The sequence below is a fragment of the Mytilus trossulus genome, chromosome 5 (assembly GCF_036588685.1).
Source record: "Mytilus trossulus isolate FHL-02 chromosome 5, PNRI_Mtr1.1.1.hap1, whole genome shotgun sequence".
In the NCBI taxonomy this organism is placed as follows: Eukaryota; Metazoa; Mollusca; class Bivalvia; order Mytilida; family Mytilidae; genus Mytilus; species Mytilus trossulus.
In genome coordinates, this window is record NC_086377.1 from 62,930,493 (window position 1) to 63,002,581 (window position 72,089).

At 32.2% G+C, this 72,089-nt stretch overlaps 3 protein-coding genes across 3 annotated transcripts in view; 1 reads left to right on the top strand and 2 right to left on the bottom strand.

Annotated features, from left to right (window-relative positions):
• The first annotated feature begins 3,164 nt into the window (after positions 1–3,164).
• Positions 3,165–58,798, top strand: LOC134718171 (uncharacterized). The gene is made up of 22 exons (XM_063580661.1): positions 3,165–3,317; positions 5,598–5,641; positions 14,241–14,405; positions 18,463–18,513; positions 19,060–19,134; positions 20,042–20,155; positions 22,384–22,465; positions 24,088–24,226; positions 25,107–25,182; positions 33,262–33,453; positions 36,313–36,451; positions 38,668–38,790; positions 40,006–40,112; positions 41,250–41,517; positions 43,197–43,624; positions 44,211–44,352; positions 44,860–45,035; positions 48,515–48,596; positions 49,795–49,877; positions 51,898–52,024; positions 53,266–53,426; positions 58,715–58,798. Exons 1-22 carry the CDS (start codon positions 3,236–3,238, stop codon positions 58,796–58,798), a joined length of 2,940 nt encoding a protein of 979 aa, XP_063436731.1. The 5' UTR covers positions 3,165–3,235.
• A 3,239-nt stretch (positions 58,799–62,037) lies between these two features.
• LOC134719789 (uncharacterized) lies at positions 62,038–68,107 on the bottom strand. The gene is made up of 5 exons (XM_063582750.1): positions 68,046–68,107; positions 67,046–67,370; positions 65,727–65,909; positions 64,534–64,811; positions 62,038–62,645 (listed from the first exon to the last, which is right to left on the bottom strand). Exons 1-5 carry the CDS (start codon positions 68,084–68,086, stop codon positions 62,060–62,062), a joined length of 1,413 nt encoding a protein of 470 aa, XP_063438820.1. The 5' UTR covers positions 68,087–68,107; the 3' UTR covers positions 62,038–62,059.
• A 356-nt stretch (positions 68,108–68,463) lies between these two features.
• LOC134718172 (uncharacterized) overlaps positions 68,464–72,089 on the bottom strand; it is an 8,859-nt gene continuing 5,233 nt past the window's right edge. Inside the window, exons 2-5 of the mRNA XM_063580662.1 lie at positions 71,511–71,612; positions 71,050–71,151; positions 69,893–69,985; positions 68,464–68,605 (exon numbers count right to left, since the gene is read on the bottom strand). Coding sequence (XP_063436732.1) covers positions 68,464–68,605; positions 69,893–69,985; positions 71,050–71,151; positions 71,511–71,612 — 439 coding nt within the window. The remainder of the gene's footprint in view (positions 68,606–69,892; positions 69,986–71,049; positions 71,152–71,510; positions 71,613–72,089) is intronic.

A 72,089-nucleotide genomic window follows, 5' to 3' on the forward strand; every position in this document is an offset into this window, starting at 1 on the left:
AGTGCAGGCAGAATAAATGGCCAATCAAACGAAATAGAAAAATAGGCAAACAATAACCTATGCACTAATGGGTCTTCAAAGATTGAGAAAAACCCGTACATAGAAGCGCCGGGGCTCTAGATTGACCCCGCTAAACAATAGTGTACATACACTACACGGAGTTCTTCGTAATGGACGCCACACTCAAATGATTGAAAATAAAATTTTAAAAAAGCAAGATTAACAGAGGCTTGAGCTTTCGATGTAACGATGTGGTCGGTTTTTTTTATATCTTACCTCTCTCATATACCTCTGGTCAATTTAGAGTAAACAAACACCCATAAAATCGCATAGTAAAATGAAGTAGAAAAGAACCCCGAGTCCTTACATTTGTGGGTATAGGTAAAAAGTACAATAACAAAAATACTCCATGGATTCAAACGGAAAGACCCTTATTCAATGACAAAATCAAAAGCTCAGAAAAATGAATTGAAAACATATTTAATATTTCTGACGTATTACAGTCATTTCTTTTATGTAGAAAATGGTGTATTAAACTAGGTTTTAGCTAGATAAACCTATGAGTCTCACTTGTATGACAGTTTCATAGAATTTCAATCAATGTGGAAGTAAAACAAACGGAAAGTCTGGGTTTCAACATCAAACAATGGGTTAAAGCAATCAATACAGTGTTAAGTGGCTACCATTTGATTTTTATGGGGCGGGGTAGGGCAGAATGAAATTTGAAGAAAAAAAGGCAAGATGAGACACTGTGCTTAATAAAAAAAAGGCAGGAAGACAATTTATTTAATAAAAGGCAGGTTAAAGTAATAAAATAAGATAATCCAGGACAGAAACTTCTCCCTTCCCCACATCCCCCATCAAAAATGGTAGCTCCATTGTAATATATTTGAGGGAAAAAAAACTTACCAACAGCGAAATGTTTATTTTCTGTTTAATCACAATTTATTATAAGGTTATCAGAATGTAATGCAGATTAGATAAAAACTAGTGACGGTTATACATTTGTAGTACAGATAAACATATTTTATTTTTTGGGTAACTTTAGTTTACTTTATTTTGAAACGGAAATATTTGAATAAACAGACATGGTCATATTATTGTTAGTTGCTGTGGTTCATAAGTGTTTCTCGTTTCTCGTTTTTTTTCTCCATATATTATACCGTTGGTTATCCCGTTTGAAAGGTTTTACACGTTCAGTAATATTTTGCGACCCTTTATAGCATGCTGTTCGGAGTGAGTCAAGGCTCCGTGTTGAAGATCGTTCCTTGACCTATAATGGTTTGCTTCTATAAATTGTAACTTGAATGTAAGTAGTTTTCTCATTGGCACTCACACCACATCTTCGTATTTCTATTATAGAAATAACAATCGAGGAACTCGTAAGCGCATTCGTGAACACAGAAATAAGATTTGTGAGAAAATGGGCCCAATTTATCTTAATTCAATAATTTCGAGATCAAGATCGAAATGTTGTAAGGGGCAGGTCCCCCCCCCCCCCCCAAAAAAAAAAAAATAATTTAATTTTCCAATTCATGTAAAATAGTCATTTTTTCCTTGTACTGCAGAAGGTAAAAGTAAAATCACAAAAATACTGAACTTAGAGGAAAATCAATTCGGAAAGTCCATAATAACATGGCAAAATCAAATAATAAAACGCATCAAAAACGAATGGACAAGAACTGTCATATTCCTGACTTGGTACAGGCATTTTCAAATGTAGAAAATGGTGGATCAAACCTGGTTCTATAGCGGTCACCCTCTCACTTTAATGACAGTCTCAAGTCTCATTTAGTTTCAAGGGAAGGGGTATATTTTTTTTTTCTTAAAAAAAAATATTCTGTTTCCCAATTTGATATATATAAAAAAATACTCTGTTTAAGTAAAGAATATATTAACTGTTCTAAATTCCTCCACCAAAACAAAAAAGGAAAAATTGATATACAACACACTGTATCCACTAGCTTTAGATTAATGTCTCTTTAGTAGGATATAATTATTTACACTTTAACTTTAAGCAGGGCTAGAACATATGAAATTAGTATGTATATAATAAAGTCTAAAAGTATAACTCGAAATATGCCTAGATATTTAAATCCATCTAAGATCAACTTCGCTTGATGAAGTTGAACGTATGTTTTAAAATTTGACATTAGAGATTTGCAGACAAATTAAAAAAACAACATAAAAAACAACTAAAATCATTTTTCAGTAACAAAATTATGTTGTCCATTCCCATCTGTCTAAGATATGTTATCATTAAAAAACAATATCTAATTAAAATTTCGGGTATTTAATTTTCGCCTCTCCCTTGATACCATTTGCGAGTACAGTCTTGTGAAACGATGATAGTCCAACGGAAGTGGACGATAAAATGGCAGGCCCGTGTTTAATTTCGATAAAGAACAGGTTAGTGCCGCTACAAGGCAGCATTCGCACCAGTAAAGTGGAAAGGGATTAATATATAAGTGGTAAAATGTGTTTCCGAATCCACTATAAAAAATATGTTTAAACTAATAAAATATGATTGATTGTTAGTTTCTTAACGTCCAATACAGCAAATATCTCATGCAGCTTCAGGACTATAAAAAATAATTCAAGATTAGATTTACGATATTTGTAAAATAATTTAATAAACATAGCTGCCTTTCTTACTGATCAATTGACTTTGGCTGGCTTGATGACCAGTGGCAAATAGTTCGTACACATACTTGACTGACGGATGGATATAAATACCGAAATCAAGTCGAGTAGACCATTGTCAACATTCCTCTGTCTGTGTAACTTTACTTTAACAACGCAATCTGTTATATTCTTGAAACATGTATTAGAAAGAAAAGAAACAGGATATATATATCCTAGTTTTCAATTTTTACTTCCTTACATGTACATGTTTGGAAAACAAACTGACAGAAGATATTTATTAAAGGGCGTTGTATGATTTATGCCCCATACGCACCTCATGAGCATGTTAAGTATTGTATACATAAATCTATGACTTGAAATCAAACAAGACTAAAATAGTTATTCTTTTTGTTGATTTTTGTTTTTAATTTGCATGGTGCCATTAATAAATTTATCCTGCAATATTGTTGCATGAAATAATACAAAAATAGCTGGGGAAAATACCTTGTTACATTGTAGTGCCCCACTTTACTATTTAATTGTTTGAGATGTTAGTCAGAACGTTGTGACAGTGGACAGTGGTCAAAATTCCCCACGGACAGCAGTGAATATGGTTCCCGTCAAATTTCTGGTGGTTTTAGTTCTGACACTTGAAATATCTGATGCAGTTTATTTGAAGAAATCATTTAAAGGTAATAACCCGCCACATTATTTATGTATGTGCCTGTCCCAAGTCAGGAGCCTTATCGTTTGTTTATGTGTTACATATTTGTTTTTGTTCATTTTTTACATAAATAAGGCCGTTAGTTGTTTTCTCGTTTGAATTGTTTTACATTGTCTAATCGGGGAATAATATAGCTGACTATGCGGTATGGGCTTTGCTCATTGTTGAAGGCCGTACGGTGACCTTTAGTTGTTTTAAATAGGTTGGGAACAAACCCTCTCTATGGTGATTATACCTGTATAGAGGGATAAACCTTCTATAGAGGGATAAAATTATCCCTCTATAGAGGGGTATTTTTGTTTAGACTGGATTTAAATCAAAGCAGGACAGAATGGCATTCTCTACTTATTATGGCAGTAACCTGCAACAGTTGATGCACCAATTCATGTACTTATTTTAATATGCACATGCCGAGTTTGCTGCTTATCTGACTAAATATAAAATCTATTGTTCACCATGATTGAAAGCTGTGATGATCAGGTAAATTCTACTCACTTATGCCTCACTGAACAGAATTTATATCATTTTTGTCTATTGTTAGATTTAACATGAAATTTAAAGGTCAACTATTGCTTTTGATGTTGATCAGGTGTTCAGATAGGTATACAATAGATTTCAAGTTTTGTCACTTTAGCAGAAAACGGGTTATCCCAATTTTTAGTGAAGTGCATATGTTGATGCACTTACTGCTAGAGATTATAGCCAATATAATTAGAAAATGCCATTCTGCCCTTATTTGCTTTAAATCCAGTGCAAACACAAATACCCCTCTATAGAGGGATAATTTTATCCCTCTAAAGAAGGTTTATCCCTCTATACAGGTATAATCACCATCCAGGGGGTTTGTTCCCAACCTGTTAAAAGTGTCTGTGTCATTTTGGTTTTTTGTGGATAGTTGTCTCTTCATATAGTGTTATTGTTTTCCTTGGTCAACCAAATAAATTCACTGAACGATAAGTATAAACACATACTTACGTAAAAAACATACTTATTTTTTTTTAAATTTTTACTTTCAACAAAGGCCAATGTTAATTTTATTTGTAAACAAAAGGTAGCTACAAAGGTAATTTGAAACGTAGCAGATTTTATAAAAAAACTTTGTTGGGTTGTATACATGATGACACATACTTCCGTCAAAAGAGGGGCGAACTGTGATACCAGATGGACAATAAAGCACATAAATAGAAAATAAACTGACAACGCCATGGCTATAAATAAAAAATTCAAATAGACAAATAATATAAACACAAGACACAACGTACAAAACTAAAGACTAAGCAACACGAACCCCATCAAAAACTGGGGGTTATATCAGGTACTCCGGAAGGGTAAACAGATCAGGCTCCACATGTGGCACTCGTCGTGTTGCTCATTTTATTACAAATCCGGTAAATTGCCTAATTCGGTAGGTCACATTCGTGTCAACCAATGAGTATTGATTTCCTGATTGTTAAAAAGTGGGTTAGGCGAAAGACGTCTTAAAAGACGTTCATTTTTTTACATAAATAAGGCCGTTTGTTTTCTCGTTTGAATTGATTTTCATTGTCTAATCGGGGCCTTTTATAGCTGACTATGCGGTATGGACTTTGCTCATTGTTAAAGGCCGTACGGTGACCTATAGTTGTTAATGTCTGTGTCATTTTGGTCTTTTGTGGATAGTTGTCTCATTGACAATCATACCACATCTTCTTTTTTTTTTTTTTACATTACAGCAACTTAAACCTTTAACATGAGAAAAGATTATTTTAAAATTCAGCAAATTTAAGTTTCTGCACTTTGAAAGAAAATTAAAAAACATTTTTTTTTTGTAAAACTCAAATATCGCATTTCAACAAACTCTATTATACTTTTAAGTGGTGTGCTAATTATTATTGCAAGTATCTTATCCGGGGTACGAGTACTTAAGAACTCAATCTGTATTGAATTAGAATATTTTCGAACGAATTTTGCGAGATGTGTCGATTAATGCTGAGCTACGTATAAGAACATTTTAAAAACACTGTGAAATGAAACTGTTGGTTGTGGTATGAAAAAAAGTTAAGTTAAGTATGTTATACGCATGTAAAAGTCAAAAATTAAATATATAGTTAAAGCAATTAAAAAATTCAAAATCCTATACACAAGAGCTTATATATGGTCCAGCTAAATAGCCACTGCCTTGAAAATATATTGATTTTACTAGTTATGAACTGTTTTAATAATGCAAGGATATTCGAAAGATTATCTAATAGATAAACTTAATTTTTAGATTTGTCAAATGATGAAGCAGAAGATTTTCAAAATGCAATAAAGGTAAGTTTCTTTTTTGTTTCTATACAAATAAAAAATATGACAAAACATGAAAATTGACGCAAAAACAAACAACCATATAAAAAAAAACAAACAAAGAAAACCAAAGACTAAGCAACACGGAGCATTTTATATGCAGTTATACAGAGATAAAATCATTTCTTTCGTTGAAACAAAATATGGTGTTATATTGACGCGAGCAAATTGAACAAGTCGAGATATATGGAAACCATACTGATGTCCCGGCTGTCCCGTGATTATTAATATATGTTTTCCAAATTTTCGGCAAGGATATTAAATTCATTTAGTTTAAACAATATTTTATTCAAATACATTGAATTGGATTGGGCAACAGGCATAGCCCTCTCCACAAAACAAGGTACGATATATTACATTCAAACAAAGAAACATATATACACAAACATAATGACAAAACAGAATTATTTTTAAAAAAAATACCTCTTAGCTGACTGGAATGATGCTTCAACTGAATAATTAACTCAGATCAAAAGTATAACTATTTTACAAATGCTACCAATGTTAACTCAGAAAAATAAAATAATAAAATATTCTAGGTAATAAACTCCAAAATTCATTTAAATCATGCAAGTAAAAAACTTTGACTTATATTCCTTCATTTCTCTATCTCGTGATGTCTCTGTGAAAGTCTTTTATTGCCCAACTTTTTCTTGATGGCCTTTTTTTCTGATCCTAAATATTTGGCACTGGATTTTAATTAAAAGTCATGAAACTATGTACACTCACTATTTACAGTTAGTAAAGTCTAAAACAATTTTGATTTATTTTGTTTGCTTATAACGTCCAGTGGCAAATAGTTCGTCCTTGTTCAGGCCGACGACAACTTTAAACATATCAATAGTAGAGTGATGAGTATCAGTAGCCATCTCGCTTTGATCTAATCTAGTCTGTTTTTTTTGCATTTTGTAACACATGTTCAATGTTAAAGTTTCGTAGTCCCATATTTCGATCTTACTTTTGATGAACACATTTTTGAAATCAGTGATACATTCATCGAAGATGAATTTCATTTTTATTCTCAATTGTCTGAAGGGAAACGAATATGAAGATAACATTTATTTAAGAATTAAATGCGTCTTTTTGTAAATTTATTGGGGTGTAAAAGTGTTGGCCAAGGTACATTCAATAACTTTGAAAGTATTAATGTTTTGTTCATGGCGGCAAAGACCACAATCTTTTATCCAGTTGGGGACCATTGGAGCATTTTTTCCGAGTGCTATTGTCACGGATGATGACAAAATAAAAAATAACCGATCGAAAGTAATAATGATGAAGCGAAGTCCGTACTTAGTACATCATGTATAATTATACATGTACTCACTATTCAGGCGAACCTTCGAAAATTCGGATATATTTTTTTTTGTAAATACGTATTTTATTACTGATTTATGCTTTGTAAGAGTGTTTGAAAAAAAAATTATACTTTTTAGTGACTTCTTTTAATATTAACGTTAACTGGAAATTTTAATTTAGACCGGCAAAATATACCCTTAGAATAGCCACTGATGCACTGCTATAAATAATATATGGCGGCAAATATTAAAGGAGGGTGGTAAAGGGTTATTTTCGTGCAACGTGCCGGATCGCCGTTTTTTATTTCACGTTCAACGTGTTTTTACTTTTTTATTTGACGTTCAGTCGTACAAGACGGATGCCTCGTTCAACGTCATCTGCCGTTATTTAATTTTACGTGCATCGTTATTTTCAAAGTCTTATTTTGCGTGCTCGTTTTTTTCAAATAAAAAAATTCAAACCCTTGGGAGGGGTTGTCAAGCATACCTTTTTAAAGCCGTATCATAAATTTGTATACTAAATCGGGAAAATCGAGTAAATGAAAGAGTTAATATATTCAAGAAGACATGCAGTGACTCAGTCACAAAAGGTTCGAATAAAAGTATTTATTTTTCGTGCAATGTTCATTGCAGAAATTATTTCATGTCCAACGTGAAATTATGTCTTATACCACTTTTTTTTCGTGCAAGCACCCCCACCCCCCTTTACTACCCTCTTATAAAAGGGATGTTTTTTTTTATTTATCTGCATCACATATTGGAGGGCGCTATTCCATTACATTGACAATACACCATTCCGGCATAGTCTATCAATATTAGATATCAACGATGTCTATAAGTTCGTGAATTTCAGTTCCCCCCTTTTTGTAACGGTCGACTGCGGACATTTTACGCCTTTCCGTCATTGACTTGTATTTAACAACAGCTTAGCCGTTTCCGTCAAGTTTTCAGACACCAAAATACAAGTTTCTTATGTTACTTTTGACGTTGTCGTTTAAATAAGAGGTTTGTTGGTTTATAAAAACACACTGGCTTCAAATATAAGTTTTTTTTTACATGATGAATTCACATACAGTAGAGAGTCACTGCAGGCGCTTGTTATATCCATGGGAAGACCCACTATCAACGTATATAGGCCTTTACCGGTGTCAGACCACCAATTATAAATCCCTATCTGTTCAACCAAATTTTGCAATTTTCACAGCTTTCTAAAATTTTTACCTTAAGTTTAACTTCATAGAAACCAGGTATATCCTGAATTGTACATGTTTCAGCTTTCTACATGCCAATTTTCAGCATACCTTTAAAGCCTTCTAACAAAATAACTGACCTTTAAATAGAAGTACTCCAAAACAAAAACCTGGTTTTCTGGAAATCTAAAATTAGCATACTATGGAGCGCATTAATCCTCAATTTTTAATGCAAACTCATAGACAAGTAAATTTTGGCTTAAAATGATCTAGATATATTTATCTTTCACCAAAAGTTTCATTTCTGCAAATTTTTTTGTTAGTTTAAGTAAACAAGGACATCAAAAGCACTATTTTGTGTCAGAGTAGGTCTACTTTTACATACGTTCTAAATTGGAGGGAGTAATTGGTGGTCTGACACCTAAAGAGCAAAAAAAGTTGATCAGAAATCTCTTGTTTTGTTTATTCTTAATCCTTAGTCAATTTGTAGTAAAAAAAAATCCTTTCTGAGCATAATGCGACTCATATTACAAATTTCACAGCTCAATTTAAACTGACTGTAATGTAAGCCTTTGATAGAAAATACTTTAAAATCTCATTTTGGACTAGAGGAACATAAACTTTCAATGTCAAGATCAGTTTTTGTTGATTGTTCCTTGTTTGTTCTACTGCTTTAAAGACTTTCCACAATTTTTACAATGAGTTTAGTAAAAAATCAAAGGTATTGAAGAATCAAGGAATATTGACCCCCCTTTTTTACACCTGGTGTCAGTAATGTGACTATAAACTGATCAAAAGTGCAGTTTTGGCCATCTAACTGTTTTATTTACTATCAGTCAATAAAATTTAAGGTATAAAACTTTCATTTGAGATAATAAATGAGATTTTTGTTAGTTTATGCAGTGTTTATATCAGGCTATGTTATCTGCCATATACATGGTATGCCGCAATGATATAAGGGGTAAAAATCAAATAATTTCATTAAATCTTCATGACAACAATTTTTTTTGGGGTAGTAATCAACCTATGTTTTAATGTTTAACACCAAAGAAACAACTTACTGTGCATTTATAACAATTTATAACATTTTTTATATGAAAGCATATTGTCAGGGTGGGAAAAGCTAAAAATAGCACAAATTCAGGTTTAATGCTCCAAATTTGCAATATGTGACTTTTTACCCCCAAAAAGATTAAAATGTGGCTACTACTATTTCAAATAATCAGTTAAGACCAAAAAATCAATTGTTTTCTGAATTTTGGGTTTCACCGCATTTCTCTTAAAGGTGTCAGACCACCAATTATAAATCCCTATCTGTTCAACCAAATTTTGCAATTTTCACAGCTTTCTAAAATTTTTACCTTAAGTTTAACTTCATAGAAACCAGGTATATCCTGAATTGTACATGTTTCAGCTTTCTACATGCCAATTTTCAGCATACCTTTAAAGCCTTCTAACAAAATAACTGACCTTTAAATAGAAGTACTCCAAAACAAAAACCTGGTTTTCTGGAAATCTAAAATTAGCATACTATGGAGCGCATTAATCCTCAATTTTTAATGCAAACTCATAGACAAGTAAATTTTGGCTCAAAATGATCTAGATATATTTATCTTTCACCAAAAGTTTCATTTCTGCAAATTTGTTAGTTAGTTTAAGTAAACAAGGACATCAAAAGCACTATTTTGTGTCAGAGTAGGTCTACTTTTACATACGTTCTAAATTGGAGGGAGTAATTGGTGGTCTGACACCTATATATATTTACCATGTTTACAGTTACTTATAATAATGATACTTAATGATGTTTTCCGGTAGAGGATCCTCAGAGTTCCTCTTCACCAGACTCGTATGTTTGATTGTTAATATATTTCCTCGTATTCCCAGTACTTATCTAATTTATTTTTGAATGCGTTTATAGACGAGGGGGATAGGAGTGTTCCTGATCCCGAAATCCCTGGCTTAAAAACACTCGACCCGGAGTCCCGATAAAGGTCCTACCCCCCTCCATAGATGGCACTTTTGTTACTTTATCCGGTAAATTGTTCAATAATTTTGCAATTCTTACTGAAAAGCTGTTTTTCCTCCGACATGTTTTTGAATCGTTGGTGATTGATTTTATTACTATTTACTCTTGTGCTACATGTGCTATAGATATAGGAAGATGTGGTGTGAGTGTCAATGAGACAACTCTCCACCCAAATGACAATTTAAAAAGTAAACCATTATAGGTTAAGGTTAGGCTTTTTTCTGTATTTGAAATTAATTTGAGAAATGAACTCATTTCTGGATCATATTTACCGTTAAGTATCTTGTACAATAATTACTGTATGTCTCAATCATGTCCCCTCGGACCCTTCTATATGTCAATGTTGGCAGCTTAAGTTTTTTCAATCTTTCAACAGCACTACAACTATTAGAGGTAATAGATAAATGGACAGAAGCTAAAGACATGTACAATGGCCATGAGATTGACTGCATACATGTATATATACAGACTTCATGAAAGCCTTAGACAAAGTACAAATATGTACCCCACAGGCGACTCGTTAAGAAAATCATGAAATTTGGGATAACAAATCCTATCCTAGATTGGATTACAGATTTTCTGTCTTATAGAAAACAACAAGTATCATTAAATGGGGAAACATCAGAGTGGAAAGATTTAACATCAGGAATTCCACATGGCTCAGTATTAGGCCCCCTGTCATGTCTGTTATTTGTTCTATACATAAACAACTTGCCTGATTGCGTGACATACATAATGTAAGATGCCTACTTATTCACGGTCGGACAACACAAAAATCTTCAGAATTATTGAAAGCGAATCAGATCAAACTATACTACAAAATGACCTAAAAAGTCTCAATGTATCTGGCGTGTTGCCCTTTTTTGTTCATTTTCGATTTTGTCAATGGATTTCTTTTTTAAAGGTGCCCATACTAAAGTAGCATAGTCTAAGTGTGTTCTCACTAATGTTTTGTATAGTGGTATGAAGATTTTTTCATTTAAGTTTTTAAATGTACAGGTCCTTCTGTATGCTGCAAAAATTGAGTTAGCTTTGTTCACTTTTTTCGCATATATGTGTCTTTCAAAGGTTAAATCTTCATCAATTACTACTCCAATATCCTTCTCTTATTTACATTTGCTAATATCATGACCTAATAGCTTATAACTTGTCTTGTCATCTCTAAGTTACCCCTCTACTTATATTTATGGGTTTGCATATTTCTGGATGGAACTTCAACAGCCATGTGTCACTCCATTTCTCGAGATTTTTTAGGTCATTTTGTAATTTTTTTCTTGTGATTTATTCCTTTTTTTGAATGTTGCACTCACTAGGGCTCTTTTCCAATCCTTTGGAACTACTTTTTGTGTTAAAGATTGGCTAAAAATGGTGCCTAGTGGTTCAGCTATACCTTCCTTGACTTCAAACAGCAGTCTGGAGTGTAGATTATCAGGGCTAGGTGATTTGACCATTTTTATTTTCTGGAGGCGTTTAATTCAAAACCAAATCAGTGTCAATCTTTAATTCCTCTATTTTCTTATCTAATGAAATATTTGCTAAGTTCTGGAATATTGCCTTGTGGTTCATTAGTGAATACGCTTGTAAAATACTCTGATAATATTTTTGTTATCATCTGTTTTTTTTCCAGATTTTACATCTTCTGTGTATACATGTAGGTCTCCTATACATTGTACCCTCCCTGATCTTGGGTTTGGATTTTATGGATTTCTTTACAAATTAATGTTGAAAAGATGACACTGTCTACAAATTGATTTAGGGCATGCCTGTGAGTGAAAAGTTAGCATTTTCATATAATCCTTTTTCCAAGAATTTCTATTGTTTGTTGACTGATGTTTTGTTTCTGACTTAATTGTATTCAGCTCTTGTTTCTGGATCTTGTTTAGTTATTATTTTTTGGGATAGAATATTTTCTGTGTAATTAACTCTCTTGTTTTTTGTCTATTGGGAATACACTTTTCTTTTTTTCTATTTGAACGATTTGTCTCATAGTTTTTGTTGGTACAAATCTGTTTTCTTGTTCTTTTAAAATTATTTATCCCATGGATAGAAATATGTGCCTGTGCAGTGATATTGTTTGCCTTAAATTAGTGGAGAATAATGGCTTTTTCCCGCTGGAGAAGAATCCCAATTTGAGAAAAATTGGCTTAAAATTATTCCCAAAATGACAACTTTTTTCCCAAACAGTGCAGTCTAAGCAGTAATTGTGCATGAATACAAACTGAAAAACAGTCATTTTAACATTTTTCATGCCTAAAATGACTATATGTGCACATTTGAGGATCTATTCATATATCATCCAGGGCCGTAACTAGCCTCTCTTAATAAGAGAGAAAATATATTTGCCGAGCGTAGCGAGGTGAAAAATATTTGGCGAGGGGTCTGGGGGCCGCTGAAGGCCCCCAGAAGCTCTGAGAAAAATAACACAAAATCCTGCATTCTGAGCGTTTCCGGGACTCTTTCTTACATAGAAACGCAAATAATTTTTAGCAATTTTTTCGACAATATTCTGGCATAAAAAAAATAGCCTCATGTTATTTAAGACTTTAAGGTTTTAGGGAAAACATTAAAAGACCGATATGTAGGATAAATAAAGCAAAAATCGTAATTCTCAATCATTAATACCGGATCTGTCTATCTGTTCTTGTCTTGTATTGTGCTGACTTGTGATTTTTTTATGACTAGATTTATATATACATGTAGTGACAGTGTGCAGTCTGAGTAATATACTGGAAGTACTAGTACTGTTTCAGTCTACACTATAGGGACCATAATGACTAGAAAATGTTTTACGGTATTTATGATTCTTTCATTATCGAAGACCCTCCATCAACTATCAAGATGAAGAACAGGAATAAAAACTTTGACCATTGATCATTTTTTTTTACTCTCAATACATTGACATTGTGTACTGCATATATTCCTTTATTTCTGTTAAAGGGTCTGAACACGACTTAATGCAAATTAACCCTTGATGTAAAAGGTTATATGGTAATACATTGATGTTTTGTTCCAAAAATAATTTGATACCGGGAAATTGGTGGACTTACTTTAATTTAAACCATGCCACATATCTAGTTTTATCCACAGGCGCTTGGGTATATGAGTGATTTAAACGACTCAGAGAAAATACCCAATTTTACAATATATACCAAGAAAAATTGGGTATTTTCTCTGAGTCGTTTAAATCACTCGGAACTAGGTGAGACATGCACAGAAGTGATAGATATGTATTATAAATATAGAAAATTGAATATTTAAATCAACAACAAGAAATAAAAAAAATATCTGCATCATATACCCAAGAGTCTGTGGTTTCATATACAAAAAAGGCAGTTTTGTATTCTTTGATATCAAGTTCAATTAATTCTCCATGTAGGAACGATCATTTTTTTCTGTGTCCAGCAGCATCGTATACTCTGAAAACATTTTCTCGCATAATGCCTGGACATCGGTGATCATGCAACATTACACAGTGTGACACGTTTACAAATGAAAATCAACACTCAGACTAGTCATTCAGTAGGACAATAAATGAACAAAAGACAAATCCAGGACACAGAAGTAAAAACAATAGACTATCAACTCTCAAAACCAAAATTAAAATAGAAACATGGATTATGTAAAACATGCAGGGGCGACACCAGATAGTGAAGAGAACTTGCTTCTTGCAAGACACTTTCCGTGGAAACAATTTGATATGAAGACAATTTTTTTTTTTTTTTTTGAAATTTAAAACATGCTGCATTTGCCTCATTTGCCTCAATTTAGTTAGGGCCCTGTCATCACTGACAAAATAGGGTCTTATTTTAAAGCAGGGTTTAACTCTTGAAAATGGGTCTGTAAATTGAAGATTCAGTCCAATTCATGGATTATTTTAAATTTCCCAATTTGATGAAAATTCTGCATATTTTCCCAATAAAAAAGGGTAGAGGTAGTTTTGAAAAAAACCAACTGCTGTGGTGAGAGTGCAGTCTGACCAATGACAATGTTAAGATTAATTATCATGAAATAAATCAACTAAACTTTGGTGAATAATTATATTTTGACTATTACAGACCTATTTGAACTCTCTTGATATAGAAGTAAGACTCCAAGATTCAGACAGATACCCTGTTGATGACATCACAGGCAGTGAGGATACCTTATGGAATGTGGAGGATGAAACACAAAGAGATGTGGATGGAACCTCAGAGGATGTGGATGACCCGGCTAAAGAAGAGGTACACAAGGCCCCTCATGGTCCAAGCAATCACATAATCATCCTTTTTTTGGCCAATATAATCACATAATCATTAATTATTGTTTTAAACAAGATAAATTTTAAACATTGCTAATCAAATAGTCAAACAGTCCAAAATGTCAAATAATGAAATATTGTCTTGGTGGTAATTAAATACATTTAAGGTGGTATGGGAGTCTAAAATAAAAATGATAGAATTTGTTCATACTTTGTCAAAATGTAGTATCTATTGATACATGTTCAAAAATATTATGAAAATGATAGGTCACCGCGCATTTTTTCAAGCTACAGGTTGTGACAAAATGACAAATTTTGTATGGATTATACAGGAAAAAACAACATTTTGTGAATAAAAACTAAACAAAATGATAGAATTGTAAAATAAATTAGGAAAAGATTGCTTTCAGACAATGCTTTGTGAAAATCAAAAGAAAAGATAGGGTCACCGTACGTTTTTTCTGGCTAAAAGACAAAATAGGAAAATGTCATGTAGAGTCCTTCAGAAAATGCACTGTTATAGAGTTACCTCCCCTTAAATTGCCAATTTGCAAATATTCAAAAACAACCAAAATTAATCTACACTTGTAAAAATATTAATATTTCTAAGTTATATTCTTATAAATTGGTTCTTTTAAATGAAAATTCACATTAAATATCTGCATTCCTGCATCAAATTTTGCTAACTTGATAGAATTTATGGACCTTAGATTCACTGTTATTTACAATCCAAGATGGCGAAAGACACCCATACCACCTTAATCACTATAAAAAGGCCAAGTAATCACATTATCAAAAAACCGACCGTGCTAGTCAAGGTCGTTAAAAACTTCCATTTGTTTGTTATCAAAAAACCTTGAGCATGTTGTTCGAGGAGGCTAGCTCTTCCATATAGTTTGCATGTCTTATAAACTTAGCAGAAATATTTGTTGTTTTTATTGGCCTGAATTATATATAAAACAGACATTTCTTTAGAGCAATAAGAATTAAACCAATTTTCTGATAACAGACACACATGAACAGCAGGATTTTCTACGACGACAATCATCAATTTAAAAACTTGAATTAGTACAAATATACATGTGTAACCAAATCAACCATGTCAATTTCAGTATGCATGTTTAATGTTGAGTGAATGTCAAGTTCAGTTCAAAATTCTGAAGCCTAGGACAACTCATACACTTCTGTTTCAAACATGTCAAATTGGACAATCATGACAATGTTTTGTTATTTGTTATACGACCGCAAATTTTGAAAAAAATTTCGTCGTATATTGCTATCACGTTGGCGTCGTCGTCGTCGTCGTCGTCCGAATACTTTTAGTTTTCGCACTCTAACTTTAGTAAAAGTGAATATAAATCTATAAAATTTTATCACAAGGTTTATGACCACAAAAGGAAGGTTGGTATTGATTTTGGGAGTTTTGGTCCCAACATTTTAGGAATTAGGGGCCAAAAAGGGCCCAAATAAGCATTTTCTTGGTTTTCGCACTATAACTTTAGTTTAAGTTAATAGAAATCTATGAAATTTTGACACAAGGTTTATGACCACAAAAGAAAGGTTGGGATTGATTTTGGGAGTTTTGGTTTTAACAGTGTAGGAATTAGGGGCCAAAAAAGGGCCCAAATAAGCATTATTCTTGGTTTTCGCACAATAACTTTAGTTTAAGTAAATAGAAAATAATGAAATTTAAACACAATGTTTATGACCACAAAAGGAAGGTTGGTATTGATTTTGGGAGTTGAGGTCCCAACAGTTTAGGAATTAGGGGCCAAAAAGGGACCCAAATAAGCATTTTCTTGGTTTTCGCACCATAACTTTAGTATAAGTAAATAGAAATCTATGAAATTTAAACACAAGGTTTATGACCATAAAAGGAAGGTTGGTAATGATTTTGGGAGTTTTGGTCCCAACAGTTTAGGAATAAGGGGCCCAAAGGGTCCAAAATTAAACTTTGTTTGATTTCATCAAAATTGAATAATTGGGGTTCTTTGATATGCCGAATCTAACTGTGTATGTAGATTTTTAACTTTTGGTCCCGTTTTCAAATTGGTCTACATTAAGGTCCAAAGGGTCCAAAATTAAACTTCGTTTGATTTTGACAAAAAATTAATCGGTTGGGTTCTTTGATATGCTGAATCTAAAAATGTACTTAGATTCTTGATTATCGGCCCAGTTTTCAAGTTGGTCCAAATCGGGGTCCAAAATTAAACTTTGTTTGATTTCATCAAAAATTGAATAAATGGGGTTCTTTGATATGCCAAATCTAACTGTGCATATAGATTCCTCATTTTTGGTCTTATTTTCAAATTGGTCTACATTAAAGTCCAAAGGGTCCAAAATTAAACTTAGTTTGATTTTAACAAAAATTGAAATCTTGGGGTTCTTTGATATGCTGAATCCAAACATGTACTTGGATTTTTGATTATGGCCCAGTTTTCAAGTTGGTCCAAATCAGGATCTAAAATTATATTAAGTTTTGTGCAATAGCAAGTCTTTTCAATTGCACAGTATTGCGCAATGGAAAGAAATATCGTATTGCAAAATATTGTGAAATAGCAATTTTGTTTTTAATTAGAGTTATCTTTCTTTGTCCAGAATAGTAAGCAAGAAATATCTAATTGTAAGAATTTTTTTATTTGGAGTTATCTTTCTTTGTCCAGAATCAACTTAAATCTTTGTTATATATACATTCACTTTTTACTACCAACTGATAAATTAAAATAATCTTTATTGGGTTCAATTTTCTCATTTGAAATTTCATAAATAAAAAGAAAATTTCTTCAAACATTTTTTTGAGAGGAATAATATTCAACAGCATAGTGAATTGCTCTAAGAGAAAACACAACAAAAATTTTAATTTCATTAGAACACATTCATTCTGTGTCAGAAACCTATGCTGTGTCAACTATTTAATCACAATCCAAATTTAGAGCTGAATCCAGCTTGAATGTTGTGTCCATACTTGCCCCAACCGTTCAGGGTTCAACCTCTGCGGTCGTATAAAGCTACGCCCTGCGGAGCATCTAGTTTTTACTGTTGAAATTACTTGTTATGTTGATTCTATTTTTGCAAACCCGCCTTCAGCTGAATGTGTGATTTTAATATTACTACGTGGGCCTCAAGGGAATTCAAATTAAAAATAAAAGCAAGAATGTGAGTTTTTGTGTCTTTCAAAGCTCAATCAGTACACAGAATTAATTGCAAGGATAATGACAATAACTGTTTAGTGTCTTTAAATATCAGCTGTATTTGTACTGACTGACAGCTCGAAACAGGAAAATTATTTTTGACATTTTTACTCTTTGAGTATGTTTGTTTTGTTCACGCATCGTTGACAATGTAATGGAATTTGATGCAACTGTCATATAAGTGAGAGGTTTAGCTAGCTATAAAACCAGGTTCAATCCACCATTTTCTACATTAGAAAATACTGTACCAAGTCAGGAATATGACAGTTGTTATTCATTCGTTTGATGTGTTTGGACTTTTGATTTTGGACTTTCCTTTTATAATTTTCCTTGGAGTTCAGTATTTTGGTGTTTTTACTTTTACACCTGTTTCTTAGCCTCGTACAAATACAGCTGATATTTATAGACACTACACTGTTATTGTCTATGTTTATGTTCTTGGGAAGTATTTACTGGTTTGGAGGTCAATCCTATTGGTCAGAAGTTAATTGGTTCATGTGAATTACCATGGTTACTTTTAATTTGTAAACATTTTCAGCTTTAGTTATTGCCAAAATATATAAACCTTTTAAAATCAATTATGTATTAGGGTAAATGCTTAATTTTGACTCTTCATTGAGGGTTTTGCCTAAAAGCAATTCTATTTCACTACAATGTGTTTAAAAAAACTTCTTCAAATTGAATTTAGAGAAAAAATTAATGATACCAGAATTAAGTTCAAGTTCTGGATGCATGTAAGTCATGGAGAAATGGAAAACATATTAGCTAAAAAGGAAATTCCTATTGCCCTTGAACAATACAATTTCTTTGATGGGTGATATTATTCAGTTTTATTTTTTACAATTGCAGGAAAAGTTAGAAGAAATAACTGCTTATGGTGGTGACTTACTAGATCAGGGGGTAAATTTATATAGATTTATATACATGTACCAGGTTTAAATATACCATTGAGATTTGTTCGACATTAAAATAATATAAAATTGGCTGTAGTACTGTCTGTTCTACATTTTCTCAGAAGGAAACACCAAGTAGTAACAAACAAAAATGTACATGTATCAAGAACTTAGTTTAAGGAAATTGTGGCTCAGTAAAGATTCTGGATTTCATTTTATTTCATATTTTTAATTAAGAGAATTAAAAAGCATGCTGACCAAATCCCTTAAATGGCTTTGTAAAAAACAAATTTGTTCAGATAAAAAACCAGCCTAGCATAAATTTGAGAATAGGAATGGGGAATGTCAATGAGACAACAATCCGACTAAAGAGCAGAAAACAGTCGAAGTCCACCAACAGGTCTTCAACACAGGGAGAATATCCCACAAACGGAGATGGGCATCAGCTAAATTCTAAACAAAAATGAGTATTAGTTCATATCACACTTAACTCTGAAATGGCATGTTATTTTGAGAATTTCTTTTTCATTTAACTGTTTATTTGAATTTGTAGAATGTTAACCAAGATTCGACACTAGCCAAGATGATAGAATCTATGATCATAGAAGTCAATGGACAGGATAAAAAGGTTTGCAAATTGTAAAAAAAAAAAATGAACTTTGTTAGTTTTATCGTTTGAATTGTTTTAAATTGTCATTTTGGGGCATTTGATAGCTGACTATATGCAGTATGGGCTAAGTTAATTTTGAAGGCCATACAGTGACCTATAGTTATTAATTTCTGTGTCATTTTGTCTCTTGTGGAGAGTTGTCTCATTGGCATCATACCAGATCTTCTTTTTTATATAAACTATATTAAACTTCTTTGAATTTTGATTTTGTGTCCTGAAATTTCTTTAATCTGGTTCAGAATAATAACTGTTTCAAATGTGCATAAAAAGTCTATTTTAAGACTAGTAGATGTGTTTAGTTATAGTGTATATATGCTTTTCAGTTAGAAAGTGTAATAATGCAACATCTTGTGGACATCCTAGCTCTCTTCATTAATTGTCAAAATGTACATCTGGTGCAATAAAATTGTTATTACTAGATCGATACCAGATCAATAGACAGTACTAACTAGGTGCATGCTGGTATGATAATACAGATATTCGTTATATTTGATGTTCATGATGTTATAGAATTTAAAAATCATAAAATTGAGAATGGAAATGTGGAATGTGTCAAAGAGACAACAACCCGACCATAGAACAGACAACAGCAGAAGGTCACCAATCAGTCTTCAATGCAGTGAGAAACTCCCGCACCTGGAGGAGTCCTTCAGCTGGCCCCTAAACAAATATATATACCAGTACAGTGAGAATGAACGCCATACTAAACTCCGAATTATAATGAATGTAATATGTATCTCCATCATTCATAGTTATGATTCCTTGTTTGGATTTGACCTTAAAATTTTGGTCCTTTGTCAATGCTTGTAGTTTTATCATCCCCAATATTTGTATTGATATATACTTTTATCTTGTTTATTTTTAGCCAAAGGGATTACATCCTGAATCTGACAGAAAAGTGAAACAAGAAGCCATGGAAACGATTAAATATACTCATCAACAGTTGGTGGACATGGGCATTGAGCAGGGCAATGAAAATGTAAGTTATCTGGTCACAGGTGGCATTTTTCAACACTTTTAAACTAGATATGAGCAGGGCTACACAAATATATTTGAGCCAGCTGGACATTTTTTTTGTATTATATAGATGTAATAGGAAGATTTGGTATGAGCACAATGAGACAACTCTCCATCCAAACAACAATTTATAAATTTTTAAAGTAAACTATTATAGGTCAAAGTACAGTCATCACTACTGAGCCTTGGCTCACACAGAACAACAAGCTATAAAGGGCTCCCAAATTACCAGTGTAAAACCATTCAAACAGGAAAACCAAGTCTAATCTATATAAAAAAAAAAAAGATAAAAAAAATCCCTGTTTCCATCCATTAATACTTAGTAACAAAAGTTAAGCATTTCAATAAGCTCGGCTTTGAGCAAGAATTTTTTTTAAGTTTAATTTAATCTGGTCACGTCACGGCTGGCATTTTTCAACACAAACTAGAGGGCGATAAAATTGTAGGGATCTACTTTCCTCTAAGTCTTGTGTGTTTTGATGAATGATATAGCTTCTAATTGCTCCCTGAACAAAGAAATCCCTTTTAAAATCTTTTGCCATATTTAATCACCCTTTTACTTCACATTTTTTTTTAATGTTGTCAATATAGCAAACTAGGTTACTTTCCATGTGATGAAAAGCAATGTGTTTTTAGATGTTTGAAATAGAGAATGCCATTTAAATGCATGGTTGCCTTTTACTGCATACTGTCACTTCATTTTGAACATTGAATATAATTGTCTCATTGGCAATCATACCATATCTCCTTTTTTTATACAAATTTTGCGTGGATAATGCTATTATGTCGTTGTCTGCATCGTCTGCATTGTTGTCTGAAGACAAATTTAGTGTCTAGACAATTACTTAAGTTTATAAGCAAATGTGTGACTGTCTCTATAATTTTTTACAAGAAGGTTCAATACTACTAAAGGAAGGTTTGGATTGCTTTTGGGGGTTATGGTCCCAATAGTATAGGAATTAGGGGCAAAAAAGGGGCCCAAATAAGAATTTTTGTAGTTTCTAGACAATGTCTTGTGTTTAAGTGTATGAATCTCTCAACAAGTTTTCATACAACAAAGGGTTTGTTAGGATCAACTTTTGGAGGTTTATGGCTCAAACCATTCAGAAATTAGGTGCAAAAAAGGGGCAAAAAATTGTTTTTTTTCTGGTTAATGGACAATTAAGACAATTTAAAAACAGTGTAAGGGAGGTAAACAGTGAAAGGGAGGTAAACTGTGTAAGGGAGGTAATTCAAATTGAAATACATTTAAAAACAATGTTGTGTATGTTTCAATTTACCTCCCTTACACTACTTGTGAATTATGTATACAGAAATGTCAGGTTTTTGCCTTTTTGTAAAAACAAAGGGGGGAGGTGTGGTCAATAGGCAACAGCATAGTGTATTGCGCTTAAGCAAAAAAGGGGGTAAACATTTTTTTTTAGAACTGGGTTTTGGGGGAACAATTTGCAACAGCATAGTGTATTGCACAAAAGAAATAAAGGGATTTTAAATCTTTTTAATTTTGTTTTGGGGGGGAGGGTTCAATTCACAACAGCATAATGAATTGCACAAAAGCAAAACATATAAATTCAGATTATATAACCAACTCTAAGTTCTTTGTTATTCAGTTATTCTATGTCAGAAACCTATTACATGTCAAATATTTAATTACAATTAATAAATAAATCCTTCATGTCATCCTCTATGCTCATTTTAACATGGGTAGGCATGATATTTGTCGATATTTTACACTGAGCATTAGCGAGTTTTTTTCCTGAGGAGTCAGTGCATTACATTTCATATTTGATAAGTTCAAAAACTACAAGCAGTGTAAAAATATGTTGTTTTATAAAAAAAAAATAATAAAAGTTTATTCCTGCTGCTTAAATGTAAACATTTTAAAGGATAACGATAGAAATTACGTTTATATACACAGTAAGTTCGTGCGCATGTGTCAAACATATTTTTTATGCTCATTAGAACACGGCTTTGTTTACAAAGCGTAATAAGGACGTCATATTAGAATCCATTTTCAGAGCTGTATCAAGCTATATATTGTGTCCATTTTTGTCTTAACTATTCAGGGTTGGACCTCTGCGGTCGTATCCAGCTGTGCTTGGCGAAGCAATTTATTTTATACATGTATTGAATTTAATCTAAATCATTGAATCCAATAATCATATATAAATTAAAAAAAATCTGTTTTAGGAATTACAGAGAAATTTTTATGTTGGCGAAAATACATATTGGGAAAAGGGCATAGTGCCATATACAATTAAAGGCAGTTTGTGTAAGTATATCATAGTTGTTAAAAGTATTAAGATTAAGACCAATATGGTGGAGGACACTTGATACGGGTCACATTTGAAGCAGGGTCATCATACCAAGTCCCAGTGCACCCGATTACTCCTGTTCTCCAAGAACAGTTATATAGCTATCAAAGGTACCAGGATTATAATTTAGTACGCCAGATGCACGTTTCGTCTACATAAGACTCATCAATGACGCTCATAACAAATATTTATAAAGCCAAACAAGTACAAAGTTAGCATCGAGGATCCAAAATTCCAAAAAGTTGTGCCAAATACGGCTAAGGTATTATCTATATGCCTGGGATAAGAAAATCCTGATTTTAATTTTCGAAAAATGCAAAGTTTTGTAAACAGGAAATTGATAAAAATGACCACATTATTGATATTCATGCCAACACCAAAGTGTTGGACTACTGGGCTGGTGATACCTTTGGGAACAAAACGTCAACCAGCAGTGGCATCGACCCAGTGATGTAAATAGCTATCAAAGGTACCAGATTATATGATTTTATTTTATATCTGATAATTCATACCTTATACCTGAGACATCTTTGGTTTTCTAAGTCTAGGGTACACTAAAATTTATTGTTTTGCTTCTAACACAAAGTTATCAAACTTTTCCTTTGTTAAGAATCACTTATCAAATAGTTATACTCTTCAGTGCCATTTGCAGCATAAATGTGCAGTCAAGGGCCTTACTGACATGCCATCTATTTAGTTTTATTTACTATGATCTCTCTTCATTTTCTTAATTGTTCATCTCTTTATCTCTGTTCGAAAAATTGCCAAAAAAGTTTTTTTCGTTTAGATTATACATAAAGAGGGATATGTCAACTGTATCAGTGGGTCTGTTTTAAGGGAGTTCGCTTCTCAGTTTTAGAATAATTAACTTTTCAAAACACTAGATTATATAGATAAGGGATTATTAAAGGTATCAAAAGAGAAAAAAAAATATATAGGTCAATGTGCTTGTTTTCGAGATATTAGCCATTGAAAATTTGCCTTAATTTGGCGGTAAAATATTCATTATAGACTTTTCATAGCTTTATCATTGAGAAGTTTCAGTTCTCAAAAACTACCGGTATTGCTAAATAATTAAAATTTTATAAGACTTTCAGATGCCCGTCTAATCATTATTACGTGTAAAAAATTTATGAAAAGAAAAATGAGGGTCACTGGGCAAATTTTTGAGTCATTCAAATGAATAAAACTAGAGGATTCCGAAAATCTGACAACAATCCAAAAACATGACAAGTGAACTTCCTTAAGGTCATCAATTTCTGTAGCAGAGAATCTAAGTGGATAGATGCATACATGGAAATGCAAGAAACAATTGTGAAAAAAAAAGGATTTTTTTTTAGAAAAAATGCATCAAGCAACTGGCAAATATGATCATTTAATCCAGAAACCATTCTCCAAACAAAATAAATTACTTAACTAATCAATTTTGTTTATTTTAGCCATACTTAAGAGAGAAACAGAAGTACAAAACACATTTCATGCTGCAATTAAACATAAGCATTCATAGCAACATTAAAATTTTAACCTAAAGAAATTTTCCTAGATAAGTTATTTATTAAACAATTTTTGTTGATTTTAGCCAACCCCAAAGAGAGAGAGATAATTGAAACAGCTATAGAGGAATTGGCGAGGAAGACCTGTATACAACTGGTTCCCAAAGGCAGTAAAGAAGCGCAGGGTCTCAGTCATACCACCTATATAGAATTTGTTGATTTTCCGTATGTAATACTAGAAGCATAGTTCTACTATAATTTGAGAATTTACTGTGTGCATTTATTTAATATAATTGCCATTTTTGAAGACACTTCTCCATAAGGTTTATTATTGTCAGAATATACATATTAGTTTAAATATATTTATTTAGAGTGGATTGTTTTCAACTTATATTAATCCCTTTCCACTTTGCAGGTGCGAGTGCTGCCTTGTAGCAGCATTAGCCTGCTCTTTTTCGAAATCTATATACATATTACATGTATTTGTGTGAATTCATTAGTGATAGAGGCAGTATCTACATGTATACATGTTTTCATCAAAAAATTAGTTGACCATTTGTGTTTCTCTCATAAATTATTTGATACATCTACATAAATATGGTCATGTCCCGAATTTCCGAAAATAACAGCAAAAACAACTAAAGACATGGCAACAAGAAATTCAGCAAAACATCCAAGCTTTTGAAAAAAGGAATAGACAGAAACATCAGGGCAAGGTTAGGAGTTGAACATGTATAAATTCTATGTGTTAAAAATATATATATGATAGACTAAGATTGATATCTTCACTCTATTTGATGTCCATCCATCAAATCAGCAGGCAATCTTCTGCCCATCTGGACCCAGAGTTGTGATGGAAACAATTACCTTCAAGCAAGAAGGAAGATTATCTAGCTTTTAAACCAGGTTTAACTCACCATTATCTTTAGAAAAAACATGTATCAAGCCTGGAATATGACATTGTTTTGCATCTACTCCATTGGTTGAAAAAGTCTTGTTTGATTTTATCATCTTTATACGACCCTTTTTTGAATTTACTTGTAGATTGTATATTTGTTATACTTTTTTTTTATCATTTTTGAAAATAGCTCTTTTTATCTTTTAGGGGATGCTGGTCCTATGTCGGAAGAAATCCATCAGGTGTACAACATATCAGTTTACAGAATCCAGGTTGTGTGGATGTAAGTTCTTGTATTCAAGGATGTTTATTATGCTACTTTGTTTCAAAATTAAAAGTTTTTTAAAAGACTGTTTCAAATTGATAGTATATCAAAAATAACAAGGATTATTAAATAATTAGGAAAAGAAAAGCAGGATTAATAGGAAAAGAAAAGCAGGGTTTATGGACAAATTTTTTAAATGGCAATACATGAACAAAACCTCTGAGCATTCTGAAAATTTGGCAAAAATTCAAAATCAAGAGAAGCGAACCTCCTTAAGTATTATTCTTGCTTAGGGTAAATATAAAAACAATGACTTATAGAAAAGAATTATCGTCAATGTCCTATAGTGCGTTGGTATTTTTTTTTTTTTAGCTCTGGTACATATTAATAGTCCCTTTGTCAATTACTGATTTGATTCTATTATTACACACGTTTTAAACAAATTACTTCCCTTTGTCAATTGTAGACTGGTTCCATACCAGACGTTATGAATTGAAAGTGTTGTATCAGCGGTATAACTTATTTTTCATGAAAAATAATTTTGTATGTCATAAGTAATAATTTAGCTTAACAACAAATTAAGGAATTGAAGTTAAACGAAATACAAACCTTAAAGATTACTCACATAAGCCACTGGTAAATTTGCTCTTTCTGCTACAGGTAGCTCTCCATCGTAAATAAGATTAATGTCCTTCATAAGAAAGACAACTTAAAAAGGAATCTCTAATTACAGGGTCAACTACGGGAATTGGCAAATAGCCTATTAACACTAAATATATAAGAAAAATCAGTAAATAACTTACAATGAGTTGGTGTATTTTTTCAGCTCCTGTATTATTTAGCACAAAATGTAAGAAAAGCATTTTCATCAAAAGTTTATGAGTTCAATTGTTGTATATTTTTCTTAGCTCCTGTATTAACTCATGCTAGAAGAAAACAATTTATTGTCAATATCTTTTAATGAGTTGGTGTATATTTATCTTAGCTACTGTATTAATTAACAAATGGTATTAGAAAACAATTTTTCATCAATATCTAACAACAAGTTGCCATGACAAGTCGTCAAGTGTACATGTGGATTAATTCTTTTTTGTGGGTACACTTTTAATTGGATTGAATATCCAACACATTTTTTGCACTACTTTTTTATACAAATCTTTAAATAAATTGTACTGTGTTGAAACATTTGAATTTGTATTTTACATTTTGTACCTGTACCCAAATAACTATACAAATTGGTATCCCCCCAATAAAAATGAATTTAAAATAATTGTATAATCATGAATTGGCTAATTCTATTTCAAGTTCTAATAAAATGCATCCCTATCTTTTGTTTTCTACAGCACTCCACGGTCCAACATGAGATCTGGCATGCTATATATAGAATCTCTATTGTTTTATACAGCACTCTACAGTCCAACATGAGATCTTGCATGCTTTATATAGAATCTCTATTGTTTTCTACAGCACTCCACGGTCCAACATGAGATCTTGCATGCTATATATAGAATCTCTATTGTTTTATACAGCACTCTACAGTCCAACATGAGATCTTACATGCTATATATAGAATCTCTATTGTTTTATACAGCACTCCACGGTCCAACATGAGATCTTACATGCTATATATAGAATCTCTATTGTTTTATACAGCACTCTACAGTCCAACATGAGATCTTACATGCTATATATAGAATCTCTATTGTTTTCTACAGCACTCTACAGTCCAACATGAGATCTTACATGCTATATATAGAATCTCTATTGTTTTCTACAGCACTCTACAGTCCAACATGAGATCTTACATGCTATATATAGAATCTCTATTGTTTTATACAGCACTCTACAGTCCAACATGAGATCTTACATGCTATATATAGAATCTCTATTGTTTTATACAGCACTCTACAGTCCAACATGAGATCTTACATGCTATATATAGAATCTCTATTGTTTTATACAGCACTCCACGGTCCAACATAAGATCTTACATGCTATATATAGAATCTCTATTGTTTTATACAGCACTCTACAGTCCAACATGAGATCGTACATGCTATATATAGAATCTCTATTGTTTTATACCGCACTCCATGGTACAACATGAGATCTTGCATGCTATATATAGAATCTCTATTGTTTTATACAGCACTCTACAGTCCAACATGAGATCTTACATGCTATATATAGAATCTCTATTGTTTTATACAGCACTCTACAGTCCAACATGAGATCTTGCATGCTATATATAGAATCTCTATTGTTTTCTACAGCACTCTACAGTCCAACATGAGATCTTACATGCTATATATAGAATCTCTATTGTTTTCTACAGCACTCTACAGTCCAACATGAGATCTTACATGCTATATATAGAATCTCTATTGTTTTCTACAGCACTCTACAGTCCAACATGAGATCTTACATGCTATATATAGAATCTCTATTGTTTTCTACAGCACTCCACGGTCCAACATGAGATCTTACATGCTCTATATAGAATCTCTATTGTTTTCTACAGCACTCTACAGTCCAACATGAGATCTTACATGCTATATATAGAATCTCTATTGTTTTATACAGCACTCTACAGTCCAACATGAGATCTTACATGCTATATATAGAATCTCTATTGTTTTCTACAGCACTCTACAGTCCAACATGAGATCTTACATGCTATATATAGAATCTCTATTGTTTTCTACAGCACTCTACAGTCCAACATGAGATCTTACATGCTATATATAGAATCTCTATTGTTTTATACAGCACTCTACAGTCCAACATGAGATCTTACATGCTATATATAGAATCTCTATTGTTTTATACAGCACTCTACTGTCCAACATGAGATCTTACATGCTATATATAGAATCTCTATTGTTTTATACAGCACTCTACAGTCCAACATGAGATCTTACATGCTATATATAGAATCTCTATTGTTTTCTCCAGCACTCTACAGTCCAACATGAGATCTTACATGCTTTATATAGAATCTCTATTGTTTTATACAGCACTCTACAGTCCAACATGAGATCTTACATGCTTTATATAGAATCTCTATTGTTTTCTACAGCACTCTACAGTCCAACATGAGATCTTACATGCTATATATAGAATCTCTATTGTTTTATACAGCACTCTACAGTCCAACATGAGATCTTACATGCTTTATATAGAATCTCTATTGTTTTCTCCAGCACTCTACAGTCCAACATGAGATCTTACATGCTATATATAGAATCTCTATTGTTTTCTACAGCACTCTACAGTCCAACATGAGATCTTACATGCTATATATAGAATCTCTATTGTTTTCTACAGCACTCTACAGTCCAACATGATATCTTACATGCTATATATAGAATCTCTATTGTTTTATACAGCACTCTACAGTCCAACATGAGATCTTACATGCTATATATAGAATCTCTATTGTTTTATACAGCACTCTACAGTCCAACATGAGATCTTACATGCTTTATATAGAATCTCTATTGTTTTCTACAGCACTCTACAGTCCAACATGAGATCTTACATGCTATATATAGAATCTCTATTGTTTTCTACAGCACTCTACAGTCCAACATGAGATCTTGCATGCTATATATAGAATCTCTATTGTTTTATACAGCATTCTACAGTCCAACATGAGATCTTACATGCTATATATAGAATCTCTATTGTTTTATACAGCACTCCACGGTCCAACATGAGATCTTACATGCTATATATAGAATCTCTATTGTTTTATACAGCACTCCACAGTCCAACATGAGATCTTGCATGCTTTATATAGAATCTCTATTGTTTTATACAGCACTCTACAGTCCAACATGAGATCTTACATGCTATATATAGAATCTCTATTGTTTTATACAGCACTCTACAGTCCAACATGAGATCTTACATGCTATATATAGAATCTCTTTTGTTTTATACAGCACTCTACAGTCCAACATGATATCTTACATGCTATATATAGAATCTCTATTGTTTTATACAGCATTCTACAGTCCAACATCAGATCTTACATGCTTTATATAGAATCTCTATTGTTTTATACAGCACTCCACAGTCCAACATGAGATCTTACATGCTATATATAGAATCTCTATTGTTTTATACAGCACTCCACAGTCCAACATGAGATCTTGCATGCTATATATATAGAATCTCTATTGTTTTATACAGCACTCTACAGTCCAACATGAGATCTTGCATGCTTTATATAGAATCTATATTGTTTTATACAGCACTCTACAGTCCAACATGAGATCTTACATGCTATATATAGAATCTCTATTGTTTTATACAGCAATCCACGGTCTAACATGAGATCTTACATGCTATATATAGAATCTCTTTTGTTTTATACAGCACTCTACAGTCCAACATCTTACATGCTATATATAGAATCTCTATTGTTTTATACAGCACTCTACGGTCCAACATGAGATCTTACATGCTATATATAGAATCTCTATTGTTTTATACAGCACTCTACAGTCCAACATGAGATCTTACATGCTATATATAGAATTTCTATTGTTTTATACAGCACTCCATGGTCCAACATGAGATCTTACATGCTATATATAGAATCTCTATTGTTTTATACAGCACTCTACAGTCCAACATGAGATCTTACATGCTATATATAGAATCTCTATTGTTTTATACAGCACTCTACTGTCCAACATGAGATCTTACATGCTATATATAGAATCTCTATTGTTTTATACAGCACTCTACAGTCCAACATGAGATCTTACATGCTATATATAGAATCTCTATTGTTTTATACAGCACTCCAAAGTCCAACATGAGATCTTACATGCTATATATAGAATCTCTATTGTTTTATACAGCATTCCACAGTCCAACCTGAGATCTTACATGCTATATATAGAATCTCTTTTGTTTTATACAGCACTCTACAGTCCAACATGAGATCTTACATGCTATATATAGAATCTCTATTGTTTTATACAGCACTCCACAGTCCAACATGAGATCTTACATGCTTTATATAGAATCTCTATTGTTTTATACAGCATTCTACAGTCCAACATCAGATCTTACATGCTATATATAGAATCTCTATTGTTTTATACAGCACTCTACAGTCCAACATGAGATCTTACATGCTATATATAGAATCTCTTTTGTTTTATACAGCACTCCACAGTCCAACATGAGATCTTACATGCTATATATAGAATCTCTTTTGTTTTCTACAGCACTCTACAGTCCAACATGAGATCTTACATGCTATATATAGAATCTCTATTGTTTTATACAGCACTCCACAGTCCAACATGAGATCTTACATGCTATATATAGAATATCTTTTGTTTTATACAGCACTCTACAGTCCAACATGAGATCTTACATGCTATATATAGAATCTATATTGTTTTCTACAGCACTCCACGGTCCAACATGAGATCTTACATGCTATATATAGAATCTCTTTTGTTTTATACAGCACTCCACAGTCCAACATGAGATCTTACATGCTATATATAGAATCTCTATTGTTTTATACAGCACTCTACGGTCCAACATGAGATCTTACATGCTATATATAGAATCTCTATTGTTTTATACAGCACTCTACAGTCCAACATGAGATCTTACATGCTATATATAGAATCTCTTTTGTTTTATACAGCATTCTACAGTCCAACATGAGATCTTACATGCTATATATAGAATCTCTATTGTTTTATACAGCACTCTACTGTCCAACATGAGATCTTACATGCTATATATAGAATCTCTATTGTTTTATACAGCACTCTACAGTCCAACATGAGATCTTACATGCTATATATAGAATCTCTTTTGTTTTATACAGCATTCCACGGTCCAACATGAGATCTTACATGCTATATATAGAATCTCTATTGTTTTATACAGCATTCCACGGTCCAACATGAGATCTTGCATGCTATATATAGAATCTCTATTGTTTTATACAGCATTCCACAGTCCAACCTGAGATCTTACATGCTATATATAGAATCTCTATTGTTTTATACAGCATTCCACGGTCCAACATGAGATATTGCATGCTATATATAGAATCTCTATTGTTTTCTACAGCACTCTACAGTCCAACATGAGATCTTGCATGCTATATATAGAATCTCTATTGTTTTATACAGCACTCTACAGTCCAACATGAGATCTTGCATGCTATATTTAGAATCTCTATTGTTTTATAAAGCATTCCACGGTCCAACATGAGATCTTGCATGCTATATATAGAATCTCTATTGTTTTTTACAGCACTCCACGGTCCAACATGAGATCTTACATGCTATATATAGAATCTCTATTGTTTTATACAGCACTCTACAGTCCAACATGAGATCTTACATGCTATATATAGAATCTCTATTGTTTAATACAGCACTCTACAGTCCAACATGAGATCTTACATGCTATATATAGAATCTCTATTGTTTTATACAGCACTCTACAGTCCAACATGAGATCTTACATGCTATATATAGAATCTCTATTGTTTTATACAGCACTCTACAGTCCAACATGAGATCTTACATGCTATATATAGAATCTCTATTGTTTAATACAGCACTCTACAGTCCAACATGAGATCTTACATGCTATATATAGAATCTCTATTGTTTTATACAGCACTCTACAGTCCAACATGAGATCTTACATGCTATATATAGAATCTCTATTGTTTAATACAGCACTCTACAGTCCAACATGAGATCTTACATGCTATATATAGAATCTCTATTGTTTTATACAGCACTCTACAGTCCAACATGAGATCTTACATGCTATATATAGAATCTCTATTGTTTTATACAGCACTCCAGTCCAACATGAGATCTTGCATGCTATATATAGAATCTCTATTGTTTTATACAGCATTCCACGGTCCAACATGAGATCTTACATGCTTTGTATAAAATCTCTTTTGTTTTATACAGCACTCCACGGTCCAACATGAGATCCTACATGCTATGTATAAAATCTCTTTTGTTTTATACAGCACTCTACAGTCCAACATGAGATCTTACATGCTATATATAGAATCTCTATTGTTTAATACAGCACTCTACAGTCCAACATGAGATCTTACATGCTATATATAGAATCTCTATTGTTTTATACAGCACTCCACAGTCCAACATGAGATCTTGCATGCTATATATAGAATCTCTATTGTTTTATACAGCATTCCACAGTCCAACCTGAGATCTTACATGCAATATATAGAATCTCTATTGTTTTATACAGCACTCTACAGTCCAACATGAGATCTTACATGCTATATATAGAATCTCTATTGTTTAATACAGCACTCTACTGTCCAACATGAGATCTTACATGCTATATATAGAATCTCTATTGTTTTATACAGCACTCCACGGTCCAACATGAGATCGTACATGCTATATATAGAATCTCTATTGTTTTATACCGCACTCCATGGTACAACATGAGATCTTGCATGCTATATATAGAATCTCTATTGTTTTATACAGCACTCTACAGTCCAACATGAGATCTTACATGCTATATATAGAATCTCTATTGTTTTATACAGCACTCTACAGTCCAACATGAGATCTTACATGCTATATATAGAATCTCTATTGTTTAATACAGCACTCTACTGTCCAACATGAGATCTTACATGCTATATATAGAATCTCTATTGTTTTATACAGCACTCCACGGTCCAACATGAGATCTTACATGCTATATATAGAATCTCTATTGTTTTATACAGCACTCTACAGTCCAACATGAGATCTTACATGCTATATATAGAATCTCTATTGTTTTATACAGCACTCCACGGTCCAACATGAGATCTTACATGCTATATATAGAATCTCTATTGTTTTCTACAGCACTCTACTGTCCAACATGAGATCTTACATGCTATATATAGAATCTCTATTGTTTTCTACAGCACTCTACTGTCCAACATGAGATCTTACATGCTATATATAGAATCTCTATTGTTTTTATACAGCACTCCACGGTCCAACATGAGATCTTACATGCTTTATATAGAATCTCTGTTGTTTTATACAGCACTCCACGGTCCAACATGAGATCTTGCATGCTTTAGGAATGTGGCATGAACAGAATCGCTTAGACAGAGATGAATACATCAGAATTTTAAAGGAAAATGTAACATCAGGAAATGAATTTAATTTTGACAAAAAAAAGACCTCAGATACTCGACCATATGACGCAGAATCTGTTATGCAGTATAGCCTGTATGTAAGTACTTCAATAAACCGTAGAATTTTTAAATATTGGTTGATATGTAGATTATATCATGCTTTTTGATTTTTAGCTCACCTGGCCCACAAGTGAGCTTTTCTCATCACTTTGCGTCCTTCGTCCGTCATACGTTGTCTGTAAACCTTTACAAAAATCTTCTCCTCTGAAACTACTGGGCCAAATTTAACGAAACATGGCTAAAATCATTATTAGGGTATCTTGTTTAATATTGTGTCTGGTGACCCTGCCAAACAACCAATGGCTTATAGCCGCCATGGCTAAAAATATAACATAGGGGTAAAATGCAGTTTTTGGCTTATAACTCAAAAACTAAAGCATTTGGAGCAAATTTGATGGTGGTAAAATTGTTTATCAGGTCAACATCTATCTGCCCTTAAATTTTCAGATGAATTGGACAACCCATTGTTGGGTTGCTGCCCCTGAATTGGTAATTTTAAGGAAAGTTTGCTGTTTTTGTTTATCATGAATATTATTATAGATATAGATCAACTGTAAACAGCAAAAATGTTCAGCAAAGTTAGATTTACAAATAAGTCAACATGACTGAAATGGTCAGTTGACCCCTTTAGGAGTTATCGCTCTTTATAGTCAATTTTTCACCATTTTTCGTAAATCTTGGTAATCTTTTACAAAAATCTTCTCCTCTGAAACTACTGGGCCAAATTCATCCAAATTTGGCCACAATCATCTTTGGGTATCTAGTTTAAAAAGTGTCTGGCGACCAAGCCATCCATCCAAGATGTCTGCCACGTCTAGAAATAGAACAAAGGTGTAAAATGCCATTTTTGGCTTATAACTCAAAAACCAAAGCATTTACATGTAGATCAAATCTGACATGGTTAAATTGTTTATCAGGTCAAGATCTATTTGTCCTGAAATTTTCAGATGGATCAGACAACCTGTTGTTAGGTTGCTGCCCCTGAAATGGTAATTTAAAAAAATAAGTAAATATGACCAAAATGGTCAATTCACCCCCTAAGGATTTTTTTTCCTTTATCAATTTAACATTTTATAGTCATTTTTTAACAATTTTCATAAAATTTGTAAATTTTTACTGCCATTTTCCACTGAAACTACTGGGCCAAGTTCATTGATAGCTATAATTGTAAGCAGCAAGAATGTTCAGTAAAATAAGATGTACAAACACATCACCATCACCAAAACACAATTTTGTCATGAATCTATCTGCGTCCTTTGTTTAGTATTAACACAGACCAAGGTGAGCGCCACAGACTCTTTAGAGCCTCTAGTTGGTGTTTTAATGTCACTTTTAAGCACCACATTTAGGCTATTTTATGGCAGAAAGTTTTTATTTGTGGTGAAGCTGAAGTGCCTGAAGAAAACTACTGACCTTCGATAGGAAAACTTACAATCCTGGTCAATTAAGATTGGAGTCAAGTGCACTCGCATGTGCAGGGTTCAAACTCACAACCTCAGTGTTGACTGGCTAGTGATTACAGTAGTTATTACTTTGACCACTCGGCCACCAAGGCCCCCTATAATGCTTTTTGCAAAAATGTAAGAAAAAGAATAGGTAACAATGTCTTTTTGCGTCCCCTACTGACGAAATCCAAGTGACTTAAGGTTTGCACTCCATCTGCCTGTTTATCCACCAGTCCAGCAAATTCCACACTTTTTTTTGCGTTCTTGAATATATTGATTTGGTATTTAGTCAGGGATGATTCCAGTTGTTTTCAAATGGGTCCCTTGACCATCAAAATTGGGAATTTTCATCAAATTGGGAATTTTCTTAAAATTGGGATTTTTTTTCTACATAAAATCTATGATGAAATAATATCATTTTCCTGTAAAAACGGAAATTGTATCAAGTTTCACCTGTTTCATAGTGTGTGGATATCCTTTTTCATCATAAATGATCTGTCATGTATTTTCAAAAATGGGCAGACAGTCGTTTTTTTTATTTGAGAGCCAAGCAGAACCTTTACGCAATCGGCGCCTATTGAATTTTGATAATTTATAAGTTTTTCTCCCTGTCGAGGTCTGCTTTTAATATGTGACCCATTTTGACAAAAAGCATCTATTATCTATATGCTATTACGAAATCAAATACTCCCATAGCATTTTCTTCAATTTCTATGGGAGTATTTGATCTAGTAAAAGCATATTTCATTTAAAGGTCTGCTTTTACGAGAACTAAGGTATTGAGAAACGTCTCAGAAAAAACACATAATAACAATATGATAACATATCTTATCTTAACAATCTTTCGCTTACATCATTCTTATTCGGATCTTAAAACACTTTGAAGACAAATGGGAAAAATTGTAATTGCCTTAATCGGTGCAGGAAACATTTCCGGAAAAATCAATTTTAAAATATTTTTTTTCTAAATTGGGAAATTATTTTCACACAATTTTTTGGGGCCGCTGGAGGAATTAAGGGCCGCTAAGCGGCCCTAAACTATATAGTGGAATTATCCCTGTTAGTGTATGTTTTATCACAAATTTTCAAAGTAAAAAACTAACATAAAACTAACATAGATGTTAAAAATTCATCTGAGGTTTGAATTGCACATATAAACATCATGTTAGATTTTTGTGGGCCACATATGAACTTAGCCAAACTGCACATGTCAGCAATCTGATATGCATACAATTCTTACTTGCATCTCATGTGACTAATTCACATGTGAAACTTACAGTATGTGCATTTGTTAGCAATTTCTGTAATGGTTAAGTCATCAGAACCCCTTAAAGATGATTTGTTATTATTAGGGTAGAAATGCCTTCTTTCTGCTTATTCAAAGGTCAATATTTAGGATGCTTGCATATGACTCTTAGTACAGTTCTTATTTAATTCTAATCTTATTTTTAGTCATTTGGGAAAGAAATAGGAAACACAACATTAAAAACAATGGAGTTTGTTGACAAAAACCTTGAATTTCTAGCTGACCTAGACGCTGGACTGGATTTCTATGATGTGGCCGATATCACTGATGCATATCAATGTGCAGGTATTATTTCAGATTAAGTTAGTAGAACTGAGTTATGGATGCTTTGTTAATTTTTTGTCGAGCTTGCAACTTTTGTTGCAGAAACCTCAACATAGGGATAGTGATCCGGCTGCGGCGTTAGCTAACTTTTTAAAAGCTTTATATTTTAGAAGGTGGAAGACCTGGATGCTTCATACTTTATATACATATGCCTCATGTTACGAAGTTTTTGTCAGTCACATGTCAAATGTCCTTGACCTCATTTTCACGGTTCAGTGACCACCTGAAAAAAAAGTTCAGATTTTTTGTAATGTTGAATTCTCTCGTATTATAAGTAATAGGATAATAATATTTGGTATGTGCTTACCTTGCAAGGTCCTCATGCCTATCAGACAGTTTTCACTTGACCTCAACCTCATTTCATGGATCAGTAAACAAGGTTAAGTTTTGGTGGTCAAGTCCATATCTCAAATACTATAAGCTATTGGGCTAGTATATTCGGTGTATAGAAGGACTGTAAGGTGTACGTGTCCAACTGGCAGATGTCATCTGACCTTGACCCCATTTTCATGGTTCAATGGTTATAGTTAAGTTTTTGTGTTTTTGTCGTTTTTTTTTTTATACTTTATGCACTAGATCTACTATATTTGTTTTATGGAATGATTGTAAGGTGTACATGTATAGCGGGCAGATGTCATCTGACCTTGACCTCATTTTCATGGTTGAATGGTCAAAGTTAAGTTTTTGAGTTTTGGTCTTTTCATCTAATACTATATGCTATAGGTCAACTATATTTGGTGCATGGAAATATTTTATGATCTATGTGTCAGTCGCACAGGTTTTATTTGACCTCGACCTCATTTTCAGGGTTCATTGCTCAATGTTAATTTTTGGGTTTTGATCTATTTTTCTGAAACTATAAGTAATAGGTCAACTATATTTGTTGTATGGAAGCATCGTTTGCTTTACATGTCTGCTTGGCATTGTTCATCTGACCTTGACCTCATTTTCATGGTTCATTGGTCTTTGTTTAGTTATCTTGGTTAATGTTAAGTTTATGTGACAGTTTTCAATAAAGCTTTATACTTAGGACTATCAACATAATATCAATGATTAGTAAAGAAGGCGAGACATTTCAGTGTGTGCACTCTTGTCTTTCTATTTTCCCATTTTTTATTTCAATATAGATAGGTGTTCAGTATTCTATTTTTATGCCCCACCTACGATAGTAGAGGGGCATTATGTTTTCTGTTTTGTGCCTCCGTTCGTTAGTCCCGCTTCACGTTAAAGTTTTTGGTCGACTAGTCTTTGATGAAGTTGAAGTCCAATCAATTTGAAATTTAGTACACATGTTCCCTATGATATGATCTTTCTAATTTTAATGTCAAATTAAAGTATTGACCCCAATTTCATGGTCCACTGAACAAAGAAAAAGATAGTGTGAAGCTCAGGTTAAAGTTTTTGGTCAAGGTAGTTTTTGAGGAAGTTGAAGTCTAATCAACTTGAAACTTAGTACACATGTTCCCTATGATATGATCTCTCTAATTTTAATGTCAAATTAAAGTATTGACCCCAATTTCATGGTCCACTGAACAAGAAAAAGATAGTGTGAAGCTCAGGTTAAAGTTTTTGGTCAAGGTAGTTTTTGATGAAGTTGAAGTCCAATCAATTTAAAACTTAGTACACATGTTAACTATGATATGATCTTTCTAATTTAAATGCCAAATTAAAGTATTGACCCCAATTTCACGGTCCAGTGAACATGTAAAATGATAGTGCGAGTGGGGCATCTGTGTACTAGGGACACATTTTTGTTAATTTTATATGTTGATGGATAGGAAGGTCAAGGCAATAATATAGCAAGAGTGGAAAGTATAAATATAATTGACAGATTAAAGTGTCTTGACCAGAGACCACATGACAGAGAAGGTTATATGATGATACCTTCTTCAACAATCAGCTAAATCCATACCACACTATAAGCTTAACAATGCCTCTTTATAACAAATGTAAAACAATTTAAACAAGCAAACTGTACAAAACAAAACAAAAACTCTTTTTTGTATCATATGGACAAACAGCAATAAATGATCCACAACATTGGTGAAAAAATAAAACTTCCAATATATATCCTACTCCCTTTTTTCCATAATTAAATTTATATATATTCTAAATATTATACTTATATTGGTCATTGATATATTATGTAAAATGCATATATTGGTGTACATTTCCAGCTCATTGTGAAGGATCATCCAGACCAAAATGTGAAAATGGTGGATTTGTTGACCACAACTGTGAATGTTTCTGTCCATCTGGTCTGAAGGGAGACAACTGTCAAACAGTCGAAACATCATCAGGTAAGGGGAGTTAATTTCCAAACAGGAGAAACATCATCAGGTAAGGGCAGATTAATTATTGCCAAATGATAGAAACATTATCTGGTAAGGGGAGATAATTGCCAAATAAAAGAAACATTATCAGGTAAGGGGAGACATTATTGTCAAGACCACAATGAATGACACTGCTTTTCGTTGTTCCTTTTAATTAGAGTGTATTTATCCTTATTTTTTTTCCCTTCCCTTCCTCATTCATTTCTTAGATATTTTTGGGTGGAAATGAAAGACGAGTGGTAAAATAAATTTTTGGATGTTCTATTTAAACAGATTTTGATATGGAATGAGTGTTAAGGCCAAGTGCAAAAAGGTTTCCATTTTCGAAACATCTCTTGACTTTCAATAGGGGTATAGATGTGTATTGGCTAAATTTGAAAAAGTGATTGGTTCAATCTTTCTGAATTTTGGGTATATATTTGGACTAGAACTATACATTACACACACAAAAAACTTGACAAAAGTGCATGGTGCAATTGTTTACATGATGCAGAACATTATAAAGAACTGATAGAGGAATTAATTGTGATCTATTGCCCATTATCAGGTAAGGGGAGACAATTTCAAAATAATAGAAACATTATCAGGTAATTATAAGGGGAGACAATTGCCAAATAATAAAAACATTATCAAGTAAGGGGAGACAATTGCCAAATAATAGAAACATCAGGTAAGGGGAGACACTTGCTAAAAAATGAAAACATTATCAGGTAAGGGGAGATAATTGCCAAATATTAGTAGCATCAAGAGGGCAATACATACAGTCTTCAACAAAAGACAACGAGTGGGCAACATATAGTCTTTAACAAAAGACATCTAGAGTGTTATATCTTCAACTAAAAACAGTTATAGGACAATTCAGTCAATAAAACATCTAATAGTTAAAGGGCAACATTATTTTTTCATGGGTACCAATTTTCCTGAATTAAAGAAAACCTGCATGTTCGTGTATTTGATTTCTTGATTTTGCCAAAGTCTCCATGATTATGGAAGCCAAGTTGTGAATCAAAATAGAAACAGAAACTGCCATTCACACCTACAAATACAGAAATATAATTAAAGATCTGACATTCGACAATTACTGATTGGGGACTAGCACATTAAAAAGTGACAGGATTCATCAAGTTTATATAGAATCAGGGGGTAACTTGACCTTTAATCAGAATATGGTTACTGTTTCAGCATGTGGAGGTATTGTCTATGTATCCGAGTCCAAGATCACAGAGATAAGAACACCTAACTGGCCATCACCTTATCCTGTTGGAACAAAGTGTACATGGTTGATTAAGGTAAATGTTGTGAATTTTATAGTTTTACGATATAATATAATAGGATATAAAGCTAATAATAAGGTCAACGCAATAAAAAAAAAAAAACATATGGTAATGGGGCATACATTGTACATAATCACAATTTGGAGAAAACCCTGTCAAAACAACCTCTAAAATACAAATATAAGTAGAACAAGTCTCCAAAACGAGTTATCTCTCAGAAAACAATTAAAGATTGAGCAACATAAGCTGAGAAAAAAATGTGTACCAATGGTCCCTATATACTGGTACACCATAAGGTGGCATATCGAAGCAGACTTCAGCTTTTGACTATTGGACTCCCTTATAATGATAGTATTCTCCTGCATTTTAAGTTACCGCTAGTACTGTTTTAAATAAGTATGGCTAAAAATTATTTTTTTTTTATAAAATATTCTATTTTACAATATATTCAGAGAGCACCATTGTACAATTGCTGTGAAATGTATACCTAAATTATAGTCTGAGGCAGACAGATTTCTAGGGCTTCTATAGTAATTAGTAACTCTGGAAGAAACTCTCATCAAAACTAAATATTGAAGTGAGGCTCTTCTGTCTGGTTCCTGGTTTAATACTATGTTCCTTATATGCTGGAGAATGGCGGAAATAGTGTATCATAATCTATTATCCAATGGCATCACACTTGCATGGTTTTGACAAATTCTGTATAGAAGTATATATGGGAAAGTTTTTATTAAAAACATTGAATTTGTGGAATAATCCACAAATATAAGAAGATGTGGCATGAGTGCCAATGAGACAATTCTTCATTTACCAAGTCACAATGTATAAAAAGTTACTGTATATTCAGAAATAAATGCATGCATTAATTATTGCGATTTTTTCATTTTGGACTTTAATGCTATTTTTATTCTTTCTATTTTGAGAAAATCCTATTTAATTCTGACATATAAAATATTTCAAATGTGAGTTTTAATTATCATGTTTACAACTCTGTCACATTTTTCGCAATAATAAAAACCTCGCAATAATTTTTGAATTTACAGTATTAAACCATTATAGACCAAAGTAGGGTCTTCAACACTGAGCCTTGGCTCACACTGAACAGCAAGCCATATACATGATATAGGGCTTAAAAGTTTAATTTGATTTCAGGCTCCAGCAGATATGTATATAAAGTTGACAGAAGACCAGCTTTCCCTCCCATACAACACTCTAGACAGATGTTACCATTGGATGGAAGTTAGATACAATCTGATTGGTCAACTTGGTGTGAAGATTTGTGGTGAGACTAAAAACAGGATCTGGACTACAACACCATCTGGTGAATCTAATTTGATGATGGTCAGATTTGATGCTAAATTTGCAGAAGACAGGGATCCATGGCAAGGATTCAAAATAAGTGCCACAGCTTTTAACGAAGGTAAGAAGAAAATGTGGATTCATTTATTTTCATTGGTACTTATTTTCGTGGAAACGAGTAAAAGTTGCATTTTTGGGAATATTTGATTTCATAGTATGGCCAAATTCTGCAAATAGCCTTATAGAAAAATCGTAATTAGTCATTGAATTTTGTGGTTCACCTGTACCCATGAAATCAATGAATTTTGGTAACCAACGAATAATAATGAATCCACAGTATTTTAATAATGACCAAATGGATGTTACAGCACCTTAAACTTTTTGATTGTCAATAATCTTTACCATGTAAGATGTGTTTGTTTGTTGTCCTTGTTTTAAATGCTACTTGCAGCACTCTTTGCTTGTATTACCATGAAGAACTATTTGAAGTACAACAATTTTTACACTGAGAACTAGTTAGAAAACTGGCTTACATGTATTATGAACTTTTTGCATGTTGCATCTTTGCCATGTACTATTTGAAGTACAACAATTTTTGCAAACACTGAGAACTGGTTAGAAACCTGGCTTACATGTATTATGACCTTTTTGCATGTAAAAACACCTAAAACTGTTTGCATAAATTATAAATGACTGTGTCAAAGCTATAAAAATATTAATAACCTGTACCATGGAAGAACACTGAGAAGAAGTTAGAAATATTCTTTACGGCCAAATGGATGACCAAGGTGACCAAATTTCTACACCCAAGTGATATGTAATGGTAGTTTATTATCTGTATCACTAGCCTTTATAACACTGAGTTTACCCTGAATAAGAAAGGTATGTTTGGTACCTACCGTGTCTTTCTGGACTAGGATGGTCAGTGGATACTCTCTGGACATTTGAATTGTCTCAACTTATACATAATATAATTGCGGTCTCACTAATTAGCGACAACAAGAATTTTAGCGACAACAAGCGTCAACAAGCGACAAGAAGCGACAACAAGAATTATTTTAGCGACAACAAGCGACAAGAAACTATTTAGCGACAACAAAACATATTTTTTTTAATTAAAATAAATTATTGCAAAAAAATATTAAAAGAATATGCAAAAGAAAATAATTTTTATTTTATCATTTATTATGTATAACAGCTAGTATTACGTTTAATTATTGTATTATGAGATTACTTTAAAGTTTTCCTTGTGTTTTAGAATATATCATTTATCTTATAATTTGTTTTTTAAAACTCTTTTCGTTTATTTATACTTTGACTTTGATGAAAACAGATACATCCATTATCTTATACATATTCATCATATTTAGAAATAAAAAAAGAAGCTCAATCTCTTTCTTCTTCACAAATGTTTAATATCTTCATCTACCAATATACTAATATAAACTTCACAATCTCTTTCTTCCTCGCAAATGTTTCATTTCTTCAGCTATCTTTATAATAAAACATTTAAATTAAACATATCTGCTCGTAAATTAAAAAAAAAAACTTGACATACAAATTTCTTTATATCTAAAATCTAATATTTAATAAAAAAAAAAATGTTTTCTTGTCGCTAAATAGTCTTCTTGTCGCTTGTTGTCGCTAAAATAATTCTTGTTGTCGCTTCTTGTCGCTTGTTGACGCTTGTTGTCGCTTCTTGACGCTTGTTGTCGCTAATTAGTGAGACCCTATAATTGTGTGAGCATTGACAAAGACATGATGTCATATTGGTAAAAATTCTCATTATTCTATTTACAGAATCTACTCCCACAACTCTACCGAGTGATTCTACTCAGACAACTCTACCAACAACTCTACCAAGTGATGATTCAACGCCACCAACTCTACCAACAATTCTACTGACAACTCTACCTGGTGATTCAACTCCGACAACTGTACCGACAACTCTGCCTGGTGATTCAACTCCGACAACTGTACCGACAACTCTACCTGATGATTCAACTCCGACAACTGCACCGACAACTCTTCCTGGTGATTCAACTCCGACAACTGTACCGACAACTCTACCAATTGATTTAACTCCAACAACTCTACCGACAACTTTACCAAGTGATTCAACTCCAACAACCCTACCAAGTGAACCTTTGACCTGTACTTTTGAACCTGGCTCAGATTGTTTTCTGATGAATGACCAAAATGCAAAACTTACGTGGAAACAACAGAGAGTAAGTCAGAAAACTTTATTTTGTGAATATTTTAAAAACCATTTTGCATTACAAAAATGTCAATGTTTTTTATGTTTTATGTTTTAATTTTTTTAAGAATCAAATGCATTGTGGGTAACATTTTCATAGGCTAACTCAAAAGTATTGTGATTGGTTAATAGAATATACAATAAAGGAAAAAGGACAACCAATGGTGTTGTTTTATTATTTCTTTTAAGATAAACCTTAAAAAAAATACCCATAATATTTTAGATTCTGAAACCTCATAATTTGTATGTCAGTTATGTAGAAAAAAAAACAACATATTTTGATATTTGAATTCAACTTTTTAAAATTTAATTTACAATCTTTAGACCAGATTTTTATAAGTTATGATATTACTAATTGTTAAATAAGGTTCCTAAATTTTTGATAAATGATTTTGCCTTTTTATTTTTGTAATTTTTTTGCATTTTATTCTGGATCCTTTTAACCCATACAGACCCTCATAAATTATATTTTGAATTACTAGGTTTATGTCTAGACAGTTTTTGAAATATTTATTTTAACAAACATCAAAATAAATCTTTATATTCCATGATTTCAGTTTTCAACACCTACACCAGGAACTGGACCCTATGGAGCAAAAGAGGGGCAATATTACTCATACATGGAGTCTTCCCATCCAGCTGCTAGTACAGGTCAAGAGCTTACTGCTACATTTGTGATGAGAAATGAAATATCGGAAGGTATGCAAGTTTTGTGAACACTATAAACAATTGTTCATCTTAAATTCTTCTTTGCAAAAGAGAAGGAATAATGAGTGTAAGAAAGGAGCAGTTACATATGGATAAAGAAAGTCATATGCACTTTATGACCATAATATTTCATAACTTTAAATATTCTAGTTTAAGCTTGATGGAATTTAAAATATAACAAGTTTTGTCTTGCTTTCTTTTTAGTTTTGACCTTAACAACCCATTCAGACAGCAGTGATTTGTTTTCAATTTACAACTGACATATTTTTTTATTTAAACCTTTTAAGGTTGTAGGAAATATATACAAGTCAGATTTGTTAATTATTTTAGTAACAACATACATTAATATGTTAAGATGTCTTTTTGGTTTGAATTTTTAGTCAAATTATTTAATTTGGTGTTTCCAGTACACATTTTGTACTCATAGTACAGAGTAAAGTTTTATAATTGAGGGCAAAGATACTACTCCACACATTGCACAATATTTTTTTTCCTCAGCCCAACCTAGATGTTTGTCATTCTACTACAGTATGCATGGGGCGACAATGGGTTCTTTAGAGGTCCACAGGAGAGGGACAGGAATTCCAAAGGATCTTATCTTTATAAAGAAAGGTGAACAGGGAAACCAATGGAAGCTTGCAAATATATCAATACAACCTGTTCCTGGTCTACAGGTTAGTAAGAAAGGGTAACAGTTATCATCTTGCAGCAAAGTTATAGTTGTATTGTATAGACCTTTTACTTAAAACTTAATTGTTATACATGTATACAGAACAGTTTTTGCATATGCTAGAAACTTTTGTTGTTTTCAAAATATTTGAACTTTTTCACTTAATAATAACATTTACAATGTAATGTGTAATATTTAGGTGGCTCCTGGGTACAAAAATATCAGCAAAAAATTAAAACCTTGTTAGCTAACCTGACTCAAAGGGCCAAGTGAGCTTTTCCCATCACTTGGCGTCCGGCATTGTCGTCTTCCGTCGTTGTTAGCTTTTAGAAAAATCTTCTCCTCTGAAACTACTGGGCCAAATTGAACCAAACTTGGCCAAAATCATCATTGGGGTATCTAGTATAAAAAATGTGTGGCGTGACCCGGTCAACTATCCAAGATGGCCACTACGGCTAAAAATAGAACATAGGGGTTAAATGCAGTTTTTGGCTTATAACTCAAAAAGCATTTAGAGCAAATCTGGCTGGGGTAAAATTGTTCAACAGGTCAAGATGTATTTGCCCTGAAATTTCAAGATGAATTGGATAACCCGTTGTTGGGTTGCTGCCCCTGAATTTGTAATTTTTAGGAAATTTTGCTGTTTTTGGTAATTATCTTGAATGTTATTATAGATAGAGATAAACTGTAAACAGCAATAATGTTCAGCAAAGTAAGATTTACAAATAAGTCAACATGTCAAAAATTTTCTGTTGACTCCTTCAGGAGTTATTGCCCTTTATAGTCAATTTTTATCTATTTTTCGTAAATCTTAGTTATCTTTTTCAAAAATCTTCTCCTCTGAAACTACTGGGCCAAATTAAACCAAACTTGGCCACAATCATCATTTAGGTTTCTAGTTTAAAAAATGTGTGGCGTGACCCGGTCAACCAACCAAGATGGCCGCCATGGCTAAAAATAGAACATAGGGGTAAAATGCAGTTTTTGGCTTATAACTCAAAAACCAAAGCATTTAGAGCAAATCTGACATGGGGATAAAATTGTTTATCAGATCAAGATCTATCTGCCCTGTAGTTTTCAGACAAATCGAACAAACTGTTGTTGGCTTGCTGCCCCTGAATTGTTAATTTTAAGGAAATTTTGATGTTTTTGGTTATTATCTTGAATATTATTATAGATAAAGATAAACTGTAAACAGCAATAATGTTCAGCAAAGTAAGATTTACAAATAAGTTGACATGAACGAAATGGTCAATTGACCCCCTAAGGAGTTATTGTCCTTTATAGTCAATTTTTAACAATTTTCATAAAATTTGTAAATTTTTATTAACATTTTCCACTGAAACTCATGGGCCAAGTTCATTATAGATAGAGATAATTGTAAGCAGCAAGACTGTCAAGTAAAGTAAGATGTACATACACATCACAATCACCTAAACACAATTTTGTCATGAACTGTCTGCTTCCTTTGTTTAATTCACATATACCAAGGTGAGCGACACAGGCTCTTTAGAGCCTCTAGTTTTATTTCGATATTACATCTACCGGTATTTCGCCTATTAGTTCAACAGAAAAAAAGGACATTAACAAAAATGTATGCTTCTTCCAGAGGTAGATTGTGAGCTTAAATGAATGGTGACCCCATCTTTTTATTTCATTTTTAGCTCACCTGGTCTAAAAGGCCATGTGAGCTTTTCTTATCACTTGGCGTCCGTCGTCGTCGTCGTCTGTCGTCGTTAACAATTTTTCAAACATCTTCTCCTCTGTAACCACTGAATGGATTTGGATGAAACTTAATATGATTGTTCCTTAGAGTATCCTTCACAAAGTGTGTGCTTAGATTTTTTGATCCGTCAAAAAACCATTGTTGGGTTGCTGCCACTTAATTGTTAATTTTAAGGAAATTTGGCAGTTTTTGGTCATTATCTTGAATATTATTATAGATAAAGATAAACTGAAAACAGCAAAAATGATCAGCAAAGTAAGATCTACAAATAAGTTTATATGACCAAAATTGTCAATTGACCCCTTAAGGGGTTATTGTCCTTTAATGACAATTTTTCACAATTTGTTCATCATATTTGCTAAATTTAAAAAATCTTCTCCTCTGAAACTACTGAATGGATTTGGATGAAACTTAGCATGATTGTTCCTTAGATTATCCTGCACAAAGTGTGTGCTTCGATTTTTGATCCATCAAAAAACATGGCCGCCGTTACTTAAAATAGAACATAGGGGTCAAATGCAGTTTTTGGCTTATATCTCAAAAATGAAAGCATTTAGAGCAAATCTGAGATGGGATAAAAATGTTCATTAGGTCAATATCAATTAGCCCTGAAATTTTCAGATGAATCAAACAACCCATTGTTGGGTTGCTGCCACTTAATTGGTAATTTTAAGGAAATTTTGCAGTTTTTGGTCATTATCTTGAATATTATTATAGATACAGATAAACTGTTAATAGCAAAAATGTTAAGCAAAGTAAGATCTACAAATAAGTCAATTTGACCAAAATTGTCAATTGACCTCTTAAGGAATTATTGCCCTTTAAGGACTTTTTTCACAATTTGTTCATCATGTTGACTTACTTTAAAAAATCTTCTCCTTTGAAACTGCTGTATCAATTTCAACCAAACTGAGGCTAAATGAGTTTTAGATTATCTAGTATAAATTTTATATTTCATTTCCTTGTATGTCAAGAAACATAGCTCCTATGGCTAAAATAGAACATAGGAGAAAATGATTTTTTTTTGCTTTTGAAGAAAATAGGACGATTCAAAGAACATTTAAATAAATTGAAAAGCCAAAATAATCATTGATGAGAGATTAAACCAAAAAATTCAGGTGAGCGATTCAGGCTCTTGAGAGCCTCTTGTTCTTTTAAGTATATGATAAGTTCATTTATAAAAAAATATAGCAAAATCCTATATATTAGAAGAAAAAAAATTGATTTATACACAGGAGCCCCTTAATTCAATGCATTATTATTGCAAAAGGAATTGGAATTTAATGCAATACTAAAATAAATGCATGTAATTGTTGTTGTAATTAATGCATGGTTTTGTCAAAGTAATTTTAATATAATACATTACATTACAATATAAATCACTCCATGCCTGGTAGATTTTATTTTAAATACAGAGATGTGGTATGATTGCTGATGAAACAACTTATATCTGACAAATATCAAATGATGTGAAAGTATAGGCAGAATATTTGCAGCAAGAGGGCTTGAATATAGGAGATTTTGTCTTGCAACAGAAGAAAAAAATATATCCAATAGCGTGTTGGTGTTTTTTTGGATTTTTTTTATGTATATAGATTAAAGGGCACAAATTTTACACCTAAAATTTAATTTTTAAATCCGACTTTTGTGGTTTTTCCCCACAAAAGCATTTAATTTAACTATTTAAATCATTTCAGCTTTGAGATGGAAGGAGACATACTTTCATGGAAGACTTAAGTTTATTTTTCAAATTTTAGATATATATAGAAGCAGTTCGAGGATCAACACATCTGAGTGATATAGGAATTGATGATGTTAAACTAACTCCTGGATACTGCAGTAAGTTAAATTAGTGATTTTTATGCTCCATTTGTGTGCTTTATGTTTTTTGGTCTGTGTGTCTGTTTGTTCGTTCTTTTGTTCTTTTGACCACACATTCTTCTGTTCGTCTGTCAGGCTTTCAGCTTGAAGTTTTTTTTTGATGAAGATGAAGTTCAAACAACATAAAACTATACAATATAACTTTTATCTAATGAAGACTGTAAAGTTGCCTTTAAATCAGCCTCAATCCATTTCATTTAAACTCTGGTGAATAGTTATTACAATGGCAATCATGACATTATTCTTGTATAAGATTAAAGACAGTTTTTTTGCCCTGCCTACAGTAGGCATAAACAGTCTTTCTCTTCTGTGTATTTTTCCTTTTATCTGACTGTCTGGTGTTACATCATCGATTTTGTTTAGGGTAGCATATAGGCAACTATGAGAAAAAATATCGAACAGAAATCAGACCAGACATGGCAGGTTTTTTTTATAACTTTCATCTCCTATCCCTCACAACAAAAAAGACACTAAGCACTGATCTGAGAGTACTCATAGTAATTAATTAACAGCTAGTTCAAAGCAATAACAACTGATTAACAAATTCATGTCTTTTAGACTGTTCATTATGATGTATATGAAAATTTTAAATCGAATACCCACTTATAGACCTTATGAGCTACTGGTTCCTTGTTTACCTTGAGGGTTCAAATCATAGCCTGGTCAAACTTAAGACTTTAAAATTTGTGTAACTTAACGTTCCTTGTTGCATTATTGATCGAGTAAGAGCAAAGTCTGGTCACCTTGAATACTTTTTAACAAAAATTTTCAATTATACTCACAAAATAAAAAAAAATATAATATAAGCATTGCATATTTTTATGCAAGTCTGTTCCTTAAAATAAACACACATGTGGCCACAATATCACATGCTAGTACCAATGTTATTTCAACTGATCGGGCAGGGCTTACGTTTTATTTGTATAAGGACAGTCTATTTGAAGATTTGCATGATAAGGATGATTGCCATTATGATTTCTAATCTCTGATCAGTGTTATCAAAGGAATTTACACTACAATGACTAGACACTTTATTGATGAGTTTATTCTTCGAAACACCTATCTATAGATGGACTGGCTTATTGTGAGCGAATTGGTCAAACTCCGCCCAGTCAAGTGAAATAAATCAAGTAATACTTACCAATTTAAATTTTAGACATAATTTGTACATTTGAGCCTGAGGATCCAGATTGTGTTTTTGATCTTTCCAAGGGAGACTACAACTGGGATATCAGCGAGGTAAATACCATCCATATATGAGATATATCAGACAGGTTAATATCATGGTTGCTATATACCAAACAGGTAAAAACCATCCAAATATGAAATATAACAGACAGGCAATAACCATGGTTAAGAAATATCCAATACTGTCCATAGGTAAATACCATGGTTGAAATATAATTTTACAAGCAAATACCATGGTTGAGATATATAATCAGACAGGCAAGTGCCATAGTTGAGATATATCAACAGCGTAATTACCATGGTTGAGATATATCAAACAGGTAAATATCATGGTTGAGAAATATCAAGGGGTTAAAAGCCATGGTTGAGATGTATCCCATAGGTAAATACCATGGTTGAAATATAATCAGACAGGCAAATACCATGGTTTAGATATATCAGACAAGTAAATACCATGGTTGAGTTATATCAGACAGGTAAATACCATGATTGAGATATATCAGACAGGTAAATACCATGATTGAGATGTATCAGATAAGTAAATATCATGGTTGAGATTTATCAGACAGGTTAATTCCATGGTTGAGATGTATCAGACAGGCAAATACCCTGGTTGAGATATCTGGTTGAGATATATCAGACAGGTAAATACCCTGGTTGAGATATATCAGACAGGTAAATACCCTGGTTGAGATGTATCAGACAAGTACATACTCTGATTGAGATGTACCAGACAGGCAAATACCATTGTTGGATATATCAGACAGGTAAATACCATGATTGAGATATATGAAGGGGGTAAAAACCATGGTTGTGATATATCATGCAAGTAAATACCATGGTTTTAATATATCAAGGGGGTGAATATCATGGTTGTGATATATCAAGCAGGTTAATATCATAGTTGAGATATATCAGGCAGGTTAATATCATAGTTGAGATATATCAGGCAGGTTAATATCATGGTTGAGATATATCAGGCAGGTTAATATCATGGTTGAGATATATCAGGCAGGTTAATATCATAGTTGAGATATATCAGGCAGGTTAATATCATGGTTGAGATATATCAGGCAGGTTAATATCATGGTTGAGATATATCAGGCAGGTTGATATCATGGTTGAGATAAATACAGCAGATAATTACCAATGGTGAGATGTATCAAACTGGTTAATATAATGGTTTTTCAATTGTATTTCTCAGGACCTCTGTGGCTGAGTGGTCTAAGTCTAAGTGTATTACTAGCATTTTTAACATTGAGGTAATCCTGCATGTGAGAGGTATGTTTGATTCCAATATCAATCTACTAGGATGGTCAGTTGGTCATTTATTTGGACATATGGACTTTCTCAACTTATTGCCTATTGCCAATTATTCTGAAATTATTATTACCTACCAGTTAATCAATCAAATATCTATCAACTGTATTTGGATAAATATGAACATTAAACATACCCGTAGCCAGGGGGGTTCGGGGGGTTCGGACGAACCCCCCCTTGAAAACAAATAAGCACTGTTAAAGTCAATTTTCTGTTCGAATTGTGACTGTTAAAGTCGAGTTTGTGAGTCCAACGAACCCCCGTTTGGAAATTCCTGGCTACGGGCCTGTTAAAGGCAATAAATGTCATGAATGTACAAGCTAGTAATGGCAATTCTAAAATACAGGTCAAATCTATTAAGTGAAGGTTTGCATTGTCAGGTTCTCCTTTACTTTACTTATCCTATTGCTGTAGAAAATAATCATGCATAATCACCCTCAACTTAAATGCCACTTCTATCAAACTCTTATTAGGACACTTTTCTCAGGTTGGTAACAGTCTGCGCCAAAATAAAAAATCTAGTACTAGTCCAAATCAGAAATTTGAATATTTTATACACATTTAAACAAAATTTCTAATTTTTCATTAAACCAAATCAGGTTTTACTTAAATTGTGCATTGATAGGGCTAGAGGTTAAAGGCACAGATTGGGGTTTATAAGGTGACATTCATATGAAGGTTTGACTGTAACACATAATCATATTGTAAGTTCATTTATAGAATTCACTGCATATATTTATGTTCATTTTAGGGGAAAACACTTTCAGAACATACAGGACCTTCAAGAGCACACAGTGGACAGTTTTATGCATACTTGGAAGCCAGTGATAGACCAATGGGTGGGACTGCTGTCATGTCATTTAAAGTTCCACCAATGGGTACGCTTTTATTTTTAGAAACTGATGGATGGATAGATAAGTGTGTGATAAAGTTGAGAATAGAAATGGGGAATGTGTCAAAGAGACAACAACCTGACCATAGAAAATACAACACCAGATGGTCATCAACAGGTCTTTAATGCAGCGCAAAACTCCAGCACCTAAAAGCATTCTTCAGCTGGCCCAAAATAAATATATATACTAGTATCAGTGATAATGGACGTCATACCAAGCTCCAAATTATACACAAGAAACAAAAAGTTAAGATATTCCAGCCTTTAAACAGATGCATAATATGCCGCTGGGTTAATCATGATAATGAGATCTTAACCCTCCTCTATACCTCTAGCCAATGTAGAAAAGTAAACACATAATGATATGCACATTAAAATTCAGTTCAAGAGAAATCTGAGTCTAATGTCAGAAGATGTAACAAAAGAAACTAAACAAAATGACAATAATACATAAATACAACAGACTACTAGCAGTTAACTGACATGCAAACTCAAGACCTCAATAAACTGATTGAATTGAATGATTATGTCTTCATCAAATGAATATCAGACACAATCCCTTCTTTTCAGGGTTTAATATTATACCATCATAAAAATATGTGAGAAGAACATAACCCGTGTCATGCCAACAACTGGTTTTTGAATAAATGTGTTTACTTCCAATTCAAAGACCCTATAAGGGAATCAATATCAAAGCTAAAATACGTAATCTTTAATGACCTGACAACAGTATTGCATGTTTTGTCTCTATTTTATTAATAAAACCACACCAACATTGATGTCTCACATTGTTTCAAAACTTGTATTAAAAAATCTTATTATAAATTATGGAAACTTTTAACCAATATTAGGAAGGCTATCAAAAATAGTGAATGGATTAAAACAAACCTTGGATGAAGACAGGAAAAAATTGAAAAAAAGATAAAACATTACAAGAAAATTTTAAATTGAGCATCAACCATTCAGTAAAAAAACAGGGGTCTGTTTAATATTGTGGCAGACAGTACAGTGGCTTTGTCTGGTGTAAAGATATGTTATCAAGCTAGGTTATTCAATTACTCTATGGCACCACTATGGATTCATATATAGCCTTCAACAATGAGCAAAACCTATAGAAGAAGATATCATGAATGTTAGGCTATCTAGATCAGAATTATTTCAAAACTTTAGAATTTACATATTTCAATAAAAAAAAAAAAAAGATAAGGAGGTCTTTTACAATTTCAGCTTACAATGAGTATTGCCTGAGCTTGGCTTATAACATGCATGGAGGTAACATGGGGGAATTGACAGTACAAAATGGGGAAGAACTTTGGACCAAAAAAGGAAATCAGGGACATAGTTGGAAAGAAGCAAAAATTCCAATCAATGCTGATACAGGAGAATTTGTAAGTTTTCATTTGTCTGTAATGCTAAAGCAATAGTTTGTGCCCTGCTTGAAAAAAGCATGATGGGAAATAGAATGGTCTGTTTTGTATTTGTACTAATTCCAATCAATTAGCAAAAAACTATTAATCAGAGGTCAAACATAAAGTTATCACCAAAGGGCAAGTCAATTTTTCTATTTAGGACTTTCTTATTCATTCTGAGGAGCAAAGGAGTTTTGTCCATATGTCAGGATTTGGCCTTTATTTTTTTGCCAGAATTTGGGATAAAAAACTGTATCACCCAATTACATAAGAAAATAGTGGGTAAAAACCTAAATTTGTGAATTCTTATCTGGAGCTCTGTTACTAACATTTTCTATTGAAACTACTGGGCCAAGTTCATTATAGATAGAGATAATTGTAAGCAGCAAGAATGTTCAGTAAAGTAAGATACATCACCATCACTAAAACACAATTTTGTCATCAATCCATCTGCTTCTTATGTTTAATATTCACATATACCAAGGTGAGCGACACAAGCTCTTTAGAGCCTCTAGTTAGAATTTGGGACGCAAATTGGGATTTTGGAATTCATGATTAATATTTGGGAGACCTGGAAAGAATTTGTTTTTCTCATAGATTTGGGCTGACAACCCTACCTACTTTTTGTCGGATATTTTGGATCATCTGTTTTTATCTATGTAGTGCAATTTTGAAATTTGCCAGCTAATATCTGCTTACCTTTTCACAATTTTAATACATACATATCTAACTTAAAAATGCCATATTTGAAAATCTTGTTATTTTTTTCATAGTTTCTGAAAGGAAAATGGTTCAATGTTAAATCAGGAACATATATATTAACGGGACTTGACACTACCTAATTATCGCCGATTTCCTTGTCGTGAATTTAATAATAAATGACACGATACGGAAACGGACATGGTATAAATTCGTATTCGCAATTACGGTCGATAATTAACGGCTCTAAATTTCCTATTCGAAACAGCTCAAAAACTATTGGTTTGGAAACTTGTTTTTCTTTATTCATTGAAATGGGAAGATAATGAATCACTATTATAAATATACAATATAATAAAAAAGAGAAATATTGGATTAAAAAAGGCAAATTATTGTTATAATCGTCTCCTTTTTTCAAAATTAAATAAATAAAAAGTTTTTGAACAAGTTTTTTTTTTTTATAAATTAAAAACAAACCTCTTCTAGAAAATCGTTTTATCTTGAGAAAATAGCTTTTTTGTTCTTAAATGATTTATTTTAGTTTCCATATTAAAATAGAAAGCCTTGGATAATTCTTTTAAATAAGGAAGCATAGTGAAATAATTACAAAATTACTTGTTTATACAAGTCCTCATTAAACTTAAGGTTCCAATATGAATAATTGTTTTTATTAAACTGCTTTTTAGCTGATTAAAAATATTATGAAAAACAACCCAAGCCGACCGAGAAAACTTGCTTTGATCATGATTCCTCAACATTCATGACAAAATACACACAAGCCCACAACATGAGAATGAAGTTTGTAAAAAGAATTGAATTGAAATCCAAATCATTCATTTGCTAACCATGTACGACAAAGAGAACTTCTTATCTTGGTCTGATGGTCTGCCTCTTTTCCGGTTAGGCCGATGCCTTAAGAAAGTTTATTGCTATAGCAAGCTATAGCAAACTTTCCAAAAACCCACAGAAGAAGAAAAAAGAGAACTTCTCTTCTCGGTCTGATGATATGGACTTTTATGGTTTTCTAGAATGCTAAACAGAGTCTGACACTGCTGAGTTTTTCAGATGAACAGTTTGAACCTTTAGCTGCCAAAAAGTCTAAAATTGCAATAACAACATCATGTCAGCCTAGCCAACTGAACACACCCTGTTATCAATGTCCAGATTGTGATAAGATGTAAAAGTCAATTGCTGGGTTTAGAGGTCATGTACGACAAAAAGATTGGCATTACAAGAATAAAAGGAATTTTCTTCTATTCACACCTATATTAATATGTCTTCTTTTCTCAAAAGTCTTTTTCGAAAAGAAGACATATTAATATATATATATATATATATATATTGCAGTGCTTTAAAAACATAATGATACCAGATGTGGAATGATTGCACATGAGCTTAGACCGTAGTTTTTTTATTTTTAGTTTTACGAACCCTCCTACACTAATTTTTGCCAAATAGGAAAAAAAATAAAATTAAAAATGTTGTTTTTTATTTTATTTTTTCTCCTCCCACCCAGTGTTTTTCATGCAAAAAAAAATAAATTTTAGTTCATACCTGCATGAAAGAATCTAAATTTATGCTCTTGGTGATTTAGTAAGTTGTTGCACATTGATTTTCAATTCAAACCTTGTCAAGAAAAAAAAAATAGTTGTTACACTAGTAGAAAATCTCCTGGTGAAATATAAAAAAAAAAAAATTGATATTGACGGTTGGTATTAAAAAAAAATCAGCAGCAGCAGTTTTTTTTTTGTTTTTTTTCTCGTCCTCCTACCCATTGGTTTTGTCAAAAAATTTCGTTAAACTAAAATATAATAACTATGGCCTTACTTTCATTTTTGAAAAGATTGTGCAAGCTTTTCGCACTTTTCTAGTTCCTAAATATATACATAAATTTTCCGAAAAAGGTGTAGATTTTGTCGTGCTTGAAAGACAGATTAACATTTGCAATGCGAATGCTTAAGAATGTTTTTTTTGTCAGTGCATTTTTTAGTATGGAAAACCTTAAACCTCAATCATGACCAGTTCTTTGGTATATATATTTTAAGTCTTCATATCATTTGTATCCTAGTTAGATTGAATAACTATAACAAGTATTTTCCCATGTTTAACCCGACACATTCTGTATGTATGTGCCTGTCCCATGTCAAGAGACTGGGTTCAGTGGTTTTCGTTTGTTTCTGTATAACATATTTGTTTTTCAATAATATTTTTTACATAAATAAGGCCGTTAGTTTTCTCGTTTGAATTGTTTTACATTGTCTTATCAGGGCCTTTTATAGCTGACTATGCGGTATGGGCTTTGCTCATTGTTGAAGGCCGTATGGTGACCTATAGTTGTTAATGTCTGTGTCATTTTGGTCTTTTGTGGATAGTTTTCTCATTGGCAATCAATAATTTAACTGCTATCATTCTTGCAATGATTGATTAACGTTTTCTATTTGTGACGATACCAATTAGACTTTTTATTAATAATGAAATAAATAACAAACAAACTTATATATTGATATGCTCTTTTTAATAGAGAAAGGATCGCATTGGTAGATAATATAATGTTCGATATTTTTATATGTCTCATCTTGCTCAATAAGGAAAGCTGGTGTCTGAACACTGCTTATATCACATAATACTGTCAATTCAGTGATGGCCCAAAAAACTGTATCTGTATGAACTGTATACGTATCTGCAATAAAAATTACAATTTTACTAAATTGATAAAATATAAATTGGGAATGTGTCCATAGGGCACAAATTATACCCCTGCTGCAAAGCTTCAAAAATTCAAATTAAACCTAAACTATTATCATGATTATATATTTACTTTTGAACACATATACATATATTCATATTAAAGTTTAGGAAATGTGTCATTATACTTGAAAAATGAAGATTTATTTAATATTAATCATGCAAAAATAATATTTCTTGTATAAATAAGCGTCTTTTATTCAAATAAAATCATCAGAAAAAAATAATTGTGACTTCCTGTCCTACATTCGCTTCGTACACCCTCATAAGCCACCTCTAAATTTTGTGAAGAAATGATGCATTTATGATCTAAAACTTTGAAAAAAATGGGACAAATAAAGGTTGCAATACGTATATATTATAAATAAAAAAATAGTGTTATTGTTGTAATATAATGACATTTTTCTGTGTGTTTGTGTGTGTGTGGGGAGGGGACATTTATGTACTTTGACAACATCAAAATCACATATGCATGTCAAATTTTATATTTATTTTAGTGTTTATGTGCTTTAAAAGGAGTTTTATAGTGATGGAGATTAAATAAGGTACACCTTGGAATAGTATAATATAATAATATATATGTTCCTGGATACACAGACTGGCCAGATAAGGACCAAAAATGGCAAAATTGATGACTCGATATTTCTTTAAATATCAATAAAATGTCATTAAAACTAAGTTACACGGGATGCTAGTGTATCAAACTTGTAATCTGCAACATTTCTTTTGTAATAATTGCATTCATTTAATCACAATACGTTGGACAATGCAAGAGGGGGATAATAAAAATGGCGCCAATGGCATTTCTGAATGAGACCGCGAATGATGACTGATTTCTTTATCAATACCAATAAAATAACATCCAAACTACATGAAACGTGAAGCTAGTGTACTAAACTTGTAAACTGTCGCTTCAAATTTGTCATGATCGCATTTTTTTCATCACAAAACGTTGGGCAATGCAATCGGATAATACAAAAAAAAATGGCACCAGTAGCATTTTTCAATGATCGTGAATTTGGCCAACGTAATAAAACACTTTACATAGAATAAATCACTCTCATATTAGTTACTTCATGTGAAAAAATATATCTTCTTTATGCTTGAACTTACCAACTCATTAAAGTTGTTGAACGTGTGGAATTATGTGGATGATTCATTAGCAGTCACGATAGCTTTCAGTCCGACGCTTCCAGTCTCCATTAATCTCGCGAAGTCTCGTGACGTACGGGAGTGAAATAACTTTATACTGAAATGCGTACGAGATTCATTTCCCGTTAGATATACTGTTCCCAGGTTAAATGTATGAAATTTTCAGAGAAATATTTCTTGCTAAATTTTCAATTGCTTGTATCTTGTAAACGTATCAGGGACATGGACCCTTAATTTTTTTTCTCTTCTTAGTTCCAAAATAAAAATAATTTCAATTCATAACAGTTTTTTAGAAACTTGTTATTTTGAAACAGGGTGAAGAACTTCCTAAATGAAAAATAACATTTATAAAATATTCAGTTAAAGGTACAACAAGGAATTGCTTGAATCTGGAATGATTGAAAATTGATGAGAAATGTTTTATGAAAACTAACTCAACTAAATAAGGTTATCCAAGTGTACATTAGGCAAAGTTTATTTTTATTTTTTTATTTCAATACCAACAAACTAACCCAATTAGCTTTGCATTCATAAATTTGATCAGTTTATATTGTCATAGATTTCTTATCGATTTTTTTTTATTAGATTCAAATTATTTTTTGTTTTACCTTCAATGTTTGAAAGATGATTACTACTGTTGTATTTATGTTTAACCTTATCTATATTTACAGGTTGAGATTGTTGCCACACTAGGATATGACTATACAAGTGACATAGCAGTAGATGACATAGTCATGGTTAAAGGAGCCTGTTAATTTTGTAAGTACTACAAGCTTGATTAATCATTGAGGAATCTTTTAAACAGATGGTTGTAAATAAAGTGGTCATTCTTATTACTTTGTTGATTTCAATTCAAATGCATATGCCAGTAGATAAAATTATAAGATTAAAACAACCATAGTTGTGTTAACCAAAGACTTATGTTGACAGCTTTTACAAAGGGACTTGCGTATTCTACTATATTAAAATATTTGTATTAAGGGAAGAATACTGTTTTAACATAGAAAGAAGGCATAAAGTCCTAAAAATATTGTAAAACAGAATATCATAAAATCATTTTGTTTTCTGGTTTATTCCTGAACAACTGTAAATTCAGAAATAATATTATAATTATTTTTGCGATTTTGTCATTTTAGACAAAAATGTACTTTTCATTTTTATGCTTATGAGAAAAATCGTGTTCAATTCATAGAAAAAATTTCAAAATGCAAGTTTAAATAGTTGATATTATAACCTTGTCACATTTTTCACAATGATAATAAAAAGAATGGCAATAATTTCTGAATTAACAGTAATCCAGAATGAATACTCATAACATTGCATAAGGGAGGATAATAAACTTTCATTTGCACTTTTTGATTGAATTGGAGCTATGTCTCAAAAAATTTCCTCATTCAGTGTTAAAGGTGATATGATCTGAATAAAAGTTTTTTGTAATACCCAAAGGACCAAGTTACCTAATAAGTTTTAACACCAAAAAAGACATTTGAAAAAAAACCAACATAACATTTAGTTATCAATGTCAGACATGCTAGATAGAAATCTGTCCTATATATTGAGAGCTAAGAGACATATGTGCACCTCCTCCATTTACCCTCTTTCAAAGAGACATTTCTCACCCCTCCCAGAAAGGCCTGCTTATTAAGAGGCTAATTGCAGTTCAAATACGCATTTTTGAAGTATGCAATTTACCTAACAATTGCTTTGTTTTATTATTGTTATCTCATCCAAAGCAAGCATTAAATGTTTGCCCCTAAACCTTCTGTAAATTACTATGAATCAATATTTTCTACTGAACAAAAAATAAAATACCATAAAGATCTTTATTGTAAGATTACTAAATGTTAATGTTTTTCTTTGTAGATAGACTCCAGCGCTTATTGGAGAAGGAATGCACTTCTGTCTCAAACTGACCGTGTCTAGCTGACCAAGACTGTAGCTTCTAGTGCTATATTGTCTTGTAATCAATTGAATATCTCAATATTTATTTTGTTATTGTTAATATCTGTTTTTTCAAAAATAAAAAATATATTTATAATTTTTTGTTTAGCTATAAAATGTGTAAATTATCCCAATTTTTATTATGCCCCATTCAAAGACATTATGTTTTCTGTTCCTATCGTCCATTCTTCCGTCTGTTCGTCTGTCTGTTCAGCTGCAGGTTTAAGTTTTTGGTCGAGGTAGTTTTGAATGAAGTTGAAGTCCAATCAACATTGTTTTTAGCTGATTGAATGAATTCACCCGAGTGACCTGTTTTATAACTAATTGCTGTCACCACAGCCTGTTTCCTAGCATTTATAATAAGTTATCGAAGGTACCAGAATTATAATTTTGTACGCCAGACGCGCATTTCGTCTACATAAGACTCATTAGTGAAAGTCAGATCAAAATACCCCCCCCAAAAAAACAGAAATGTATAAAGTTGAAGAGCACAAAAAAGTTTTTGCCAACACTGCAAAACATAAATGGCATTTTCCTAAATTAAAATATATAAATAGAGGTATTGATTTTGTTGACATATCTTGTATATTCAATGACTCTTCCATCTATAGTCAAATACCTCCTTATTTTTGATAATACAGATTAAAACAACTTGTTTTCAACTGTTGTTATCAAATTCATATAGCAATGGTATTTATGTTTTTGAGTGTTATACATTCACTTGATTAGGGACCCTATGTTTTGAATTTTCCTCGGAGGTAATTTTTTTTGTGTTTGTACTTATAAGAGATTTAAATCATGATGGGGTGTTGAATTATGTTGACAAGTTATTATTTTTCTACTCTCTACACTACACTTCCACACAATCCTATTATTATGTATAATGAAAAGAGATTATGCTAGGTACACTTACTGAAAATGTGAGTATAATTATGAGTCGAGCTGTAATTTTATTTTTGGGCAATATATATGCATGTTTTGGCGATAAATTGTATCGACAGATAGTTTGTATTCCTAGGGGCACTTATTATGCTCCTTTAGTATCAAATTTGTTCCTGCATTGCTATGCATCTCTGATTATGACCAAACTCAGCTGTAAAAACAAGTCATTGTTTCGTTTGCTTGATGAATTCAACAGTACTTTATGTTATTTTTACGAATTATGACATTAATGGAGAGTTGCCTCATTAGCACTCATACCACATCTTCTGTTGTGAAGTAGTTTGTTGGTGTGGTTCATAAGGGTGTCTTGTTTTTATTATATATAAGACAGTTGGTTTTCTCGTTTTAATGTTTTTGCCCCCAAAGGGTGACTGGAGAAACGACATATGGTCACTTTTTCTTCTCCAGACCGGCAGTAAAATGCTTGCCGAAGTGGGGCGTCTGTTTGACTGTGCGGGATGTATCTAGTTCGCTGTCATGTCCGGTCAGAATGGGGACGTCAAATCCCATGCCTCGTGTAAAGAGCGTGCCATGTTCTTTGCATGTTGAGAACCCTTGCAACAACTCTGTTAGGGGGTCCGTTGGTGGCCTGTCGAAAGGCAAATATTATGACAAGACCTACCTATTGTATTTATTGTTAACTTGTTCTCGTCCTGAGCATGCATGACATATTTGCCACTGCACGTTAAGCAACCAATAATCAATCAATCAATGAATGCTTTTACAGTCATTTAAAGGGGCCCTTTTTACTTGGAAGGAGAGATGTCTCATTTATTCTTATACCACATTTTTTTATCTATAAATTCGGCATATAATGGATTATAACATGACTGCAAATGATTTTGAATTGCTGAAGAAAAAAATCCGACTTTACTCTATTAGTATGTTTCCGTGTTTAATTCGCAGCAAGAAGTTTTCTTTATAGTCTCAAGAAATTTTATACAGTGATTGAACAAAGTTTGAATCGTTATTATTAAAAGGAGTGATTGAAATTGCCATTCACAATTTACATTATATAGATTTTTTATTTTGAAACAAATATTCAAAAGAAAAAAAGGTGTTTTACTTTGGATAGAATTACTTTAATTAAACATGCATATTTTTTCTATGCATATTCCTCTATCCAACGGTTCTTACAGTTTGTTAATTCCTTTCGAATGCTGATTTCGACTTGTTTTGACTTCTCTCTCATTCCGCATGATTCGATATCCTGATTTGCTTTTATTAGGGACCTTGGTACGTGACGAGGGGTCATAGAAAATTTCATCGATAACATGTTTGGTATTTCTGAAGCTTAGAATTCCAAATAATGAACCGCCGACCCGTTGAGATAACTCAACTTGAAAACGATTGAAGTTCTCCCTTCCAAATGGGTTGCAGTAGATTGCAGGTGATTTGATTTTGGCTTCTTTGGGCATACTAAATTTTCCTCTTACATCAACTTTAATGACGGTCCTATCCGGAATCATATCTATATCCCTGCTTGTCCACTCTTTAACGATATCGAAATCATAGATTGCCTTTCGATTTATTATAATCTCTTCCATTTTTTCACTTGCAACGCACTCAAGTATAATCATCATGCTTGAAAGACTTGTTTGTTTTCGAACAAAGAAGAGAATTTTGCAGGTCTTCGTAAACATGTATGCTGCTTGAATGGATCGAGACACATTTTCAAGAACATCCGGGTGTTTACGGGTTGCGGCTACAACAGCTACACTGAAAAAAGTAAACAAAGAATAACTGTTAACAAGATTTCTTTTTTTTCGTAGTTTCAGTCACTCTTTATGTTTTTGTATTTACGGCCTTTTACTATATCAACAAAACTCGTTATATCAAGATCATGAATATATGTATACACATGAAATAGATAAATTGTATATGATTAGGTGAAATCTGCCAAATGGAGGTGAGAGGTCGAAAAATATAATTCAATATAACAGAAAAATGCGACCAGATTTCGTTTATGGTTGTTCATGTTTAGATGTCCAAATAAATATTGAATACAATTAAAAAATGTATAACCAACAACAACAAATAATGAAACAAGTCAAAAAATCACTACAATTACTTAACATCGAATTAGAAAATACGAAAGTTTACCATTTAGTACTTGTGTTCCTAAATCACTATAGTAAGTGAAATTTTATATATGCAGTTCTCTACCAATTTTTAAATTTTTTTTTTTAATATTCTCATTAGTGGTCTTAACATACACGATACGAAATAGCTATTATCAGGATATATCGTGATTTTTTTCAAATATTTCATTTCAATTAAACCCGTATGAATATAGCGGAAATATAACAAGCGAATATGAGAAGACGATAGTTTCAGTGTGACAAACGTGTGACAAACAAAAATTAGAAAACAAGACTACAGTTGCTGTTGAAAATAGAAATTCGAAGAAAGTCATGGATCTCAAAATAAAAGCAAAACTAAACACGAAAAAAACCAAAATGGTCGATCTCATGCAGGGGTACGATTTCAGTTAATTCACGCAATTTGTTACATGTATGCATAACATCAAGTTTTCTTGACTTGTGGACTGGTTTTTTTTCCTTTACATGTTTGGTTGCCCATATTAGTATACTAGTATGCCTTTATATTTTTTTCAAATCATGATTATTTTTCCTTTTCCAATGCAATATGTTCTTAAATAAAGACTTTGTTTCTTTAAGGTGGTACAGGAGTCTTAAATAAAAATGATAGAATCTGTTCATCCTTTTCCAAAATGTAGTATATATAAAGGCAACAGTAGTATAGAGCTGTTCGAAATTTGTGAATCGATTGAGAGAAAAAAAACCAAATCAGGGTTACAAACTTAAACTGAGGGAACACAACGAATATAAGAGCAGAACAGAAACACAACATTAAATGTAACTAACACAGAAACCAACTATATAATAACGATTGCTATTTTCCTTACTGGTACAGGACATTTTAAGAACAGAAATAGTGGGTTGAACCTGGTATATTTGTTTGTCTTTTTCATTTTTAGCCATGGCGTTGTCAGATTGTTTTAGATTTACGAGTTTGACTGTCCCTTTGGTATCTTTCGTCCCTCTTTTGAGATATGTTTAAAAATAAAACAAAAATGATAGGTCATTTTGGGCATTTTTTCAATCTACTGGTTGTGACAAAATTACACTTTTCTTATTCATTATACAGAAGGAAAAAACATCAATACGTGATTAGAAGCTAAAAAAAATGTTAGAATTGTCAAAATAACATATGAGAATATCGCTTTAATTGAATGCCTTGAGAATATCAAAAGAAAAGATAGGGTTATTGTTCGTGTTTTCGTCTAAAATATAAAATATAAAAATGTAATGCAGAATCCGTTAGAAATGCACTATTTTGGAGTTATCTCTCTTAAAATGCTATTTTACAAAGCATTAAAAAAACAAGTAAAGATACTAGTAATCTACACTTGCAAAAATACTTATATGCATAATTTGAAAAAAACTTCAGATAAGTTATCGTCATTCTTCATCAAATTTGCTAATTTGATTGAAAATCTAGACCTACAGTCCTCTGTTATTTGAAATCCAAGAACTTCAAAGATATCCATAACATCTTAAGCCTAAACAAGTATATATCTCACCCAGAAAAAGAATTAACTGTGAAAGAAGCTATTCCATCTTTTATCTCTGGTTTTGTATCGAGAAAATCTAAAGACCAGTCATCGTTTACTTTAAAAACTATGTAATCCATGTCTGTATCGTCTACTTCCCATGTTCCTACCAATTTCAATGGTAGTTGAACTAAAACAGGGACTTGAAATTCTACATGAGACCCAAACAGGCACTCTGAAATTTTAGCTACACCCATTTCGTTTACATCTTTAGTCCAGTTGATATTGTTTACATTTACTGGATATACCTGAGTTAAAGAAGATATGTGTCAAGAAAATCAGATTCCTGAATCATATTTTAGATATTAGATTTTAGGCACTTACATTTGCATGTTAAAATATACAAAAGCTCGTACACAATATCATAAAGCACAAACAAATAATCAACATTGGAAAATCACAAGGAAGATTTGAAAGATTTCTCCTGCTTATAATTCTGCTTGATTCGAAGCAGATTCATATAATTGACACATTGTTATTGAGGATGAGAAAACGAATATTAAATTACTGAAATCAAATCTTTTAACTTCTGCTATCATTACACAGTCGTTACTTCATCTCTAAATAATCATAATTTTATGAAATTTCACCTGAGATAACGCCCGTTTTCTAGTGAGGTTCATGTTTTGTTTTGTATATACCAATATCTATCTTTTGGTAATTTTGTTCTTTTTTTATCATGCCATTATGGTTGTGTATTTGACAAATGACTTCAAAAAGGCACAAAAGATACCAGAAAGACATACAAAGTCGAAAATGAATTGACGACGCCATGGCTAAAAATGATAAAGACCAGTAGAGAAACAATATTGCATAGTATACAACATAAAACATCTGAAGACTGAGCAACACGAACCCTTACAAAACCTTGGGATAATCTCATGTGCTATAAGGTTGAGCCGATCATTCTCCTCGTGTTACTCATAATAGTAAGTCTGAATAGGTAGGTTACTTTCAGGAAAAGAGCACTGCATTGTAGTTCCGACATGCGGAACATATTAGCTTATATTTGTAAAACAGATCTAATAACGGTCAACAGAGGAAGTCTGGCGTTGATTTTCTTTCGCATGTTTTTTCTCATGATAAATACACGATGCATACGAATAGAGTAACTATCTAAAACACAACGTTATTCTCTTTGTATCCTTATATACAAATTGTACCTTGAAATCAATCTGTTGGCTTTTTGTCACTGAGTTTTGTGGAAACTTGACCTGTATTTGTTCATCTTTAGAGTTTACATACTGTGTTTCTTTTTCCGATAGCATTATGCTCTCTTTAATAGATTGAATAAAAATGCACATCGATTCAATTTTATTTTTCCGGAATATTCCTTTATTGTCTCCCTTTAAAAAAAATGTTACATACATTTTATAATTGTTATAGCTTTTTGCATCCTTATTTGTCTGTAAATAATGTGTGACTATATATAATTATTACTACTTTAAAAAAAAGGAAAAGCAAGCATTTCAGTAGAGGTGCAGATTAATCATCCTTTATAATTTTATAATGTCAACTTACTGTTTAAACACAATCAACCAATTTGATCAATTATTTCATTGATTAAGAAGTCCAGGAATTATAATCCTCGGTGAATGTTATATTGGAATTGGTGTGGTAATCAAAGAGTATATCTCTTCACGCCTTAATAGCAATCAATGGTACCAGGATTATAATTTAATATGCCAGACGCGTGTTTCGTCTACATAAGAGACTCATCAGATCAAAATAGTTGTAAAGCCAAACAAGTACGAAGTTGAAGAACATTGAGGACGCAAAATTAAAAAAAACTGTGACAAATACGGCTAAGGTAATTTATTCCTGGGATTCCTCTAAAACGAGGGATATGTACCCACGACTCTTATTTCGTAGTTACGTTTTTGTTGAACGAGAAGATATAGTGGGTAGTTGTTTGAAATCAGAACATTTCACAGTAGTTTAGATCTTAAAAAAACAAAAAAAGTTTTGATATTGCTTCAGATGTTTAATATGCTTTTGATGGATTTGTTGTCAAACTCTGAAAAATTTTAAAGTTTTAAAACTGATAAACAGCACTGCATGATTATACCTCTTTAAACTTTTTTGAAAGCTTCAAAATATAGATTTGACTCCAAAAATACAACACCCATTGATCTCAATACCAACATTGATTGTAACAGAACGGATGTAGTATAATCAACAAAAATGTTGTTGTGGTAACTTGACTGTTTTGCAAGAAAACGTATAACAGACAAAGTAACGGTTTAACTTTCCATTTGAAGTCACACTTTCTACATACCTCGAAGTATATGAAAACATATGCTCCCTTTGATTGACCGAATTTCTTGCTTTGTTGGGAGACATATTTCTATTAAGATAACATGAGTTTTTTTTCTAAAAAAAATTGCATCAATTACAATAGTCTTTCGAATAAAATGTATTTGCGTATATATATAAATTTCTAACATGTACGGAAGGTGAGAAGATATTCTGTATTACTTACCAAAATTTCTATGTCCAAGAACTCCCATTGCATCTGAAATCTGACTGCTGCTTTATACTGGAAATATTTGAGGTTTATGTCATTTACAGATGGAAGTACCACATTAACTGTAATACTTTCTTCCTCGGAAAAAAGAGTGCAATCTAATGGATTAGTTAAAGCTCCCTTCTCGTGTACGTGAACTATATCCGATGCCAACATAAATTGATCGGGGAATGTATTTTTCTTTAATGCATCAACACGTTCATCAGCTTCCCATCTAGTTGCCTTATAATTGATCTCAGACGGAACATCTATCAGTGTTATGCCGTATCCAATGTCTAGGCTGTGCAATGTTTAGAAATGAAAAATGAGAGGCTATAATGTGTGTTAAATTCTAAGTAACAAAAACTAACACAAAGGTATTCGAATAAATAAATGGGTTTTTAACAGATTTCCGGAGCACATGATATCACCCACGGTTTTTGATGGGGTTCGTGTTGCTTAGACTTTAGTTTTCTTTTGTTGTGTCTTTTGCATTTTTATTTGTCAGCCTTTCTTTTCTTTTTAGCCATGTCGTTATCAGTTTATTTTTTATCTTTGAGTCCTCTTCTATTTTTTGCCCCTCTCTCAGTTACTGTAAAAGAGGGACGAAAGAAAGATATGTAAGCTTTGATATTGGTGCAATGTGTTTTTAATCAGGCAATTTAGAAAAAAGTATGAATAACCTTATTTTGATACAAATATATACATAATAAACTCATTATATATACCAGGACAAAAGTCTCGTCAGTAACGCTCGAATAAAAAAAGTTAAAAAGGATATTGACTCATTACAACACAGAAGTGCTGACAACTAGGCTAGTGATACCCTCGGAGAATAAACATTGCAACAGTAGTGGCATCGACCCAGTGGTTGTAATTAAATACCAGGATTGAATTTATTTTTTTGCGCCAGACATGCCAGACGCGCTTTTTGGTCTGTAAAAGACTCACAATAAAGCTTTTCGTTTAATTTTACCTTTGGACATTTCTTTGCGTTTTCCTTTTATCTATTTCCATTTTTATGTCTCTATGATTTGCATATTCTTTTGTCTCTTGTTTCATCCTTAATTCTTCTGGTTTCTGAATGAATTTGCCAAAAATTTTGTTTTCAATAAGAACAAGCAACGAGATATAACATGAACTCAAAACAAAGGTATAATCTATCTATACGTCAACAGTATATGAAAAATATAAATATGTTTCCTATGAATTATAAACAGTTTTTTCTCCTATATATTTTTTTTTATCTCATTTCAAACCAAAGTCCTTGCTTTGCTAGTGTTAGTCACACTGTTTTCCATACACGTACAACAAACTGTGACAATTTGAATTAATTTCAAGAATGTGACATTTGTTCAATGTTTTAATGAGTTTCAGCCTTTAATCTATCAGTTCTATTGTAAGACTAGAAATACTACTACAAAATTAAAGTTACAGCAATATACCTTGATTCTTGCATCGACTGGCTCAAATCGATTTGTTGATTCATCATTTTCTTTATTATTTTCTATTAGATTGCAATCACTATCATTCGTCCTGAAACAAGAATAGTTTTAATCATTAAACCCCGAATAATGGTGTTTATTTCCAACTTTAAACAAATAATTCTTCATGCAAAAAAAGAGGAACATTGATTTCATATCAGAAACGTATGATAATAGAAAGACCTATTAATATTCTAGAATGTTTATGTCAGAAACGTCTCCGCTGCTTATATATTTTACCTGTACCTCTTTCTCAAATGATCTGACGATTCGCTTCTTTTAAATCAATTGATGCTTTGACCACCAGAAACACATATCTGAATTCTACATCTGTATTGTGGAAGTTTTAAAAGATAAAACACATCTAAAATATTGGTATCGAATATTATATCATTGATATTGATTTTTGTGACATTTCAATATCAATGATATAATATTCAAATCAATGTTAGGTTTTGATACATATATAAAAATCTCTTATTCAACCCTCCCCCCCCCCCCCCCCAAAAAAAAAGAAGAAATAAATAAATAAAACAATCAATGTAATAATGTTATAAAATGCTTACTACAAACTTCACTGTAAAAAAAATGCTTATACTTACTAGTATATAAAATTTCAAACAGCCTTCTTCAGTTAACCTTTTTTACACATATGTCAGTGTACATGCTTATTAACACACAATATTGTTAAGACAATTCTTCAAATTTGACTACATGCTGCATTTTTACTTTTAATGTGTATTTCTTGTTTTTCAACACAAAACAAGGATTGTTGAAAATATAGAAAACAAGAATGCGTCCAGAGTACTCGCACTATCGTTTTCTATGTTCAGTGGACCGTGAAATTGGCCTATAAACTTTAATTTTGCATTAAAATAAACAAGATAAAATCATAGGGAACATGTGTACTAAATTTCAAGTTGATTGGACTTCAACTGCATCAAAAATACCTTGACAAAAAACTTAAACCTGAAGCGGGACAGATGGACAAACAAATAAATGAACGAACAGACACACAGACCAGAAAACACAAGGTCCCTCTTCTATCATAGAAAGGGGCATACAAAACATTTAGATATTCCGCAGTTGAAACGGAAAAGTCATGAAATATATGAAATGTTCTTGCGAGAAATTGATTTTCTGCTTTATTTAACATGTTTTCTCCCTCAGACAAAGTCGGCCATAGATAGATTCAGCTATATTTCATTATATTTTGTTTTTAATCAATGAGCTCTTTGATTGTTTCGATTCTTAAAAGCTTACAGATAATTGACAAAAAAGCGCTTCGGACTCATACAATTTATTCAAAGTGGTTTTTTTTCTTCTTCATTTTACTTACTCCTTATTAGAATGCTCCATTTTATCACGATTCGTTGCTACATCTTTCTTCTCATTATTGTCTATGAAACCTTCAAAATCGCTACCATCCGGCCTGAGACAAGGATAGAATATTTAGCATTAAGTTGAATAGTTTTGTTTATGTATTAAAAACAATCAGTTATTGTTACAGTATTGTTTTTCTTAATCAGATGATTATTCAACTCGATTGACAATTTTGTATGTACATGGCTTTAATGACAAATAATTAATTTAAAATGAAATATTTAATCTTTATCTCATTGACGCTGACTGTGTACTTCTTATTATAGAACAAAGTTTGTAAATGTTAACCAAAAACTCAGTTCGAAATGTACACTACTATTTTGTATTTTGCATGCTTTTAAATGAGAAAATGCACCTCGAAATTTTAAATTATTTAATTAATATTGATATATGTGACACATTTATGAAACGAGTTATAAAGGTTTATTCACATACATATCCAAGAACTTTTTTTCACATTAATTTTGTTTTAAAATGTATGAAAACCTTTTTTAAGTAGAGCACTGTCAATCAGAAGAATAAACGTACATACAATAAATATATCTCATGAAATGTAAATCGACCTTTTAAAACAAAACGTCTCACACAAGACCGATTGAAATCAGATGTACACATACGAAACAATGATGAAACAATCGTAAGAATTCATGTTTACTTTCACTTGCATCTTTGTTGCATTGAAGTCTTATGTTTAACCATGTAAGCAAAGAACTGCTGAAAATGGTAACAAAAATGATGAAAAAGATGAAATAGCCAGTATAATTATATGGTTTCCAATCTTCATATTTTAACAAGGAATCATATTCGAAAAAAGTTTGCAAACATTAGTTATCTTAATAATATTTATGGTTTATGATGTGTCCATGGACGATGAAAGAAATGACTGGAAAACAAATAAAGGCAATACAAATTTTTTGTGATCTTTTTGTGTATTTTTTCAACCAAACTTAAAGGGTAAAACAGTATGGTATATGATTGTATCAGACACCGTATAGAACAAGTTTAATATAGGTCTTAAATTTTTCTCATGACACCACGTCCATCTCCTTATTTTTATTCTAACAATATTGCATACAGCGGTATCAAATTCGTTGCTCTCGAGTTTATACTTACTCATTATTGACAGACTCAATTTCCTCACGTTTAGTTAGTACATATGTCTCCTCAATTTTGACTGCATTAGTTTGGGAGAAAATGTCGTTTGAATGCGGCGTCCTGAAATATTTAATATACAGTTGGATATATTTGTTTTCTTTTCATCATTAAAAGACAATCAATCAATAGACATACGTAGTTTATAGGATTAACATGTGTGGTTGATGATAAGTGTTTAATTCATTCCCGTGAGGATGACAGAAATGACTTGAAACCGGTAAAGGCAATGCACATTCTTTGTGATTTATTTTTTTCAACACTTAAACCAAAATAAAAGCGTAAAACAGTATAGTACTAGTATATGTTGTGTCAGTCACAGTTTAGAAACAAACAAATAAATGTATATCTTAAAGTTTTTTCATGACACAAATCAATCTTATTGAATGTGTTGCACTAGGCATGCTAGAGTATAAACTTACTCATTATTGACAGGCACAATTACTTCACGATTAGTTGGTAAATCTGTCGCCTCATTTTTGACTGCAAAACTATCGGAGACATTATCATTTAAATAAGGCGTCCTGAAATAGAACATTTAAAATACAGTTCAATAGATTATTGTTCTTTTTATCATTGAAAGAAAAACATGGAATAGGCAAACGTAATTGATATGAAAATCATATTTGTGGTTTATGAAAAATGTCCTAATCCTGTCTTCCATGGGAGATGACAGAAATGTCTGGAAAACAAATAAAAAAGCATTACACATTCTTTATGATTTTTTTTCATCACTTAAGGGCATACGATACAGTTACAGGGGAGTTAATGACGTTGCTAACGTAAAATGTTATTTTCGCGACGTCAAACTGTGAAATATCGGGAAAAGATGCAATTTTCGACTGATTTTTATCATTCAAACTGATTTAATTTGAAAATGAGTTCATGGACCCCTATTTTTCAAAACATCAATTTGTTTCATTTTGCATGGAGATTATGTGACCCAAATTTTATAAAACTGTAAATAGACGATTTTTTTTTAATTTTAATAAACATGCAGC

Bases quoted from the DNA above. Each gene is read 5' to 3' on its own strand.
- LOC134719789 (XM_063582750.1), bottom strand. From the start codon at position 68,086: ATGGAAATAGATAAAAGGAAAACGCAAAGAAATGTCCAAAG. The intron at 64,812-65,726 runs GTACAATTTGTA...TCTTTAACTCAG, and splicing joins GCCAACAGATTGATTTCAAG to GTATATCCAGTAAATGTAAA. The intron at 62,646-64,533 runs GTGAGATATATA...TACTTTTTTCAG, and splicing joins ACAGTTAATTCTTTTTCTGG to TGTAGCTGTTGTAGCCGCAA.
- LOC134718171 (XM_063580661.1), top strand. From the start codon at position 3,236: ATGGTTCCCGTCAAATTTCTGGTGGTTTTAGTTCTGACACTTGAAATA. The intron at 19,135-20,041 runs GTTTGCAAATTG...GTTTATTTTTAG, and splicing joins TCAATGGACAGGATAAAAAG to CCAAAGGGATTACATCCTGA. The intron at 40,113-41,249 runs GTAAATGTTGTG...ATTTGATTTCAG, and splicing joins AGTGTACATGGTTGATTAAG to GCTCCAGCAGATATGTATAT.